At 39.5% G+C, this 72,089-nt stretch overlaps 2 protein-coding genes across 6 annotated transcripts; one reads left to right on the top strand and one right to left on the bottom strand.

The window, feature by feature from the left end:
- Nucleotides 1-19,196: 19,196 nt before the first annotated feature.
- On the top strand, nucleotides 19,197-39,004 carry Crbn (cereblon). 2 transcript variants are annotated; one of them, XM_036182020.1, is made up of 11 exons: nucleotides 19,197-19,313; nucleotides 23,276-23,388; nucleotides 24,023-24,225; nucleotides 24,947-25,096; nucleotides 28,781-28,940; nucleotides 33,078-33,140; nucleotides 34,081-34,165; nucleotides 34,572-34,687; nucleotides 35,173-35,237; nucleotides 35,819-35,950; nucleotides 36,737-39,004. In XM_036182020.1, the coding sequence occupies exons 1-11, from the start codon at nucleotides 19,247-19,249 to the stop codon at nucleotides 36,915-36,917; spliced, it is 1,335 nt and encodes a 444-aa protein (XP_036037913.1). In that variant the 5' UTR covers nucleotides 19,197-19,246; the 3' UTR covers nucleotides 36,918-39,004. The 2 variants fall into 2 exon arrangements, with proteins under 2 accessions (XP_036037913.1, XP_036037912.1); XM_036182019.1 differs by having other exon boundaries at nucleotides 19,198-19,313; nucleotides 23,273-23,388.
- Nucleotides 35,226-51,763, bottom strand: Trnt1 (tRNA nucleotidyl transferase 1). Of its 4 annotated transcripts, none has more exons than XM_036182022.1 (9): nucleotides 51,692-51,763; nucleotides 50,885-51,057; nucleotides 46,995-47,188; nucleotides 44,472-44,610; nucleotides 41,653-41,779; nucleotides 39,697-39,890; nucleotides 38,828-39,081; nucleotides 38,410-38,688; nucleotides 35,226-36,008 (listed from the first exon to the last, which is right to left on the bottom strand). In XM_036182022.1, exons 2-8 carry the CDS (start codon nucleotides 51,030-51,032, stop codon nucleotides 38,440-38,442), a joined length of 1,305 nt encoding a protein of 434 aa, XP_036037915.1. In that variant the 5' UTR covers nucleotides 51,033-51,057; nucleotides 51,692-51,763; the 3' UTR covers nucleotides 35,226-36,008; nucleotides 38,410-38,439. The 4 variants fall into 4 exon arrangements, with proteins under 4 accessions (XP_036037915.1, XP_036037917.1, XP_036037916.1 ...); XM_036182024.1 differs by lacking the exon at nucleotides 51,692-51,763 and adding an exon at nucleotides 51,492-51,685; XM_036182023.1 differs by lacking the exon at nucleotides 51,692-51,763 and adding an exon at nucleotides 51,299-51,483.
- Between the last annotated feature and the right edge of the window lie 20,326 nt (nucleotides 51,764-72,089).

The raw sequence follows: 72,089 nt of genomic DNA, 5'->3' as shown, positions 1-72,089 counted from the left end.
GAATGGAACTATTGAGAGCAGGTCAGGGCCTAGCCCTGGTGTGTCCAAGTTCTTGGCTTCTTATTCAAGAATGAAATAAAAGCCCACACAAATTTCAAAGTACCGAGGAAACTTTATCCAAAGCAAAACAATAAGACAGCTCAGGATACACTGCAAGGAAGCAGTGCCCCCCATGAATGAAGACACTCAAGGGCCCTGATTATTATTTGGGGCTTCCTTCTATGAGGGTTAAAGGAGGGGGTGGATATTAAGAGGTTTGTTTTGGAAGGTTCTCTATTTTGATTAACACATTAGTTTATATAATCGTTCCTCTGCTGGGAAATTCCCTTCCTGTATGTGCCTGAATTTTGATTATATGTCTTCCTAGTGATGTCTATGCATAAGATGGTAACTAGGGAATTCTTCCTAGAAGTTTACTTTAGGACATAATTTTACCTTACTGTGCATTCATTCAAAACCAGTTCAGACCAGATTGGCCTTTCCAGTCTTGTACTCAGACAGAGTGGAATATAACTAAATCTGAGAATCTGTCTAAGTTTGATGGTAGTTAAAGGCAGGAGAAAATTGACTCCATTGTTCTGAGTAGAGTGTGTGTGCAGCTCGGTACAGGTGCTGCCACTTGCACATGTGTGTGCAGTCTTATATGATCACTCACTACCAAGGGTACTATTAGAAGAAGCATGTGCATAGCCCAAGCCAAGTAGAGTCCCAGGTTGCTACGCTATTCCCAATGCTCATTGCCTCAGAAAGTTGGCCTGCCTTCCTAAGAACTCACACTATGAAAAGTCTGGTGTAACTAAATGGGCTCTGGACTTTGTATCCTCTCTTACGCCAATCTAGAGCAACTTTGACCTTGTAGGAAAATGGATGAAATTTCTCTCCTATTAATATGAAGTGGCTTATATAAGAAATGTCAGTCTGCTTAAGAGGTCTGCCCCAATTTGAAGCCATGTTTACCATTTACCTTTGGAAAATGCTTCTCTGCCTCACTTTCCTCACTGTCTCTCCAAAGGATGGTAGTTGGCTTATTGTAAGTGCATAAATCTTTCAGTGAGTAAGGACACACAGCATGCTACTTTATACGTTGTGACAAAAGGTAAAAACCAATAAAATGAGTACAGTTCAGTGGGAGATTAGAGACTGTGTGAAAGCCCTTGTGATTATAGTGGCCCACATGTGGAGCCCTAGATACTTCCCCCTTCAAGACACTTACAGACCTCTGAAAAGTTCCCATTGCCATATGGTATACATACCCACAGGACTTGAGAATTGGGTGGGGTTTTCTACCACACAATGACCAGATATTAACAAATAGTATGAATGGTGAAGGGTGTGGGCTCAGACCTTCCTGCTTTATTCAGAGTGGAGGTTCTTGGGGAGCCAGAAATTCGAGATAAACATCATCTGGAGACTTGGCAGAATGTAAGTACTTAAACATGCAAAATTGGAAGCCGTTTTGGCACACAATACCAATGCAAAGCTCTGGGGTAAAAGTTGGAGGTTAGGGAAGATGGGGGTATACAAAGGCTGTCCTTGTCATGCTCTTGGGAGCAGCTGGCTTGCTTTTATTCTTTGTCCAAGAGAAATGTCACTAAGAGACTTATCTGTTCTTTGAAGGTTAAATTATCATTTTTAATATCACTCTGTATTTAACTTGTGTGCTCTTACCATTCTTCTAAATGGGGCTTAAAAAATGACTTGAAGAAGTCCCTATGTCACCTAAACATGATTAGAAGATAAGGTGTTATTCCTAATTTTGTTAAGCCTAGGTGACTTTTGTAGAAGAGGGGAAGACACAGAGTTTATCGAAGGGGGAACTAAAGGGCTCATCCCTAGTGTCTACCCAACTACCCTGCCCTTTAAATTCCTTGCTAAGATACAAGAGTAGCCCCATACATATTATTTAGGCATCAACAAAACCGATATTGGAAGAGGTTGTGCAAAGCACATATTACCTAGTTAAAGAATTATAAGATGGTAGAAGCAAAGTGGTCTCTAAGAGCAGGCTTCATGGCCTTCATTCTCTAAAGGACTCAGAGGTCCTGCAAGGTCACCCAGAAGATTCCATAGTTACTGTAGCAGTTAAGACTGGCAGCCACATTACAGAGTAACACTAGTCAGGCAAACTCCAACATGCCAACTAGAAAGTATTAGCTGTTTTCAATCTCAAATCAAGAAATCTGACTGCAACAAGGTGAATCTACCCTGATCTCCTTTCATTATGGTTCCACAGTGTGAGGAGAATCATTTAGCAAAATGTGAAGACTGAGTTGTTCACGCTGATACATGGGTGAAATGGAATTGAAATGTGAGTGAGGTATATCCAGAGCAAGGATAACCATGAGAATATTTGTAGCTCTGTAGAGATGACAATCTGCTGAGGGCCAAGGTCATAATTTAAAAATAAAAATAACAAAGAAGACCAGTGGTAGCAGTAAGCTTTATGATGTCAATGTCTAGAGCAGGGGTGTGTTGGGAATGAAGTGGGAGACACATACATAGAAAGGGAGGCCACATAAAGGAACTGGTTCAGGAACAATGAATAAATCCATATGCTAAATTCTAAAAGCAATCTCAAAAGTTCCAGAGAGTTACCTATAGAAACAATTGGGAAAAGAGTTCACAGTGCCAAAGGCAACTAGCTAAAGAGTGAAGAGCAAGGGTTTCATCCCACTGACGAAAGAGCAACAGTGAGGATGGTCCAGCAGGGAAGTGTGTGGCCATGCAGATGCATCCAGTGCAGTGTAGGGAAGGGGAACCCAGGAAGGGTGAGATCAAAGGCGTGTTTGTCACATTTGACCATAAAAAGGACATGCCCCAAAGGGCAAGGCTATTGACTAAAGTCCAAGATATTTTCCCTTTTTTCATTTTTTCATTTTTGTTTACTTAATAATTTTTATTAAAGAGAAAGGGGAAATGTTTTTACTAGTGGCAAATATATTTTAGAAATGGAGGAATCCATGTTATTGACATCATTATGGAGAGTCAAATCTTCTAGTTGACACGGCACACACAATCAACATTGGTTTTCATGCACAAGTTTGGGGATGTTTTTTCTCTTTTAAATTTCCAGTTGAGTATTTTAATTCATTTGAATTGAATTCATTTTTATGTACTTTCATTTTGTTCTTCTCTGAACGAAAAGAAAGAGAGAGAGAGAGAGAGAGAGAGAGAGAGAGAGAGAGAAAGAGAGAGAGAGAGATTACAGTTCTCAAAACGTCTCTACCACCAACACCACCACTCCCACACATACATCTTTCTCTGTAAATATCAACCACGCCATCTTGTGGCTCACAGGTCTTTGTGTTTCTGATTTAAGTCACATTTTGAACTATGCACATACTAAAATTTCTCATTATCTTCAATCGTTAAATAAAATATGAATTCTGATGTGATGAACTTCTGCAGTGTTAATGAATTAGATTCTCACTGTAAAATATTTATTGTGAAATGAAGAACAATTACAAAGATATCAAATATAAAACCCTTACCCGACATTTATACCTTAATACTGGCTTGTGAACTGAGAAGCATCTCTGTGATAATGGCAACAAAGGCCTCTGTTTTATGTTTAGACAAACGCCAGTCCCCTTCATCCTTGTCTGCATCATCTCCTCTTTGTTTCCTTGTGATTTTGTTTTACACATTTTTATTAGTTTGCTTCCCCCTCTGCTCTATTTCAGAATTTAATATACTATTGTGGTGAGAAATTTTATTTGTGTGTTTCATCATTATATACTCAACACTTAATATGGCTACTGGCACACTGTAAGCACTCAACAAGTATTTGTCAAATTGTGATAACTAATAAAGAGAGTTTAATAACTAAAACTTATCTTTTAAATAAAACTCAATGAGAGCAGTTGTAGAAAAGCAAACATTAGAAAAATCTCTCTGGCTGATGTGAACTGGTGCTTGCTCAAAGAATTCAGTAAAACTGGCTTGGATACATACATACCTCTGGTATTTCAAAAGATGCAGCAATTCAGGTCATGTTGCTGAAAGTGAGACTGTTAGGATAAGGCATCCGTTATTCAGTGATGTGTCATTAGTCATGAGAAGCCCTCTTACAGAAGCTGTGGTCTTTACGAATGAACTGGTACCTCTCCAAATCAACAGTCAAGTCAGAACAGCTGGGAAATTCACATTTTGATGTTTGCCAGATTCTGTGGGGTTATTAAGTGACATTTAGATAACCGATTTAAGCCCTGCCACTGGGAAGCTCGTTACTTGCTGAGCGAGTGGATTTCCGTGCACAGAAAGAAAGTGTTGGGCTGGGCGGTGGTGGCGCACGCCTTTAATCCCAACACTCAGGAGGCAGACGCAGGCGGATCTTTGTAAAAGAAAGAAAAAAAGAAAGTGTTGGAAGTCTGTTTTCTTGAATATAAACTTAGGTCAAATCAAACATGCCTTTAATGACATCTAATTTATACTTTTAATTCTAGTAAGTGCTGATCACACACACACACACACACACACACACACACACACACACACACACGGGGTGGGGGAACATAAGAAGAATCTATTTGTGAGCAAGAGGACATGATAGAAAAGTAGAAACAGAATTGTACATGGGTTCAAACTTGACATTGCATACAATTTAAGCCTGGCAGACATCATTGCACTTAGAGAGCATGTTTATAGGTTCCCAGGTGTTTGTTAAGAGGAATGCCCACTTCATTAGAAGGTTGACAGCTTCACCAGATAAATAAAGCACAGAAAATTGGAATAAAGCCTTGGCATACGGAAGAGCATGCCCTGAATGGCTATTCACCCCACTCCCTCTTTTCCCCCAATTCTTACTTTGGACCCCAGAGAACCATGTGAAGGGCAGGTGGTGTTTACTAGCCAAATTGAGTTTGTTTGTCGCTTGACTCTAAAGGGCATACTGCCTTGGGAGTCTGCTAAATGCAGAGACAGAGGTTGTTTCTTTCTACTTCTGTAGATGTGCAAGAGCAAGGAGCCTGACATTCCTTGTGTAGGTGAGATACAGGACATGTCTTTGAGTGCCTTGGTCTCCCTCTTTTAATCTTATAAGAGCAAGCACTGTATTTTGTTCATCAGTATGGGTCCTCCAGACACACAGGCTGTATGGTGAGTCACTTCTAGGTGTGAATGATGGATGAAAGGGCACAGATTCACACACTTGAAGAGTGCATGAGGGGGGAAGACAGAACCTTAAAGATTCCAAGGTCCAAAGATCCATGGGACTTCTTCATTTTTTGGTACATCATATTTTGAGCCCCTTAATTTTGTGTGACCTTTCTTGAAATACCATCTCCCTTTGGTAACTGAGTAATTTTGTCACTTGGGATTAAAAATGATTCTTTTGTAAAATGGCAAACCATCCTGACATTTTATCTTCAAACCTTTTAACAAATTTCTGTTCTCGTACAAAACTACTCATCCAGCAGAACAGAGATGTCTATCTGGTTTTATAAAACAAAGCACTTTTTTTAAATAGTGAGTGTCAAATCAGGGGAGCCACAGAAGAGGAAGCCGTGTCAACAGGCTATGTGACTGGTTGAGCAACCTCCAACAGGTTGAATGCACTTGACTGGGCCCTACTTTCCCCTTTTGGAGAAGTGCTTTCCATGGCATTTTGGGCTCTGCATATTATTTACTGTTGAAGTTTTAAACCTTGCTCCCACACCTCATATTTTGATGTAAAAAGAAGGCTACTGTGCAGGCCGCCACTAACGACACTGTCAGAATTATAGTTTACTTGAAGATGTCTACATTTTGCTCCTCAGAACTCCTGAATATCTTTCCTTACATGGCACAGGGAACTTTACACACTTGATGAGGTCAATCCTCATCACAGTCTAATTGCAAAACAAAAGAACTATTCTTAGCTGCAGCCAAGGGAGATAAACACATGAGGATGGAAGAAGGGTCAAATAGAAGCAACACTGGTTGCCTTAAACATGGAGAAAGAAGACTATAGTCCAAAGAATGTGAATAGCCTCTCAAAGCTAGAAAAAAGGCAAGGCCTTTTATGAAATTTCCAAAAATAAAACTGTCAACACTATTATTATAGCCCAATGAGATTACAAGATTATAAATATTCACTTTTTAAACTTGTAAGTCATGGTTATTTCTTATTATAGCAGTCTAAAAAAATTAGTAAGCATACCATAAAAATTACAAGAAGTAAGCAAGAATCCAATACTGTGTACAGCTTACTGGGCAAGCCAAGACCCATAGTAAATGTATCTACAAAGTTGTTTGGCCTGAACGTCATACTTATGAGGGTTCTAAAATTTAGATTTTGGTATTAATTTACAAGTACTTCATTTAAAACATGTATGTATATAAATTATATATATGTATATATGTACATGGACACATATTTGTGTGTGTATGCATGCATTTGTACAAATGTGCACAGTTAGTCAAATATAGTCAGTGAGATTAATTTTTTCAGTGTAATCTAGGGGCAGGGAACTGTGAATGCTCTAAAAACACAGTTGGCAAATGCCACCCAAGATGAGCTCATGGTGGTGGGTGAGCAGAGCACACACAGTATAAAACCATGCAGATGAAAACAGCCTTTACTCTGCAGCCTTGGATTACAAAAGTAATAGTTTGTGAAACTTGGAGGCTCAAGATAGTACCTATATGCATATGAAATGAGTAAAGTGCTTGCCACAAGAACATTTGTACATGAGTTCAATCCCCAGACCCCACATTTACAAAGAAAGAAAGAAAGAAAGAAAGAAAGAAAGAAAGAAAGAAAGAAAGAAAGGAAGGAAGGAAGGAAGGAAGGAAGGAAGGAAGAAAGAAAGAAAGAAAGAAAGAAAGAAAGAAAGAAAGAAAGAAAGAAAATGGGCATGGTGTTACATACATACTTTTAATCCCAGCACTAGAAAGGTAGAGACAAGTTGATTCTTGGGACCATTGACCAGCTAGCATAACCTACTAGGGAGCTCTGGGCCAAAAAGAGACACTGTCAAGAAAACTTTTATTTTATTTTATATATATAAGTGTGTGTGTGTGTGTGTGTGTGTGTGTGTGTGTGTGTGTGTGTCTGTCTGTGTGTGAACACTTTGCTCACATGTATGTTTGAGCACCACCTGTTTGCCTAGTGTTACAGAGGCCAGAGGAGGGCACCAGATCTTCCTGGAATTGGAGGTCCAAATGGTTGTAAGTCACCATATGGGTGCTGGGAATCAAACAGGGGTTCTTTGCAAGAGCAGCCAGTGCTCTTAACCATTAAACCATCTCTGCAAACCTCTCCATTAAAGTATTTTTACAAGTCACTCCAGCCTAAATTATTTGGATAATTTTGATGTTATTTCTGATGTGTTTGTTCACTTAGTCAACATTTATTGACATCTAAGATATTAGAGGTGAGAAATTTGGATTATAACATTTTTTTCCCAAAATTATATAAAAGGAAACAGTCCGCAAGTTTAAAGGTTGATCATAGCAATACAGCTAAAGTTTCATGTGTGTTTGTTAACTCTCAGCCCCAGGCTCTTTCTCCACTGTTCATTGGAGTTTAGATGATGGTTTTCTAAGAATATTCTAAAAGTCTCATAAAATGCTTTTATAACTTGTCATTGTGCATAGCCATTATCTAACCTTCAGTCTGAGAATGTGCTTCCTAGGTGAGAGTTCATGATTTGTAAAAGAAGGAGTGGGTTCTTTTTCACCTAACTCTTGGGTTAATACATAAAAGACATCCCACTTTCTTCAGGAAGAATAAAATGAAAGGCCCTAACTATCTGCTGGTGCTGTGATCATCTCCTCACCTACACTGTATTTGAAAACTTTGGATTTCTCACTTTCTTCTCATCTCTCACATAATACCATATTTTCACATTGTCAGCAATTACTCAGTGTAGTATACTTAGTATTAGATAAAAGTTTTAGTCATTCAGAGCCATTTTGATATTAAACTTAACACAAAGATGTTATTAAAATACTTGAGAACCCAGACCTTTGCTGGAGCAATTTTCTAGATCTTTGCTCCTGATTTCAATAAATTCAGTCCTTGAAAGGAGAAGCAAACCAAATCTCTACCTGTTAAGTGGTACAGTTATAAGAAAATTCATTTCCCTGTTGATACTTAAGGGGCAGTGGGATTTCAAATTGAAGGCATCTGCATTCCATGGGGATATTTGTTATTTGTCCCCATGCTAATTTTAAATCTCATCCTGGAAATGAAATGTGTAACTAAGAAGAATTGTGTTAAATGATCCCTGCACATTAAATAATCACTTGCAAAGACTGATCATTTAATAACCTAGTCTGAAAATGTGAAGAATACAATGTAATTTTTCTTCGTTAGTTCTGAATGCACTCAAAGACTGTGCAGTGTCTTGAAGTTATCACAGGAGATAATGACTTATAATAGGTCATAGAAATTTGGAATTGAAGGAGTATTTGTTGGGTCATCCCATTAATGGTGGACAACCAACCTTAGCCAACTTTAATTTTCCAAGTATAATTCATTGTGTGGATCATGTGTACTAAGCTGAGAATTCTAAAGTAATATTTTGACCTGGTAGTAAAATATGATGTTTTCATTGAGTAGAGAGGAGATTGACTAGCTGGTACAGAAGTCACTTACTTTCTTTTGCAATTCCAGACCCCTCCATTTTAAGGGTGAGTATCCTTAGGTCAATATTTGCCAGAATAAATGAGCTGATCAGCAATCAAGCTAGCCTAGCCACTAAAATTTCTGTCATAGCATTTGAGTACTGCAATTATCAAAAAAATAACACCCTGGAAATGAAAAAACAAATAACTTTATTTTTTTGGATATCTAAAAATGTTAGCAGAAAAAATAATTTAAGCAGAAAATTTATTTGGATAGTGACATACTTTACCTAGGAAATTGGTGACAGTTCACTGCCTACTAAAAAAGAATTTGAAGTCAGTTTTCCTGTGAGGCACCATGTAGTATAAATTGGAATTATGGTTTCAGAATTCATTTTCAAACACTCAAGAAATGTGTTTGAATGTCTTCACTATACAAGATACTATATTAGAGTGGTGAGAACAGCAATGAGATGTTTTGGGCAAATATTCCCCAGTCTTCACTCAACAGATATTTATTGAGCAGTTGCTGGAGTCAGGCAATGCCTTGGGCCCTGGAAATTCAAAACCAACTAAAAACCCTTCAATATTTGAGTTGTGAGCCTGCTTGCCAATATGTAACATCATAACTAATGTTTAAAGCACACTTTGTGTTGTGACTTAGGCCTAGGAAACTGCAAAAAACCAAAGACAAGTGCCTCATTCTGAAGAAAGTTAAAGCATAGTAAGGATGAAACTTTGAAAATAAATTTTCAAAATAAATGCTGAATGAAGTTCATAAACATCAGGCTTTAAATACTTTAAAACTTTTTATAGAATTTAACACATATATAAATCAAAAAATTTTAAAGTCAGTCATACAATGAATGGAATAATTTTACCTATAAAGCCATCAGTCATGCTGAGAAATAGAATCTTATCAATACCAATGTTCCCTTTTTCTTATCCCACTCAGTGACACTAACATCAGATCAAGGTTAACTACAATGCTAATTTTCAACACTAGATTCATTTTTTCTTTCTTTTTCCTTATTCTTTTTATTTATTCTTCTCTCATACAATACATCTTGACCACAGGATCCCTCCACTTCTCCCAGTTCCTCACCCAAACACTCCCCCAGATCCACGGCTTCTCTGTTTCCCTTTAGAAAAAAGCAGGTCTCTCAGTGATGTCAATCAAACACAGCATAAAAAGCTTCAACAAGGTTGGGCACAAATCCTCATATCAAGGCTGGACAAGGCAACACAGTAGAAGGGAAAGGCCCTAAAAGCAGGCAAAAGAGTCAGAGACACCCCTACTCCCCCTGTTGGGAGTACCACAAACACCCCAAGCTAAACAATCATGGAATGTATGCAGACCCATGTAGAACTCATGATTTCTGCTTCAGTCTCCATGAGCCCCCTCATATGCTACCAGTTATGTGAAAAGAGAGATTGTAACATGAATAATGGCTAGATTAATGCAGATTTTTAAGTGGGTAAGTCAAAACCAAAGTGAAAACATTAAGACATTCTGGAGACAGCATTTTGCAAGAAACAGCTACATCCAAGTGAACCAAGATTAGTGTTCTAAAAACCAGAAACTTAGTGAAGGGGTGAGTTGAACTGAAATGTAGGGCTCATAATTGTCGCTGGCCAGCTAATGCTGAGTCTTTGAGGGATTGCAAGTCAACTTCTGTGAATGTTGGAGATGATTATTATGAAAACACATTGGCACTGTTGTGATGGACATGAGGAATTAGACTAGTGCTCCCAGATGCCAGATGGAGAACTGAAGGTTGGAGTCCTTTCCACCTGCATCCTTAAGTTTCACTCTAGCATCCCATAGTAGCCTCCAGTGTCACCAAATAGAATAGTAGGTTGGAACTGATGGCAAGAGAACAACAAAGCAAGCCAAGGAGGTAGAAGTATTCACTCAACAGGAGGATGCCATCTTGACAGAAGTGTTGTTTAGCAGTTGTTAATAGCTAACGCTTTGGTGGTTACTGCTTTGTTCTCAGGTTTCTTCACTTTATTCCATTTCATGTCACAAGCATCCTTGAAGTTGTAAACTATCAGGAATTGGATATAATTCAGTGGGAGATCCCATGCTGATAAACTAGCCTGCCTCCATCTTAAGCTTAAAAGCCATCTATATTAAGGACAAACTAGGTTCATTCCTGCTTATGATTAAACAATCCTTGGTCCATGCCCCCCCCAACCTTAACTACAAAACAGTCTGCACTACTTGTTCCAGAAAATGGCAACCATGCTTTTGTTTCAAAAGGTTATTATGACCACCTGTTATAACCACCTGTTGTTGTAGCCACCTTGTTATGACCACCTTGCAACTGTGTCTTTGTTTCATGGGGTTGTTATGACCAATTTGTTATGTTTGTATTCTGCTTCTGTAATTCCACCTATTTGCCTGCCAACCCCCGCTTCCACTCCCCCCCCCTATTGGAAATCCCCTACTCCTGATCTGTAAAATCCCTTATCTTACTCATATCCAATGCTGATCTCTTGAACTCTGCTGTTAGGGAAAGACAGCCTATATACATGAGTTATTCTTTTTTAAGCTTGCTTTAATTAATTTGGCCATGATTATTTGGATCATTGGTATTTCTCTTCTCTTTGAATTTGTGGGATTAACAATGCATATCATGCACAGGCATGGTATACCAGTCCTAGCACCCCCTACCCTAAATTTTAAATATCATCTCCACTGAAAGATTTGGTGAGGAAACAGAGGCCAGGGATTTAAACTGTCTATCAGGGACATACAGCCACGAAGGGCCAGATACAGTGAGTAACATCTGAGATAATTCTTATTCATTTTTATCCTCATGCTCAAATTCAAAAATAAAGATGATTTATTGTAAAAAAAAAAAACACTAAAAGATTATGGTAAATGAGAAATGAAATTTAACAAGAGGTCTCCTCACTTAAGGGAAATTTTTACAGTAATCAATACTTTGTGGTCACATGAGCTCATATAGACATGACGTCAACATCATATTTCTTCCTTGACTATTTGTATAGTCTTCATCAGCTTTCCTTGCTATTTTAAGAATCTTTGTTAACATGTGAGAATAGCCAAAGACTCTGTTGATGTAGATTATGTTTCTTGACAGCTTTTGTTTTCTGCACTTACTGTTGCAGACAATAGGCATCTTTGAGCGATGGACTTCTTTCTCTGCTCTTAAATCAAAACTTGAACCCAGTCTAGTCCCAACGCATGGATCAGTAGTTTGTTTATTGCCATTGTGTGATGGTTTGACTACAACTCATCTGAAGACAGGCACACTCATAGCTTCCCCCAAACCCCCTTTTAAACCAATAATTGTGACCTCCCCCTTTTTTAAAACCTGTGAATGCTAAGCAGTGTATGAGAGAACTCATTTGCTCCTTAGTGCTCTGTAGAAAAAAGTGAGGCAAAAAAACAAAACAAAACAAAACAAAAACAAAAAACTAACCTTTTAAAAGTTCAATTAGTGTGTTAGGTCATGAACAGAATCATGGACAGTGAAAAAATTCAAGTCAATATCTTGGTAGAAAAGAACATGATTTTGAATGCACTGTAAGAAATAACAGTAGCAAGAGTAGAGTCAGAAGAACTATCTGCCCCAAGACTCTGAGGCTGTGGGTTTTTATCTGGGACCTAGCTTCCTTTTGGATTGAGTTCTCACCACCTAATTCCTGCCATGCAGATGAAGGCATATCTGATTGGTCAATGTTTGATGTTTGGCAGTGCTGGGTTTGTAGTTAATGTGCATGGCCACACTCACTCACATTATTCCTCTGCTAGGGATTTGGCTGGAAAACAAATCCTGTTTTTCTATTATGGAAAGCTCAAGAATCTGGAAGTTTCTGAGAGAGATCCCTTGCCTTAAAAGAGACCCCTTGCCCTAGCTTCTAGTGTCTCATACCTCTGAACCTCTGTTTCTACAATCACATCTTCTTGGACTCTCACATTCCTGCATCCTTACAAGGACCCTTCAGACTACTGGAACTCATTCAAACAACCAAGATAGTTTCGCCAACTCAAAATTTCTAATTTGCAATATTTGCAAGTCCCCATTTACATTGGAAGGTAGCATACTTATAGCTAGACATCTTTGGAGGGCCAATATTCATTCCAATACATACCACATCTCACCTCTTTATCCTTTCCTACAATTTCCATGGGAAAAAACTCTTCTTCATACACTGCCTGTTTTTCCTGTCCTATACTAATTCCCTTCACTATGTTCAATGGTTGTGGGCAGCTTCTCTCTTTGGTACATTTAGGCTGACTTATAGGTGCCTAGTTTCTGGGCAACTGAGGTTTGTTAATTAGCATCAGTGTCTCTTTTGCTTCTGTCCTGCCTTGGAGTCTGGAGGTCCATGCTGACCTGAAAGATGGTTGAGGCTTCCCTCTCAGCCATCCCTTTCTGGCTTGAATTAAGTTCAACCATTTCCTATCAACAACCTATAATTTACTCTTCCTGGAGCATACAAAGATAAATTGAGGCAAAAATCTCCATCCTCAATGCCCATTCTGCAGAACAATACAAGTAGAATGGAAGAATAAAATGTCATGTGGCATGGAGGTTTTAGCCTCTAAGTCCAGCACTCAGAAAGAAAAGGCAGATCTTAAGTCTGATCCTGGGCTATGTAGTCAAGTCAAGCCTGGACTATACAGTAAAATCCTGTTTCACAAAACTAAAGGGAAAAGGAAGGAAGAACTGGAAGAAGGATGGAGGAAGAAAGGAAAAGGGGCTTCAAAATAATGTAGGAGATGTCTTTTTTCCTTACAAAATATCAGGAAAGATTTCCAGCTAAGAGCCAATTGAATTGAGTGAGGCAGAAAGTAACTTTTTTAGGGAAGGAGTTAGATTATAAGCATTTTGCACTCTGTATTCATCGATTATATCCCTACCTGAGGCATTTGGGCCAATTTCTGTCATCAGCAAGATTCATGCATGACTGTTTCAGAATAATAAGAATTTCGCTACTTTTTTTTCCAGGCCAAGCCTGGCAAAGAGAACAGTTGTGCATGAGAAGAGTGAGTTGCAAGACTCTCTGCTTTGCCTGTGGCAGCATGGCATACATCCAAAGCAGCATTGGCTGTGTATTGGTTAGAATAGCATGACTTCCTAAGTACCTTAAGCCAGCCTGAGGAGATGCCCAATGACAAGAAAGCGGCCACACAGCAAAGCTCAGAGGACATCAGGCTGGGCTGCAAATCATGATCCTTTCATTCTCGAGACCCTGCCCTCAGGACAGCAGAGAAGAAGACCTAATTCAACCCACCTTGTGCATGCCTGCTCTGTAAAGCAAAGGACCTTGAGAAGATGGTGGACAGGAGAAGTGCTATAGCACTTCTAGACCCTGACTCAGGACAGCACAGTCTCTGAAAGTCAACCCAAGCAGTGATCAACCCAAGCAAATCTTGGCATACTTTCAGCAGCACATAGCAAGAGCAGTAATTAGAACTAATCCACCTTATTAAGAAGGTGCTGATGCTGTAGAAGTGAGAACTCAGAGCAGAGCTCCCTTCCAGAAAGTATCTGGAATCCTTCTGCTTCAGGCTTGTACATCCTCAGTAGAGGACTTACAATACTGCCCAAACACTGGGTGGCTGCCAGACTTCTTGACAGACTGCAAAATTGAAGGCTGTAGCAAATTTTGGTCATGCCCCAATTTCACTTTGTGGAAATCAAATTTTAAATCATCTGTATTTGTAAATGTTACTAATAAGTAGTCTTTAAGTTAAACATCAAAATGGTAACTTGTGAGCTCATGTTTACTTACTGGTTACTTTTCCTGTTGTAGGTCACACAATACCCGACAAATGTAGTAAGGGAAGACGTCTTGCCTCATCGTTTGGGGGTATAGTCCATTATGGTGGGGAAGTCAGGGTAGCAGGAGCATGGGGCAGCTGGTCACATTGTGTCCACAATCAGGAAGCAGAGGAAGATGAATGCTCGTGCTGAAGAAGACCCTAGCCAATGGAATGGTACCATCCATAGTTCCCACTCAGTTAATTAGAAACTCACAGACATGTTCAGAAGTTCATCTCCTAGGTAATTCTACATCCTGTCATCCTGTCAAATTGACAGTTAGCACACTAACCATCAAAGCCTATAGTCTTCAAAGAAAAGCCTAGAGTCTGTTATATATTTTCCATTCTGTCTGAGAAGACCTCCTTGGAACCAACAGTTGGCTCATGGCCTATTGAATGAGTGGAGATATATATGTATGTATGCTAGTGTGTTTTGACACTCGGTCTCCAGGTGGGAGAGCTGTCATACATGGAAACTGACTTGTGATCACAGCGTATTGGGATAGGTTGAGGACAGATGTCTCAAGAATGCCACAAAATTCAAAGAAACCACATGCAAAGCACACATATCAATTTTGAGTCAGAGGTAAGTGTCTAACAAACACTTGCTCACCTGTGACTGACAGACCAGAAGTAACTTCTAACTTAGAATCAAGTGCCTGTCAGGCTGCCAGGAATCCCAAGTACAGTCTTGCTGGGTGGCTTCTGTGATGGGGCCTGGTGAAGGCATAATGCAGCTAGAGAACTACTGCCACCTAGTGCTGTTCCAGTGTCATAGCACAATACTATGTCAGGTCACCTGTATAAACAAACCAGTCATATAAGTCACATCACAAAGAGACAACTATTGCATTATGCAGTACTAGTTTATATATTTACTGTAATATACCTTAATGGATATTTTAGAGCATATTCCTTCTGCTTGCTTTTTTTTCCTTTAAGTTAAATTTAATGAGCCTCAGGCAGGTCCTTCTCAAGTACTCTAGCAGAGGTTATGTGATCACAGGACGTCACACTCCAAGTGTTACTGCCAAGGACCCTCCAGAGGGACATGATACAGAAGAGGAACACAGTGATGGAAAGCCTGACCCTGTGTAGGCATCAGGTAATGTGTGTGTTTGTGTCTTAATTTTAACCAAAAGGAAATAAGCTTAGACATTTTAAATATGTAATTTAAAATATAAAAGTAAATCATAAAATTCAGATTAAAGAAGTGTGTGGTAATACAATATGCCTCTATTTTTAAATACAAGTCAAAAAGACTTTTTAATAGTCCATAAGGTTAAAAGAGTTCAATATGCGAAACTTTAATTCCTGAAGAAAATGTTTTGATAAATTTAGCGTAGTCTTGTGTGTGTTGTTTACAAAGTCTACAGGAGTGTACATAAGGTCTCCCATCTTTATGTACATTCATCACTCACTCACCAACTCACCCAGAAGAACTAAGCGCTGAAAGCTTCAGGCAGGGCAGTGGCCTTGCACTGTGTGCCAGTTTTCATATTTGATACCATATCGTCACTTTGATTACACCCTCAAGTACTTACCATTATGCTATAGCTGCCTATCATGTTCAGAACAGCAATACTGTATACAAGCTTTTGCTTAGGAGTGATGGACTAGACCATGTAGCCTAGATGTATAGCAGACTACATTCCTCAGGTTTATATAAAATTGAAATCACTTAAAGATGTATTCTTCGAGTTTATTCCTATGGCTAAGTAACACACACAGAAGCCATGCGTCTAGCCCTACCCTGTGGCAAATGTTGCTGATATGAACTAATTCCTCTTCTATGATGGATATTATTCTTCATCTCCAACTTAAGCCCTAGAGTTGGCTTGGCCAATTAAATGAGCAGAGGTTGTGACGCTTCTCTTGGAAGTGAAGGCGTTTAGGTGACAGAGATTCCTTCTCTAAGCCTTTTCCTTCTGCTGTGGCAACTAGTGATTTTGAAAGAAGAAAATTCTGGTAGGGAGGTATTACAATAGTAAAGTAGCCTCATGATCCTCCAACAGAAGGTCCTGGAGAGCCCCATATCCACCTTATTTGAGCAAAGAGCAAACCTTGGTTGCATTGAACTACTGGCATTTTGTCATTTCAGCAAAATATCAGATGATGTGGATACAGTCAACTGTTAAACAGCACACCATAAAAACAGAGACAAGGAGAAAGATGTAGAAATTACAATGTAAAAAGTAAGAGAGACAGTAGAACCTTGGCTTCCTTCCTGTTCTGTACTCACCTCTCTACAGTGATCCTCAGCTGTGCTGGAAGTGTCACATGCCATGGGGAATATCCAGGTGAGTCACGGAAATAATTTTGTAGAAAAGTTTAAAAACCATAAATTGCCCAACATTTTACCATTTTGCAAAATCTTCACTACTTTACCTGTCAAGTCAGAGATGGATGTGGTGGTAGGAGGTCTCAATAAATTGCAGCCTTAAGTATTGTCCCAAACAATCATTTTTCACAAATAACACAACCTCTGTGGAACCTATGCCAGCTCTGGGGGACCAGAAAATATTACAGCAGCTGTGAAAGCTGCTTATAACAATTTCTTCAAACCTTGCATTATTCTACATATAACTGAAATATGAGTCATTAATAAAATTGTTGACACCGAAAAGGCTATGAAAGATGCACTGTCTCTGATTCTATTCCTGCTTACAGAGCAGGTTCCCCTCTTTTCTTCCCTCTAGACCTGGGTAGTGCAGACAAGATCTGTCTTTTATCCACCTGTAACTGGGATTCACAGTATGAGGTGCTGAAGTCCACATCTCACAGCAATAGCTGCCAGACCCAGCACTTGACAGAAGCACACACACCAGCATGTGATCACGGTATCTTAATACTCAGGGCTTCAACCCAAGAAGCATGGTTGCTTAGGTATTTTTCCAATGATATTGAAAGATGGAGCTGTGGATAAATGAGTGCATACTAAGGGGGTGAAATTTAAAAAAAAAAAATTAGAGAGAAAGAGCAGCCTGTGCTTGTCAAGGATTACGGTGGTCCTTTCTTGCCTTGATAGTTCTTCATTGACTCAGGGTTCAGACAATTTGAAGGGCACTTTTGAGAGAAGCACATGAGAGTAAGAGCTTCCTTACGTGGAGACTAAATACTAGGGCTAGGGGGCTCATTTCATTCGGTAAAGTGCTTGTTGCGCCAAGACTTGAGCTCAATCTTGAGGACCTGAGTTTAATCTCAAGAATCTATATAAATTTGTTTTTAATCCAGGCATGGCGGTAAGCTTCACTTGTAATATCATCCAACACTGCAGAGGCAGACAGTGGATCCCTGGGGCTAGTTGGGCAGCCAGCCCTGCCTAATTGCTTATTCCTAGGTCAGTGAAAGACATTGCCTCAATACACAAGGTGGGTGGCTCCTAAGTAAAAAAAAAACTCAAGGTTGAGCCACCACCCAGCACTCGGGAGGCAGAGCCAGGCAGATGAGTTTGAGGCCAGGCTGGTCTACAGAGCGAGATCCAGGACAGGCACCAAAGCTACACAGAGAGACCCTGTCTCAAAAACACAAACAAAAACAAACAAAAAACTTAAGGTTGATTTTTGGCCTACACACTCACTGACACACATGCTCCCCCATGCACCACAAAGTGAATTCACACATGCACAAATAGACATAAAATAGAAACCAGACACTCTCTGTATGTAGAAAATTCTACAGATAAACAGTTTATTGAAATTCTGCAAACTCTATCTAAATTGATCCTGTGATAACAAAAATAGATATATGCGTGTACAGATATGCACATTTATGGATCACTTGGTTGAACTCTTTTTTCTGTCTTTAACACTCATCATCTATTCCCCTTGCTCTCTGCTGCATGTTCTGGGCAGTCTAGAACAGTCTAGAACTGAATGGCCCTTTCACTAGCTAGAATAATACCTTAACATCACTAACTCACCACAATGGCTCATGCAGTTCTTTTTAACTTCATCATAAAAGGCATCGATATTGCATACATTATTAGAGAGGACACATCTTAGACACTCTTTGTTCTGTTTTTGACATTGGGTAATCTGAGTCCTGAGGATATAAAAGTGGCTTGGCCAAGGCCACAGAGTGATTCAGGGGCAGAAGGCAGAGTGATATGGAATTGACTGACTGAGGCACTCTTGCAAACTGGTTTTCAGCTTGTGACTTTTCAATGAGGCAAATTTTCCGGGGGTTAGATGTCTCAAAAGCCCGGAATCATTAGTTTTCTCTGTGTTTTTTCTTTCCTCTCCTCTAACACCACTTCTTCGTTCTTAATGGATCTTATAGCGTTCTGGTTTTTTCCAGTTTTATTTCTTCAGTGAAAACATGTTGGAAAGACATTGTCAGTGCTAAAACAATTCTCTTCTGGCGTATTTTAATTCTTCTACCACATATTGATTCGTTTTCTCTTAGAGAAGCCATTATGACTGGGCTAGTTTATGTCCTGACAGTTTTATTTTCCAGGTGATTATCGTCCTTTTGCTGTTCTTGCAAGTCTCTGCCTCATATTGATGGATGTTCATTTGTGGCTATATGAGGACAACTGGAATTGTTTTTAAAGTCAGCTGGATTCGGACTGTCCCTGAACAGTCGATGTGTTTTCCGAATATTCCTTTCCATGCTTCCGGACAGAAGTGGATGGTGTTTAAGGAGGTTCGTTTGCTTAAGGTGGACCCTGAAAACTCAGCCTCGAATTCTTTGGTGTGGACAGCATTGGGTCTGTTGCTGTTCCTGCCTCTGCACGATGGTTTCCGGAGCTCTCCGCTGTGTCGCTGTTCGCCTTGTTGGAGCCGCCAGGGGACGCTGTGGCCCGGAAGCGTAGCGGCAGCTTGGCGCAGACCCTCCCACTGCGTCCCGGCACCGCCCTGTCCCAGGCTCCTTTGCGGGTAAACAGACATGGCCGACGAGGGAGATCACCGGGACGCTGCGCACAACATGGGCAACCACCTGCCGCTGCTGCCTGGTAACCTCCGGGACGGGCGCCTGGCCACGGGTGGCGAGCGAGGCCCGGGGCCGACCCCTCAGGGAGGATGGGGACAGCAGCCCGGGTGCAGCGGCGTGTGGGGGAGCTCCTCCGGAGCCTCGACCACTGCAACCCTGCGCTTTCCTCCCGGCCTCTGTCTCCTGGGCTGTAGGGGATGTTGAGGCGAGGGACTTTCGTTTCCCAGAGCAGGGACCCAGTCCTGTCCATCTTTATCCTTAGCAAGCCTCCATGGAAATGCTCTGGGACTAGGCGACGTCGGAAACCGGGTTACATTAGTAGCGGTTCTTTTTCCTGCACGTCTGTCTTTTAAGACGATTGACAGCTAATATGTACTAAGCACTTAACAAGTCACGCGCCACGAACTGAATGCTTTGCATGCCTTTCCACTGTTACTGTTACACCTGTCACTTGTTCAGGACCTTGCTTGTGGAGGACAGATGTGTCGACGAGTTGTTAAGTATGTGTACAATTTAGTGACATGGAAGGACACACAGTTGCAGAGAGACAGGGCTCTGCGGTGTGCTGCTCCGTTAGCACAACAGGTATCGCTTAACTACCTCTCTGTGGAGGCCATATTTGGTGGAGGTTTTTTCAGGTGCGAAAATAATATGCTTGCATATTACCACTCAAGAGAGTGATATTACAAATTTCTCTGTCCTGTTCACTTTATGCCCATGTACATTGTGACAACTTACTTTGCAATAATGAATATTAAAAGGGCATGAATTAGTGGTACACACTATTCCTAGAATGCTGTAGACAACAGACTATTGCCCTGGGCTTTGGGTTATAAACCACGCAGTGTGTTAGCTTTTTGTTTATATGAAAACCATCACCATACACACCATTCTATTTTAAGGAGGTTCACAGTTGTGAGGCTATTGAGGGTAATTATAATCTCAGGTGCAGTTCACTTAGGGCCAGATAAGCAAGTGCTGTTAAGGTTTGTGGGATTTGTGTTTAATTTGTTGCAATGCTGATTTGGATACTCTTGAGCTGTATCTCCAACTCCTCTTGTAATTTTTTCAGAGATAGGGATTATTCTGGGGTTAGAGGATTTGAAGAACAATCTTGTAATGTAGATTTACTTAGGATACAGTTGTGGACTAGGTTAGTTGTAAGTTGTTGAAAACTTGCATCTTTAGTCACTTGAGTTAGGAGGGTTTTGTGGGTTGTGAAGAAATTATTCCAGGTTTCAGTTAGTTGCCTCAGGAAAGCTGTGCTTTGGATATGAATCTGTTCCTTGGTAGTAGTTTAGCCTGCAAGGAGGGAAATGCTGGGTGCCGTGCCAGTGCATAGAAGGCACCTTTTGTCTAAGTCACTGGTTGTTTGTGAAGCTGTGCTCGCTAAAGTGTATAAAGTAGGTAAGTCATCTTTCAGTCATGAAAGAGATTTCAGTGGCGTCAGCTTCACTGTGGATGTGCCAAAGGTTTAGGGAGAGTGGCGGAGTGGAAGGAGGAAGCTCATGTTCTGTTGGCATTTCCCCAAAGCTCCTGCGTGAGTTATCAGTAGCCCTGAGAAGTCTGTGTGCATTTTCTCAATTTAAAATATTAGAAGTATCACAGATGTTGTAGATGTAGAATAATGGTTTTCCAGATTATAAGTTTTTATTTCTGGAGAAACTTTGGCTTGCCCCCTGAAGTTATGTAGTGTAAGCTGCTTTGAAAAGTGATCATCTTTAAGTGCTAAGGAAATTGTTTAACATTTTAGGTGTGAGGAATCTATACTGGACAAATTTAAATGCTCAAAGATAAACATTTCCAAGTAGGAGAAGTGGGTTTTAATTTGCTCACAAGAATGGCTACCATATGTAACAAATGCCTTTAAAGAATAAAAGTAGAAAATGTCAAGTGTAAATTTTGTATAACTGCAACCCTTGAGCTAATAGAAGATATTTTAAGTTTGCTGTGGTAGATAAGATAATGGATTTTTCCAAATATTAAGTAAAACTAGGGTTTTAGAGTTGAAAATGAAAAAAAAATACATTCCGAATTTTTTTCTCATTTTAGTTTTGTCTTTATCTTTTGATGAAACTTCCCTATTGTCAAGAAAAACATGTTCAGATATGTTAAACATCAGCTACCTGCATACATCTTGAAATATGTTCTTCTCTTTGGCGGAGCCTTATGTCTAGGAATTCATAATAAGTTCCAGGCATTTATTGTAAAATATTTGTATTTTCTGTTAGGAACCTACTTACAGGTGGTTTGATATTTAAAAAAATAATAATAACTTTCACAGTGGAAAAGCTGACCAGTTTGTAATCAAGCCTTATGCATTTAAAAGTTTTTTGGGGGGGAGTATTTAAAAATATATGAACAGAAATGAGATTTGGTGGGTTTTGATTCTTAGTTTAGGCCAGTGTTTCCCAACCTTGAAACTGTCAACATTTCCAGCTGGAGAACCCCTTGTAAGATGGACCTTAAGCAGTACAGGGTGTTTAGCAGCATGCCAGGCCAATACCTAGTCTGGATTCCCAGGATTTTCCTAGTTGTGACAGGCAAAGATATCTTAATACAGTACCAAATATCATAAATGGACAAAATTATGCTTGGAGTGGGAAATGAACCCATAGTTGGCAGGAAAAGAACAATTCCTATTTAATAGAGTAACACCTCTATAAAGTAGTAGTTTCTTTTGGTGTTTTGGGCTTTGATCTCTGCCCTTGGTAGCAAGAATTTTTAAAGTAGATCAGCTTACGTTTTATAATTTCAAAAAACATACGTGCAGATATAGTTCTTAAATCTCCTTTAAAATGTATTTTCTTCGTGCCAATGTTATTTTTAATTTTAAAATGACAAAGCAATGTTTGTATGAAAATAATTGCAAACATTTAATTTTGAAGTATGATGACTGCTGGGAGAGTAGTCCCTGAGAAAGCAGTGCCCTCTGCCAGGTTTGAATGGAATCGTTTTCCACTTGAACACATCTTTCTTGCCTACTTATTTCTTCCTTGCTTTCTTTTTCACAGAGGAACTCTTTACAGATAAAGTTGGAAAGCTCCTCAGGGATTACTGTGTCAAACCTTCATTTCATTTTTTCTTCAGATGAGGAAGCTAAGCTTTAATCACTTAGAATTTATTATGTAAGGGGTCAGAATTAGTTTTGATAGAGAAGAGAAAAGTCGTTCATACAAGAGAATTGCACATAATTTAGCTGTTTCCCACATAAGGCTGTACAGGTGCTCTGCTTTCTAAAAGTACTGTGTGAAAGGAGGGGAAAGGGATGTTACAGTGAAGGAACTTGATGGCTGATTCCCCAGCCAGATGATCAAGGGGAACATCAGCCCCTAGGTCAGGTAGACTGTATATACCCTAGATGTGAGGTGAGGAAATACCACAGTCCTCAACTGAATCCTGAAAATTACATCAAGCGGATCCTTATTGAGGGATGCTTTGTAAATCATCAGATAAATACTCTGAATGATCAGTGTCTCCCCAGCCAGGCAAACAGAACAATTGGCCTGAGAGAGGCAGCAAAAGAGCCTGATACCTAAATATAGTGTGGATCCTGGAGGGGAGTCTATAACAGGATAATGGAGGTTAGCTAAAAACCTAAGGAAATCCAAATCAGGAATTTAGTTAATAGTAATGTGCCAGTATTGATGACTTCATTGTGATAAGAATACCGAATGAATGGATGATGTTAACAATGGAGGAAGATAAAGCCTTGGCATACTAGAATTCTATTTTTGCAACATTCCTGTAAATCTTAAGGTATTCTAAGTTAGTTGAATTTTAAGAACAGGGAAGAAAGGAGGAAAGCACTCTCGTGGCAGAAAGAGCATAGGCCGACGGGCTCTCGGCTGCCTCTGCACAGCTTTCTTTATAAGAATGTCTGTCCTGGGGTAGACTGTGTGAGAAAGGGAACAGAGTTGGCTGTTTTTGTTTGTTTTGTTTTTTTAATCTCATTGTTTTTCTCCTATTATTCTACTTCAGCAGAGAGTGAAGATGAGGAAGATGAAATTGAAATGGAAGTAGAAGACCAGGATAGTAAAGAAGCCAGGAAACCAAACATCATCAACTTTGACACCAGTCTGCCAACGTCGCATACAGTATGTAATTTAGTCACTGAGCTAATGTAGCAGATGGACCTTTAACTGTACTTGGAATTTCTTAAATGCAAGTGACTGAAGGATCCTGCATACTAGCTGACCTGTTGTTTTCCAGTGCATGTAATTTTACAAATTGAAATAATGTAATAATATATTCTCCTGTGATTCTTGACTGTTTTCTAATATGCAAACAGACCTTAACTTTTAAACTTATCCTGGGTGTGCCTCTCTTAACTTTTAAACTTATCCTGGGTGTGCCTCTTTGAGGAATTGTCTTCTTCTGAATGATTCTACTAATAACTGAGCCATTAAGAGTGTATTACTGCTGGGATATGGGGTGGAGTTCTACATACCAACATGCTGTCATATGAGTTGTCATATTTGGACACAGGGAGGTTTTTGGGTAAAATAAGATATTTTGAGCTACAAAATGCTAATGAGAGATTCTTCATAAAAATTTGGAGTTCTTCTAGTGGGAAATACTAGATCAAAAACTAGAGTTTGATGGAGGTGTCTTCTATAACCAAGCTTATATAAATAATGGGTGTTCTGTCTATGTAGTTGACTCTGCTATTCTTTAATCTCCTAAGGTGTACTGAGTGTCTGTCTTGACTCAGGCTGTGTTTTTGAATAGTACCTAGGAGCTGATATGGAAGAGTTTCATGGTAGGACTTTGCATGATGATGACAGCTGTCAAGTAATTCCAGTCCTTCCCCAAGTGATGATGATCCTAATTCCTGGGCAGACATTACCACTGCAGCTTTCTCACCCGCAAGAAGTCAGCATGGTGCGGAATTTAATTCAGAAAGATAGAACCTTTGCGGTCCTCGCATACAGGTAAGAGGATGTAAATCTGCTCTTCATGCTGTTTTCTGTGTTGTCCCAGCCAAAATGGCAGTCAAAGCCAATTTTGCAGAAGGTGTTGGATAAGAGTGTGAAGCAAGCAGTCTTGTCAGTATCTAATATTACTTTCATCATTTGTAAGTCAGACATTTACAGTTTAGCTGTGTCTGACTCTTGAAAATCTTCCATGCATTTAATGGAAAACCTGCCTGAAGTCTGAGTTCAGAACTGTTTTTATTCAAAGACAGCTGGGCTTTTATATTTCATACAGAGGTTACTTTTCCCTTTCAAAACTCACAAGTTGTGCCAACATGACAGTGGGAAACTGAAGCTGTCCTTCAAGTAGCCTTTGGTAAATGAAGGAAACATGTGGTGGAGACAGGAAATGGAAACAGGAAGCCTCCCCATCGCCCCCAAGTCCCCCCCACCCCACACACATATATGCCTCTAATTAGCAGTGACCATCATTGTCTAACAAAGTGAAAGAATGTTTACTTTGTGAAATACCATTTAAAACTCTTTAGCCCTAGGTTATTTCAGTGAGTCTAATCTCCCCTTATTTCAACTGCCCTGCTTGCTTTGTGGAGCCTTGTGTGCTAGCTTTACAGTGAGGGTTGGCTGCTGTGAATGTTCTCCCGTCTGTATTGCTTTTGCTGCGTTTGTGTATTTAAAGGCTAAAGCTGAAAACTCTTCCTGTAAATTTTTGCCTTGGAAGTAATATGCAGGAAAGGGAAGCCCAGTTCGGAACAACAGCAGAGATCTATGCTTACCGAGAAGAGCAGGAGTTTGGAATTGAAGTAGTGAAAGTGAAAGCTATTGGACGGCAGAGGTTCAAGGTCCTTGAACTTCGAACACAGTCAGATGGGTAAGAAACTTCCACCATCTTAGAGGGAGATGACTTTGTGGCAATTTACTATTTACTTGATATTTTATTAGTTGTTCTCTTTGCCTTCTAAGGTGAAAGCCCAGAGTTTCCAACCTTGAGGTTTAGCAGAGTCACTGTCAAGTGTAAAACTGTAGAGGCCGCAGTTTCAGCTGCTTCTCCCAGCCCAGAATGTGGAGTGAGGCAGTGGCAGTGTTTATAAATTATTTCTAGGTGATTGTAACATCCCTCCAGGTTTGGAAACAATACTATAGGCCCCAGAAGAAGTACCTATTGAGGCAATGCTTCTTTGGGATTGAAGAGCTCTCTGCAGCATGGGAGAATAGAGGGCAAAAGCTGTACTCAGTGTGCTCACCAGGACAGGTGTGGAAGTGGCAGCATTGCTGTGCTGTTTGAAAGCTATACTGTGGAAGGACATCTGCCATGTGCTACACCTGAGCTGGACCAGCTACGGAGTTTGGGACTGTGTGCAGTGTGCATTTTCTGTCATCCCAAGATGGCTTTTATATGAGAAGTGAAGAAATGCTGTTGTCTCTACACTGTGTGAAGTTTAGAAGTTTCCTGAGGATCCTGGCGTAGTTTACATGGTTAGATTTTCATACGGTCAGAAAATACTGTGTTTATTTTCCCATGAAGTTCTGCTAATTTAGCCCATTCTCCTAAAAAGGAAATGAAGTAGAAGCAAGCATTTCTCTTATCTGGTGTCATGTCTTGTTTCTGGCACACAGGAAGTACCTGTCATTTCTTAGGGGACAACCTCTGGGCTCTGTTTGTAGGGAATCTGGTCTGTGGTCAGAATCTGTCATACTGCTTTTATTTTGTATGGCATCTGAGCACAGGAAGGTTTGAAGATTTTAGGTACAAACAAGAATGTAAGCTGCATGAGGGCAAGGTTTGTTGTCTGTTATGTCCATATTGTAAGCAGCTGTAAATATTAATTTACAAAAGTGTGTATGAGTCAGACAGCATTTTAGGACAAGAAATCATGTGGATATTGAGTGGGGTATCCAGAATAGAAGAGCTTACTTTTCTCCTGGACCTTCCTTAGAACATTTCATTGTACAGACTCAAAATCTTTATAAGGTTGTATGCCTGAGGTCCTCAGTAGACAAGTTACTGGAGAAGTGACTGAAACTTTTGTGGTCTACATTTAGGACAGCAAGTGAATGAGTACAAAGTGATCTGGGGATCTATTGTGGTAATTAGATGGTGATTTTGTTACTGTGGATTTTGCTGACACTAACAACTTTTAATTTACTTCCTGTATACATCTTGACACAGTTTGATTATCTTTGAATATTATTTTCTAGAAGTGACAAAAGAAATTGAGTTGGGAGAAAGTGTGTATGTAACTTTAATAATTAACTATGTAGAACTCTAAAAGACAAACTGGAAGTAGTCTCTATCAGAAAGTAGTCAAGAAATATGGTTGCAGTCTAGTGAAGATCAACATCACACTGACTGGTGGACTGGCCTTGGAGAGGAGAATTCTTTCTAATAGTCTGTAGACCTAATATATATATATATAAAGGCCTTTCAAAAAGATGTGTCTCAAATTGAAAGCCCACTGTAGAATAAGATTTCTTTGCCTCCACTCCTACACTGGTCCTGAAACTACCGTCACTTCAAATGGGCGAGTGAAAGAAACCGTGAAGGTGGTCCAGGGCAGTCTCTTCTTTTTGCAAATGATTGATAAGCTAAGTCCCAGGGAGGTCACTTGCCCAAAGCTGGCTTCATCCATATTCTGACTTCCTAACTAGTTGTTAACCATTATACCAGGATTGTTCCTTAGCATATTGGGAACTTAACTCTAGGAAAGCTGTAGTTTAAGATTCATCTTTTTGTTTTTGTTTTTAACCAAGTGACACTTCATATATGAAGTACATTGTTAGCTTCTAACCTTTCCTGTTAAAAGTCTGTTTTTCAAATACATACTTTAAAAATAATAATAATGCATAGAAGGGTGTATTTGATGTGGTTTAGGACTCTTCAGAAATCTGTTTCTTAGAAGTGTACAGAAAAAGAGAAATTAACATCAACAGGATTCTTAGATTTCTTATCTGTCATATCTGGGATAAATAATTTTTAGTCAAAAAAGTTTGAAATATATATATATAAAATAAACATTTTAGCTGAAAATTCCAATAGTGTAACATTTTGATTTTTGGAGAGACAAAGTTGTTTACTTAGAACTGGATCTGTAGATCCATTTGGATATAAATATTCCTGGATTTTCTTTACACATTATCCATCTACATTTGTGGATCATTTTAACAGGCATTACAATGTTAAGTGCAAATTCTTAAATTTTGTAGTGTTTTCCCCAATTTCTTGTGTAGGCTGTTATAAAATCATGTTGTTATAATCATAAAGTAACTCATAAACACACAGGGGAGAACCAGTACACACATATCCATAAAACACCCTAGGTGTGTTGAACAGGGACCATGAGGGCTCCTTTCCTCCTAGTTCTGAAAGTTGGTATTACAGACAAAGGCCTGATGTGATCTAGAGGACATTGCTTCCACAATGTCTTGGTGCAAAAAATTTTTGTATAGAAACAGGGAGGGAGAGGGAGAGGGAGAGGGAGAGGAAGGGAGAGAGAGAGAGAGAGAAGGGGAGGGGAGGGGAGGGGAGGGGAGGGGAGGGGAGGAGAGGGGAGGAGAGGAGAGGTGTGTTTGTAGTGTTTTCCCCAATTTCTTGTGTAGGCTGTTATAAAATCATGTTGTTATAATCATAAAGTAACTCATAAACACACAGGGGAGAACCAGTACACACATATTCATAAAACACCCTAGGTGTGTTGAACAGGGACCATGAGGGCTCCTTTCCTCCTAGTTCTGAAAGTTGGTATTACAGACAAAGGCCTGATGTGATCTAGAGGACATTGCTTCCACAATGTCTTGGTGCAAAAAATTTTTGTATAGAAACAGGGAGGGAGAGGGAGAGGGAGAGGGAGAGGGAGAGGGAGAGGGAGAGGGAGAGGGAGAGGGAGAGGAAGGGAGAGAGAGAGAGAGAGAGAGAGAGAGAGAGAGAGAGAGAGAGAGAGAGAGAGAGAGAAGAAGAAGAAGAAGAAGAAGAAGAAGAAGAAGAAGAAGAAGAAGAAGAAGAAGAAGAAGAAGAAGAAGGGGGAGGGGGGGGGGGGGGGGGGGAGGGGAGGGGAGGGGAGGGGAGGGGAGGGGAGGAGAGGAGAGGAGAGGAGAGGAAAAGAAAAGAAAAGAAAAGAAAGAGAGTTTTCCTTTCTTTCTGTTTTTGTTACCCGGCTGTTAATGACAAAGAAAGGGTGTGTGAGGCTCATCACAGCCTAGAGGTTTGGGGATGGAGAGTTGCATTATCTAAGACTATCTACGAATCAGATGTGTCAAGATAATCTGGAGGCTGTATGCTGAGTTTTTAAAATAAAGTTTGCTTCATTTGTGCCTGCATATTTATCTAAAATGTATAACCTCTTGAGTCTACAAGTGAGACTGAAATCTAAATTATGTCTTATATTAAGATTTATTAAACAATTGTTTTGAGAATTTCTTATATACATATTTAGCATTTGGTCTGTTTGTTTAAAGTGGGGAACTTGGAAAAAATCTTAGTATTTAAAATTATCCTATATTGAGAAACTCACTTAGTGTAATTTAAAATGAACAACATGCTTGATTCTCTTTATTTTAGAATCCAACAAGCTAAAGTGCAAATTTTGCCAGAGTGTGTGTTGCCGTCAACCATGTCTGCAGTTCAGTTAGAATCACTCAATAAGTGCCAGATATTTCCTTCAAAACCTGTCTCTTGGGAAGACCAGTATTCATGTAAATGGTGGCAGAAATACCAGAAGGTGAGACACTAATTTCTTATGCGTCTTCTAGAGCTGAAGACAGGTTGCTTTTAAAAAGAGTCACAACTGTCATGACATTTTCTAGACACTGTAGTTTGCTTGATCATAGATGGATTTAAAAATAATTCACAGGCAGTTGTTTATGAAATATCACTTGCAGTAGTGGTGAAATGTCACACAATTGTAAGACACTGTTGATACTAAGCTTATCGTGTATGTATTAATGGCCTGTGGCTCTTGATTCCATAGGAACCGTAGAAAATTCTAATCACGTATTTGGCTTTTGGGTTAAATGCAGCCTTGAAGAAGGGACAGGATTGTGGGGGCTGCCATTCAGTGGCAGCAGAAAAGAATGCTGTCCTTTAACCTTTGAGAGGCAAGCTTTGTCCGTTGTTTTGCAGCATGCTGCTGATGGCCACCAAAATTGACTTGAGAGGGTAAGGTAGTGCTTGTTTGGTGCTGGCAGTATAGTTTAGTGGTTGAGGTCTTGCCTCCCACATTCAAGGCCCTGCATGTGATTCCCAGCACGGAAGAAAGCCAAGGGTGCTTGTTTGGGCATTACAACTTAGGTGTTCCTTTGACTAAACAGTTCACCTCTTAGGATAAAAATGAAAACTGTGCTGCTTCATTGGTGAGATATGTACTTCACTGAGGTGTATGCATAAATACCTTTACGTATAAAACATGCTTTCTAAATTGATGATTTCTCCATTACTGAGAAATGTACTGATTTCTAGGTTTAGAATAAATTGGTTTTTTGGTATTTTCTAAAAACACAAGAAGATTATTTCCATTATAAACATAAAAGTTCTGTGAATCTTCCCTTACTCTTCGTTATGTTAGGGTAGGGAAGGCTTACATTTTGTTGTAGGTAGCATACCATCCCAAAGTGATGTGAATTAGTGTGTAATTCTCATGACAGGAGCTCTCTCTCCTTTTCACTGCTCTATCACATTTAGTGTTGTTCAGTTTCTAGAGAACTTGAGGCGGAGTAGGTGCTTGATGGTCTCATAACTGTTAAGGTATAGTTTTACCCCATTCTGTTAGCACTAATGCACAGTACAGTATGCTTTACTTAGTTTTTCTAAGAATGCTCCACAGAGTATAATTAGACTGCTTAAACACTTGCTCAAAGAACCTTGAAAGTAATGTTTTGGAAACTGACATTGTTGTTGCAGGCAGCTTTGGTCTATCTGTACAGTACTTCCTTTTCCAAACTGGGTATAAATTTTTAATATATCTACCCTTATTTATTTGTCAATACAACAGTAGGGAATTAATAATGTTCATGATTATTTTAAGCACAATTTCTAGAATAAGTATGTCAAAAGGTAGTTCTATCAAGGAGTGTTATTTAATCAAGCTATTTAGTACTGTCACATGTCTGCTAAAGAAGTGATTATGAGGCAGATTAATCCTATCAAGATGCTTGTTCCCTACATGTCATGTTAGTATTTAGCTGTTCATTTCAGTGACTGCTATCTTTTCAGCCGGACTTATATTGAGATTTATAGTTCATACTGGGACTATAATGGGAAGTCTTAACTATCTGAATTTTGTAAATTTACTCCTATTGGAAAATTAATAAGTATAGGATGGGACTGTAGTTCATGACTTATTGGCCCTGTATAACAAATCCTGTCCTGGCCATAGGACCTTGAAATTCTAAACCTGAACTTCAGTTAAGCAAATAACACAGCTTGTGAAGTTAAACTTTTGTATTACTTATTGGTTAAATTCTTCATATTCTATGACAAAAGTGCCTCGGTATGTTTACATTGAATTTAGAATTTTTTTCCTTTTGCAATGGGATTGTCACCAGCTCAATGGGCAAGGAAGCCACTGCTTGCCTGGGGACGTGTGGCCTGAATTCCTGAGTCTTCTCTGTCATCCTAGGTTTGCACTCAGGAGCTCTCACTGTGAGAAGAGTTGCCAAGGCCTTCACAGAAGGAACTAGGGAATGAGGAAGGCATATGAGGTTTTAAGAAAAAATTTAAAAAGCCTTCAGCCTTCTTATTTCTCAGATTGTTTCAACCGTTTCCTTGTTTAAGCTTAGAATGTCCTAGGTTCTGAAATTTGGAATCTTATTCATTAGATTGAAAGAATAAAATGTTGCTAGCAAATGTATGTTGTACCCAGGTGACTGACTAGTAAGCACTGTTGTATCTCTTAGACCCATTCTGGACCCAACAGAATAGAGACTCTAAAACAGGGAAGTAGTGCAGGGATGGCTGGCCAGGACTTCCTGTTGAGACTGCATACTGAACTTAGAGGTGGACATTCTGTGACTTTGAAAGTGGACCGTGTATTGCTTGGGCTTAGACAGACCTAGGGTCAGTTCAGTCCTCTTCATAGAATTTACTCACATTAACTTATATAGCCCACCACAAAGTAAGGCCATACTAGATGTGTCCTTCTTCCATGGCTTAGTAATTAAGGTGGCAGAGTTGGGAGATTGCTAGTGTGATTTAAAGGTGGTTATCACACTTCTAATAGGAAAGACAAAGGATTCAGTAGAATGTGGTCTTCCTGGGATACAGTTAGTTATCTTTGAAAGTATATAAACTGCCCAGATCATAAAGTAGTAGTGAAGCTTCCTTAAGTGGTCTATGTAGCCTCCCATTCTGACAGAGTAGAGAAGGTCCAATAGACATATGCCTACTCAGCATGTTGCATGTTGAGAAGGGGCTAATGTTAGCCAAGTTACCTGAGAAACACTTCAAACCCATTCCATGAGAGATCTTGTTCCTGAGATTCAAGCTTTGACACTGGTGTTTACATTTTTTTTTTATTTAATCATGGCGGCTTTCTAAACTCACTAGAATGATTGGAAGAGACTGTCCAAATGGCAAACTTTTTCATCCCTCTTGAAATGCATTTCCCTTTGTCCAAGCTCTCAGCCTGTCCATATATAAAGCTTGCTATGTTAATTAGAAGAGTTGACTGAAATATAAAGTAAGCAATGTGAAAATTAGAAATCTGTAGTGTTTGATGCTCATCCGTCCAGCCCTGTGCTAAATAAGCAAGATGTGGTTGTTTCTATTCGTCATGGAGAGTAGGGCAAAAATGAGAACAAACTTACAAAGTTATGGCCTTCCAACGTGCTCTCACAGGCTGTTTTTTAATAGTGGTATTTCTAGTGGTCATGTGGTATTCTAATAGCCTTGCTTTAGTATTGTTTCCATGGCGATTTGTAGATAGTCAGTCATCTGTTGTTGGTAGCACATCTTTAAAAATCTGTAATTGAACCATGACAGTAACCCTTGGTATAAGGTATATGGTTTTAGATATAAAGGATAGCTTACTGGAGAGGACTTATGTCTTTTGCTCTGGCCTACTTGGCTGGACTCCTGAGCTAACCATGAATAGGAAACTGTTTCTAGGAAGTCTGAAAATAGAACGTTTATGCGAGGCAATATTTTTTTTCTTTCAAGTATCCACTAGTTTGAGGTGTAGCTCATGATACTTCAGAAAGTCTATCTTTTACCATGTAGTAATTCCTAATATTGGCAAAGAATCATGTCCCCTTGAAATACACTTCTAAACCCTCTTAATGGAAGTATTTTCCTTTGACATGATTACTGAAAAAATACTTTATATATTTAATATGTATTATATATAGTCTATAGCAATATTCAGACAGAAATATCCTAGGTCTTATCAATCATTCCCTACCACTGATCTACCCAGAACAACAAACAGTTCTGCATAATCTGTCTGTGTTAAGTGCCCTATATTGGTGTAACACTTATTCTTTTATACTTGTTAAAGCCTAGTTTGTATAATACACAGGTACTTACCATTTTGTTTTCATTGCCTACCAATCTCAGTACAGCAATATGCCATGTGAGCTTATAGTCTAGAAGCAATAGGCTGTGCATTGTAGCTTAGATGTATAGTTAGACTACCCTGATCTGTGTTGAGTGCCATTTGTGACCAGCATTTCTCAGAGTGCACTTGTCATTAAGGTGTTGAAAATGTTTGCCATCTATAAGAATGCCATTTCAGATATTCTATTGGTAATTATCTTTTTAAAACTAGAAAATGTTTTTGTAGGGCTAATTATTTTTAGATGCTACTATTTGTAGTATTCAAATCTTTTCCATGAAATTTCATAAGTGATACTTTTTGTTTCAGAGAAAGTTTCACTGTGCAAATCTGACTTCCTGGCCTCGCTGGCTGTATTCATTATATGATGCTGTAAGTAACGTGCCAGAAACTTGTTTTTTATTAGAATTTTTATAGTCTTGACTTATATCTTAGCAAAATAGGATGACACATTTTTGGTTATTGAAATTATGAAGGGTCATATGAAAGTTACACTATAGCTAAGAATTCTTACATCACAATATTGTTTTCCAAACAAGTATATTTATATGTATCTCTGCATCACTAGCATTTAAGTGATGCATCTACACAGGCTTGTGCTATCAGTTGAAAGTATATGCACTGTCACTGCTAACAAAATCACACTAAAAGACAGAATACTAGGATAACTTAAAGAATCTTGATTTGGAATACAATGACTGTCTTCAAAACCCAATTTCTATCAGTTACTCTCTGGTTTGAGGCAGATGGGTATAATAGTAGCTATTGCACACAGTAAACATTAAACAAATACTAGTTGTATTTCTTAGTGAATTCCTGCCCAGAAATCTAAAGAACTGGAAAAATTAAACAAGTAATTTGAGCATGTATGATGTATGTACAACTAAAAGAAAAATGTAGTTGGCCTCTGTCCTTCAGAAGCTCATGAGCCTTACAAGGCACAGGTGCACTCTGTAAAACTGTTAATGCCTGGAAAAAGACAGACAGTAGTTTTTCTGTAAAAACTAGTTGCTAAGTGAGGTGTGTATACAGCAAATGCAGAGGCACACCACCATTTGCAATGAGCCAGAAAGGGGCTTGAAAAAAGTCAGAAGAGAGGACAATTCAAGCAGCAGCCTAGAACAGTATCCTAATCATCCAGAGACATGCCTAAGAGTGAGAAGCCTGGGAAGTTGACCTACTTGCTAGTCAACAGAGTTAGAGTCAACCAGTTCTGCCTTTAACAGACATTGTACTTGGTCTCAGACTTAGTACCAATGTATGATTTTTAAAGGGACTGAACCTTATTTTGACTACTTTTATTTTAAACTAGGAAACATTAATGGATAGAATTAAGAAACAGCTACGTGAATGGGATGAAAATCTCAAAGATGATTCTCTTCCTGCGAATCCAATAGGTATGGCAAATACAGCAAGCTGTGGCATGTTGGGGGGGGGGGGCACTTCAATATTAATCAGTTTAAACTAACCTTTGAATTCGGAAAAGGCATTTGCATCTCTTTTGCTTTGAAGTTCTTTTTTCAAGAAATTAAGTATTTTAAGCAACAGTCTTCATATTTTGTTAATTTTCTAATAACTAAATTTGAATTGCAGAAGTGGTTGAATTGCATTAGACACTTCCTGTTCTTTATAGAGCCTTTACAAGTGAATCTGGCTCCAGAACTTAGCTTTATATGTCATCTGTATATTTCTAAGTCAACTTCATTCAAGTATATGTTTGACTTAAAGGAAGGTAACTAGAATATAAGTACATATTAATGATTCCTAAGTTTAAAGCGTGCAAACCTCACCCTGTCTTTTAAGACTTTTCTTACAGAGTAGCTGCTTGTCTTCCTATTGATGATGTGTTGAGAATTCAGCTCCTTAAAATTGGTAGTGCTATTCAACGACTTCGCTGTGAATTAGATATCATGAATAAAGTGAGTAAAGATGACGTGTCTGTTGTATAGATTGTAGGTCAAGCTACACTGTTGAGACCAGGAGCTACCTCTGTTTTACAGTCATATAGCCATATACTGGAGAAGTACCTGGTTACTTGTTCTGATTTGTGTTAAAAAGCTTCTCTCTAATCTGAAATGCTCTGTAATTTAGACCATTCCAAATTTGGGGGACTATGAATGTTTAACAGTAAAATCTTGGAGATGTGTGTGTGTGTGTGTGTATACACATACATACATATGATATATATATATATGTATGTATACACACACACACACACACACACACACACACACACCTTTGAATAAGGTATATTCAACCTAAAAATTTGAAATTTTACAGTCCTTAAATATTAATCCTAGGTTCATCTAAATTTACCTAGTTGGAAGTGTGGTATACATTTGTACCCTCAAGAAGTTTACTCATGATTTGGGTAACATTCCTGTTTTTCCACTTCAACTTTTAGTGTACTTCCCTTTGCTGTAAACAATGTCAAGAAACAGAAATAACAACTAAGAATGAAATATTTAGGTAAGATCTTTATTACATTTAGTATACCTCTCTCAATACATTTCTAACTTACAGAATTTTTCCTCCAGTGCCTAAAAAATATAATCAATAAAGAAAATAAGCACAGGTCTGGGGTAAGGCTGTCTTCCAGGCTGGAAATATCCACCATGTCTATACAATATGTTTTTCCTCAATTTTTAATATTTTATTTTCTGACATAATGAGTGCTTCAAGCATTATCTTTCAAGTAGTTATGCTAAATAGGGCATGTCTCTGAATATGTGCTCCGTGATACCGTAATTTAACACTTTGATGAATTCATTAGAATTATAAAACAAGACAGTAAATCAAGAAAATAAGGAAACTGATGTAAGATAAACAAACATGACCTCTTCATTAGGCTTTTTAAACAATAGTGTTTCCCTTGGACTCATCAAAGAAAATTTTCAAGCAAAAATAGAGTATCTGCCAACCTCCTGTATCCTGTACTTATACTGACACAAAATTCAAAAATTAGAAAAACGTACCCCAAAGAAGGAAAAAATTAGAATTACTGTTTTTCTTTTCATTTTCTTATTCTCCATATTGCTTCTTTGTTGCAGTTTATCCTTATGTGGTCCAATGGCAGCATATGTGAATCCTCATGGATATGTACATGAGACATTGACTGTGTATAAAGCTTCCAACCTGAATCTGATAGGTCGACCTTCTACAGTACACAGCTGGTTTCCTGGGTAATACGGTTGTGTTCAGTTTTTTTGCTGACTCTTCATTTAGTCTTAAGTGAAGCTTCTAGAAATGATATGAGGCAAACAGGCAGGAATAATTTTAACTAATCATTCCATTAATAGGTAGAAATGAGTGGGGGGTGCATATGTTAGAGCAAAAAACTGAAATAGTTGTCATCCCATTGTAAAACTGTATGATCTACTGTAACTACAACTATTGGTTGATCCACTAATATATGGATCAAAGGCCTTAAGCAGGGACATAACAAGATGTAAAAACTAGTAAATCTTGCTATATCTAGCCTGCTTTATTCTGCGCCACCTTTTTACTTTGAAATTGGATTAGTGATTTTACTTACTATCCTGCACTTAAAAAAATCCTCGTATTTGACATCATTCTGAAGACTGGAACTAACAAAGTATGTTAATGTAAACACTAAATGCAGAATACTCTACCTGAGGGAAACGGTAACTTGCTAACTTGAGAACAGAAGTGCCTTGTTTTCGAGGAGTTCATGCTCTCCTTCCTCTACCTCATCTGTATATCTCCAAGATTGCTGTTCTTTAACAATAATGTAGTAGAAAGCAGTGAGGTTAAGGCTGGGGCAGTGTAGTCTTTGGCAAACAGCAATATAAAGAAGCTTGTAGTAGTAAAATTGTCAAAACATAGTTTTGAGAATTATGAGAAGGTAGTTTTGTAAATTTATGAGGTTTCAGAGAAATTACATGACAAGCCTAGATCAAAAGTATAAAATAGGTTTCCTTAGCTTATGTTTTTCCTTCACTTTACAGGTATGCATGGACCATTGCCCAGTGTAAGATTTGTGCAAGCCATATTGGATGGAAGTTTACAGCCACCAAAAAAGATATGTCACCTCAAAAATTTTGGGGCTTAACTCGTTCTGCTCTGTTACCCACAATTCCAGAAACTGAAGATGAAATAAGTCCAGACAAAGTAATCCTTTGTTTGTAAGTGCATTGTAAGGATAACTCCCTAACAAGTTGTTTTCTCCAGTCAGATCTGCCCCAGACATCACTGCCTCTGATGTGTGTATAGTGGTTACAGCATTGACTACCAAGTCCAAGAGCACACTTGCTCGGAGGATGAGAAAGCAGTGTAAAACACAAGGCTGGATTCAGAAGTACCTGCTTCAGTAGCTTGGTGCCATTAATTATCGTGTTGAATATGTGGCATTGACAGGATAAGAAAACACATTTGCCATGATGAGAAAGGCTAGGGAACAGGATAGGGCACCACTGCTCTACATGATGAATGTTCCAGGAGCTAGGTTGGCAAGCACAAGACAGAGGCAAAGCAGTGCATACTACTTTGAAAGGAACAAAGTCCTTTTAATTTTCCTTTAGCTTGTCTGAGATACTGATTTGTAAATTTTGCAAATATTAAAGAGTAAAATAAGCAGTTTGAACAGAAAAAAATAGCATTTTTGTGTATTTGCACTATTTATTTGATAATCTTTAAATAATAGTATATGTGCATTTTGCATTTAAGTGAACAGTATATATTTCTAGGATTATACCCTTTAGGAAGTAAAAATTAAAGCAATTGAAGATCATCTTTAAATAAAACTTACCAAACTAATACCTATGTCCACACCTACACTATTTAAACTTATGTAAAAATCAAAGTAATCAAGTAAAATTTAAAGTAAAGTACAGAAATGTAACCCCTCAATGTCATTTTTTAAGTTCCACTTCATTTTATTGAAGCTGAAGTCAGAGTGAGGCAGTGTACAGACAGTACTGTTTACAGGAATCTCACACAACATAGCAGCATTGAGATCACTGCATCTGTGTCCTTCCTGCTCTGGATGCAGGTGGAAGGACAGCAGCAGGAACTCAGTGATGTAAATGCAGGCATTTACTAACCTGTGGACAGGAGTTTCTGAGGCTCCCCTTTTTACAACATAACTGTTCATCTTCCTCTTGTTTGGGCTTCATCACTAGTGATTTTATCAAACTCTAAAAGATGCTGTTTGCTTATATGGTACATGGATACCAAGTGTCTAAATCTAAGCCGTATCCATCTAATTAATAAACTAAACATTTGTGTTCACTTGCTGTGGTACCTGATAGAAAGCCAACACTCTCAATGCCAGCCATTCAGTTATTCCTGTAACAGTCTAAGCTTTGCACACAAAAGGAAATCAGAAAGTCCTGTGTAAATGAATGGCATTGTGGCCTAATTAATTTTAAATCAGCAATCAGCTAAGGCAACAAAAAGTCAGTAGTTAGTTTAGCACACACAAGTGTTCTCTTGGAGTTCCCACCTCCAGTCAAAACAAGTCACAGCTACACTTTTCTCACTGGCCCTACTACAGACTTGGAAAATTCAGAGTTAAGCCTATATGAAGAGGACATAGACTCATTTTTTACTCATGAGTTTACTCATGCTGATGTTTCTTAGGATTTAAGTAAGAAGTGGAAGGAAAGAAAACCGGTCTTACCAAATGTTCCTGTTTCCTAGGGAGCTCATTTTAGGTCTTCTTTATGTGACTTAGAAGTTCATCCTTTTCCATTTGGTAACCACTTTTCTTCCACTGTTCCCGCAACTGCTGCAACAAGGCTCCGATTTCCTTCCCTGAAGAAATGCCCACTTTCCTGATGTCATGTCCACTCACAGGGAAGGGCGGGACAGACCACTGCTGCATCTCCTTGAGCAGACCATGTTCTCCTTGGTACTTGAGCAACTCACACACACGGGCAGGTGCGTCTGGTTCCCTTGACTAAGTGACAGAGTTTTTCACATATTAAACACTCACAATTTCATTCTACCACTTAAATATTTATATAAAGTCTACAGTTTGAAAAATTGCTTTTCCAGTTAGTGAGCTATTTTTCTGACCAAACCTAATACATACTTACATCTATAACGAAGTCTTGATATGGTTTCAATGGTTCTGAACTATCTGTTGCTTTAATCAAGTCTTTCCTGTTTTTAACTAGAAATAAACCCAAGTTTTTCTCTTCTTTTGAAATTTTCAATCTCAAATCCAGTTTTGTGACATCATCTTGTACTTTGAATAAAGAGGCCAAAAGAGTCATTGGTTTTGCTGAAAAGCCTTCAACATTTTTACTGACTTTGTTAAATTCTTCTAAATTTGCATTAGCAGGTAAACCTGTATGGCCCAAAAAAAAAAAAAAGTCAATGGGTTTTTTAATTATAAAACCGTCATTTGTTTCTCATACCATGCAGTTTTTTAAGAATGTGTGGTATTCCTTCTCCACTGCTTATTATCAGCCCATCTGTCACTCTTAACCCCAAGGAAACCCTATCATGTTCTTGTTTCCTGCATCAAGATGTAGCAGGAGGCTGTGGTCACGTCAAGTCACAGCAGATGCCTTCAGTCACGCTCCTGTGTGCACCCATTCCCTACTCAGTAAGTTTGTGTTCTTGTTTGGAATATATTAGCTATGATTACTGACTTCATTCCTACATATTAAGTATTCTTGTAGAAGTGCTAACTAGGTCTAACTGCTGTTATTTTCAACCCTTTCTGATGATAACCAACCTAACCTGCAAAGTCAGGAAGTGGCACAGCTTCAACAAACCCAAGTCACTCTGAACTATTCTTTACCCATAAACTGTCCTAATCCTTAATCCCAGAGTTTATCTTAGAATTTCATTTTCCCATGTAAAATTCCTTAGCTATGTAACACAAAATATTTTACCTCATGCACTTTACACTAGGTATTTTGTTGCTAGAAATTCATACATAATTGTATAAGCTCACCTATGTGAGGAGCCACATCAAGATCATAGATCAGATGGATCAGATGGTTTACGTGGTCACCAGTAAGAATTTTCTTCAGTTCTACCCAAATCCTCTCTCCTGATATTCCAGCCAAACCTTGGGCATTTTCTGCAATTGCTTCTAGAGTCTCATGGTCATGCTCACCAGGTTTGTCGACAATTCTGCCATAAAACCTGTAAGACATTTGACGTGTGACTTTTTTTTCTTAATAAATTTTAAAAATCTTGAAGGAACAAAAAAACAAAAACCCTGCAAGATAAGCCTCAGAGTTTTATTACTTCTATACAGGCATGTATCAGCACATAAAATATTTTCCATTTACTAGGGTTGCCCCATATACATCTAGGTGATGGATCAACAAAGCACAGACAGTGCTGTTTGGTCTGTTTTTAACAGACTGTTTGCATATACTTGTTTAGAGAACTTGCATTTATTGACAAAATACTTATGCTCTGCTACACAGTATTCTGAGTGGTCCCAACTAGTGAACAATGGATGTTATTAGATGTACACTAGCCAGGTAAGGTTATTTTCTTTTAAGGTTAAAATTTTAATATTTTCTTTATATAATCACTGGTAAGAAACTATCAAGATACAACCTACAGAATATTTGTAAATGGTACATCAGATGAGGCATTAGAATACAGAAGGAATTAAAAAAACAACTGCAAAATGTATAAATGGTCAAAAAGTATATGAAATATGTCCAGAACCACTAGTCACCAGGGAAATGCACATGAATCACCCCAGTAAGAATGGCTGTTATCAAAAGTAGCAAGTGCTAAAGAAGCTATACAGAAACACACTTGTACAGCTAAGCAGAAATAAAATAGTACAGGCACTGTAGAAATGGGGAGATGCCTCAAAAGACCAGACAGGAAGTCAGGTCAGTATCACTCTGGCTCTCCTGTGTTTGCTGTGGCTCACTTTTGAAAATAAACTCCTGATCAACTATCAGAAAATGTAGCACATTGAACATATGGTACAGTAGCTCAAACTTGTGGTTTGAGCTGGCCTTGAACTAAGGCTGGCCTTGAACTCATGGCCTTCCTGCCTTAGGCTCCCTCAGTATTAGGATTATAGGCATATGCCACCACTCTCGATGCAATATCCTGTCAATTATAATAGCAGACAAAGCTAGAGATGACTGTTAAATAATCTAGACACAAAAAGACTAGAAATGCATAATCTCACAAGTAGCCAAAAAGGGGTGATGTTAAAGCTGCGGACCAGATGACTTATCTATCAGTGGACACTAAGTTACAGTTACACATGAGATGACGTTCTCATCACTGCTGCAGAGTAGTGACACAGATAACAAAAAAGCTTGATGGGAATTGAATGTTTTAATCATAAACATAGTTAATGTTTGAGGGCAGATAGGGGCTCTACCTTAAATTACAATGTATCATAACACTACATATACATGTATAGCAAAAATTAAAACCACTGCCACCCACAAATCTATCCATGCATTCCACACTTACCAAGTTCATCCACCTTTTAAGTATGTAAAGTTATACTCTGATTTGTTTTACCACTCATTTAATAGCATTTTCTGTCACTTTTGTGTCATTTTGTGCTGAGGCATCTGATCAGATTATGTTCCAGAGCATCTCAGACTCTTAGGCTCTGTGAAGGCAGACACGTTAAATCATTCCTCACTGTGATCAGAGCACCTAGCCCAGTACAGAGTAAGGACTAAAACCACAGGATCAATGAAGGGAAATACATGAATAATGTAAAGGTTTTATGTAGAATGGCTTAATTATGTATATTTTCAAACTCAAAGTCAAAGGGTGCTACCTCATGACTAAAGATAGGTACTTGGGCTGTCCCTATTTTATATTCCTGCTGAAGTACACGACACAAAACAGGATTGTGCTCAGGATAAAACACTGAAATTTTCTATTGTTAAAAGTTATAAATTCTTACCTGAAGTATCTTAAAATTCGAAGATAATCTTCTTGAATTCTCTGTTTAGCATGTCCAACAAATCGAACTTTTTTATTTTTTAAATCTTCATAACCATTAAAATAATCAAACAAGGTACCATCAAAACCTATTCATTATTTTAAAAAAAGGGGAGAAAAATCATTATCAAGTATTTAGTGGGAAGGAAAAAGAATCATCTGAAAATTACCACACAGTAAAAACCCATCAAGGGTAAGAAAAATGAACAAAATTAATTTACCACCCTTGTATAAAGTGGGAAGGAGGGGAAGACACCTGACAAGCTGATTTTCATATTGATACAGAACATCAATAGCAACAGTAATCTTCTAAACATGTATTCCTAAAATAAGAATTGTGGAGAGACCCTGCCCCAAAGAAGTAGGTGGCAATACAGAACACTAATACCTTTTTCCAGCCTCTATGTACATGCATACACACCTGTGCATACATTCAGACATAAGAAAATACATCTTAAAAGCACAGTAACAGACATAGTAGACAAAAACTTTGAAAATATGAATGTGCTTACTGGCAAGAAAAAAAGCAAGCAAGCATCTTGCAGAAAGTTACAAGCTTCAATAATATTCTGGGAAAAATATGTCAGTACCAAAAGAAACTAATGGCTTATTTCCCTAATATGCAAAAGCTGTTTCGAAATAAATAGACCCAAGATGGTAAAGTACCTATTACCTCAGCATTCAGGACACTAAGAGCGTTTCTAGGATGGCCTGACACGTAAATTCAAAAACAAAAAGCAGACCTTATAAATAAAAAAACAGGTTAACAAAATAAAACCCAGAAATCTTAGTAACATTTCAACCTTAGTCACAAATTTTTGAAAGACTTTTCAGATTTCTCTCAGACTGGGTAATATGTGTCTGGTAACAAGAGGCTGTGGCAAAGCAGGTACTCTGGCCCAACACCACACTGTGAGCTGATTATGCAATCACACACACACTAACAAGATCCACTGATGGCTCTGTCACTAAAAAGTGGAGAGGGAGGTTAGTCAAAGCACTCTTACTAGCTTAGAAACAGTATTAAGAGTGAACCACTCATCTTGATCCCCCTTCCAGGGGAAATCTCAAACCCACATAGATAGCTGCTTACCCCAAGAACCCAAAAGAAACTGAATGCATTCATCCAATTAGCTAAGCATATAGGCCAGTCCCTGTGAGATATATCACTCTATGCCATCAGGAACAAGAGAAACTGCTATCACCTTTGGAAAATGACTGTCAATTTAGCTGTTTCACATTAAATGCTATTTGATTATTCTAAAAGGAACAACTTTTTTTTTTTTTTTTTTTTTTGGTTTTTCGAGACAGGGTTTCTCTGTGTAGCTTTGTGCCTTACCTAGATCTCACTCTGTAGCCCAGGCTGGCCTCAAACTCGCAGAGATCCGCCTGCCTCTGCCTCCCAAGTGCTGGGATTAAAGGCATGCGCCACCACCGCCCGGCAGGAACAACTTTTAAGATCCTGCTCTAATGCAAGATTGGCAGGATAGCTAACTCTCTTTCCAACTACCCTCATTCCCATCTCTAATACTGCAAACAGAATGGGGGAGGTGCTTGAACCAGTAAGAATTCAAGGACGACTGAAGAGAAAACTAGGCTAATGTAAGCATTGTTATTGTTGTGCTGATTACTATATTTTTTTAAAAAAGACTAAAGATACAAACAGCCTGTCAGCTAGAGTCCAAATTGTTCCATTTCCGAGCCACACATCAGGCATGTTACCATGAGTTAAATGGCTTCATAGATCTGTTGAGCAGATTAAATTTACTCAATGTGCTTACTATGCTAGGCACATGATAAGGCTCAGCAAACTTGGCGAAACAGCACCAGGAGTAGCTTTGTTTTATGTGAAATACTTCCTTAAAGATTGGTTTTTCTGTGTTAGTGACGCATACTAAAAATATTCCTGTTGGACAAGACTATTAAACCAGTTGGAGTAGTTTCAGTTTGAATTATGTAAAAAGAAACATTTCTATATATTTTTTATATATAGCATTCATTATCTGGGCTCTTTACTGTCATAAATGCCTAGGCTTTGGAAGCTCCCATCATCACTAACTAACCTGAACTATAGCACTTAGTATTCTGCAGCTTTACATATCTATCCTGCCTAAATTTACTTTCTCCATGAAGTAATAATTAAACACAAAAAGACTGTGTAAAATTTAAACTATTGGTGTAGCAGAGATGTACCAAAATACTATCACAACTCACTTCAAGTCCTAATGTTTCTCCTCACCTTTAACATCACAGAAGATTAAGCTGACAGGTATTTCATTATCTAGAGTAACTACTGCTGCTTCCTAAAATCAATGCTAACAAAGATTTTGAGGTTGTATGTAGAGGCAGTAACAAAGATCTGATAGTTATTTGCCATTCTATACAACAATTTTGGACACGTGTGTATAAAACACTGCAGAGAGAAAGTGATGTGGGGTGAGAGGTGTTACACATTTCTCTTGCACTGTTTAGATACAGTAAGTTAGCAGCCTGAATGTGCAAATATGTCAGCACTACTGTTAAGCACTGAGTTATTTACCCCCTTAATCATCGCTATGGTAGAACAAGGGAAACTGACAAACATTCCTGTTGGCAGCTAGTGAGTAACACAGAATCTGAGCCAGAGATGTTGGTGCCACCAACAGGCCAACAGGATATACTGGCTCTCCCAAGTTAGTGCAACTTAAAAGGTGCACAACATTTCCATAGCACAAGTTTACCAAGGAAAGGAAACACTTTGACAGACTGAATTAACATGCAGTCTCATCCTCAAGAGATTACCTAAAAACATGGAATTTATGGTGAGATCTCTTCGTTCAGCATCTTTCTGCCAGTCAGTTGTGAATTCTACTTCAGCATGCCTTCCATCAGTGGTGACGTCAATCCGGAGTGTAGTAACTTCAAAATTTTCTTCATGAAGCTGCAATTAAACACAAATTTGTTGTTAAATTTTAGCAAGTATGAGTGGACGTGTGTGTGCCACAGCCAAGCACAACTTGTCCAAGTCTGTTGTCTCCTTCCACTATTGTGGTTCTGGAGACTAAATTCAAGTTGTCAGGTTGGGCAGCAGGTGTCTTTACCTACTGAGCCCCCACAAAGTTTTTTGTTTTCTTTTTAATTAATTTTTAGTATCACCAAGTATTTTAAAAACTTGTCTTCATTAAGGCAGGATGCTGTGATACCTGCCAATTACTATATGTCTTTTAAAGTCCATTAGTTTAAACATATAACTTTGTACAGAAACATACAATTTTAAAAAAAATGCACAAGAATAGTTTCTTTAAAATACCCACTGTGATTAAGATTGGTTTCAGAGACAAATGTCTAGTTGGGAGAAGTCGGTGGTAGGAAAGAGCACTCAATGCACTGGGCTCCAGTTATTCCATTTCAGAGCAAGCTAGTCTCTGAAACACTAGTAACAGCTCCAGTCTACAGAGAGGCAAAGACCAATTTCTGGAACATACACCACTGAGCAGCAGCTGCTGAAAGAAGTACTGTGTATCCTGAAAGGAGACCACCTCCAGCTGCAAAGGCTGGTAACAACATGATGTAAGCTGAACATTAAGAAGGATCTGGACACGAGATGTGAGAAGAAGCACATTTCAAATGCTATATTATCAATAGTCAGCACAGAGATTTTCCAATCAAACAGCAGTTTAGGACTTCATTGGGAAGTTTGTTCTAGCATTCCTCACAGTTTCACATACTTTTTCAGACACAAAGCTGTACCTTAGTCCTACTATAAATTAAGGCTCTTGAGATACAATTACATATGAAAGGAAAAGAAATAGACTTGAAGTAGGAAAACTATGTAAAATTATTATCAGAAACAATATACTTTCCCTCCCTATGCAAAACCAGGGTGGACCAAAAATAATCAAGATTTGGGGCACCAGAAACTGTTGGTAGTAGAAATGAAACACCACAATGAAAACAGGATTAATTGGAAATCAACAAGCCTTGTCTTCTTTCCCATTTGATTTTCAAAATATTACACAATTGAGCTTATCCCCTGGCACACAACTCTGCGGAATTCTGATCACCACTGAAAACTCTTAAGGGCATCAGGAGTATTAGCTCACATTTTCATAGACTACCAACCATAGGTCACTTTGCTGAATATTGGGAGCATGTGTACACAACCTTTTAACATTGTGACGTTACACTGTCATCTGCAAATGGGATGGACTGCATTCACTGCTGTCTGGGGACACATGTCCAAGGGGACTCGCCCTGCCAGGCCTCGTTAAAAGCATTGTCCAAATATAATGAAAGCCATAGAATATGCAATTTTAAGGAAAACCATTAAGACAAACAGAAAATGCTTAAAAGAAATACTTTGTCAAAACAATTATAACTAATAGCCTATGGAAAAGAAATTTTTTCATTCTGAAACAAGAACTGAACACTGTAAAAGAAATACAGTCCTATGCCATGTAAGGACACTTTAACAAAGGACCTTGCTTGGTATATCATATTATATGCATATTACAGTATTTGTGACAAAAGTGTAACATATGCAGGACATACCTTACTAATGATAATAAACAACTATTTACTAGTTTCTGTATTTACCACACTCATTTATAGTTACTTTAATGTACGTCACATGTCATTCATTTAACAAAGGAGGTATGTTCTAAGAAATCTGTTGCTAGGCAATTTCATTAACAATTTAATTGTTTTTAAACTTTTTACAATAACATTTGAAACATAAGATACAGCTATAAAAATAGTTAATGTCCTGTTGTAAATCATATTACTCTTTTTAAAAACTTTTTTGTTAACCAGACCCAAATTAGTTTAATTCTACCAGAGAGGGGGTAGTGAGGATCCACCCCACATCTTAGCGACTAGGAAGTTCACAGGTGAAGCTGGTCTCCTCCATGACAAAGGGTAGTACCTCGTGGAGTATGTCCAGAAAGACCTGTCTCAATCTGGTCAAATACACTCCCAGAACACTGTTTAAATGATGCAGTCCTAAATGCAAACTCTGAACCTGAATTAACCAAAAACTATGATATTAATCATACCCTGGAACGATGGGGAAAGGAGAGTATCTGGGCTTGCTGTGGAGTGGGATGGCAAGGAAGCAGAATCACAGAAATGAAGAACCTCTTTAAACCTACAAATTAAAAACAAAATCTACAACCTCACAAATTGTAAAAGTGAGTATCAAACTTACATAAGTACTCCAACAGATGAATAGGCAAGATTTCCGAGGGTAGGAGGCACTGACATTTCTATTTATACTGTTTAAAAATTTGATACTGTTTGAAAGCATTCTGCGGGGCTTTCACTCACCCTGGCAGTGATCGTCCCATGCTTCTCTCCTTTGTTGTTTATCATGCGGATGCCAGCTGACTGGAACATCTCCTTCATCTGAGTAGGGGTGGCAGTGGTGGCAAAATCCACATCTTGAGGCTTCACCCCATTGAGTAAATCCCTCACTGCTCCTCCTGCTATTCTTAATTCATGATTCTCTTTGGCAAATAATTCTGAGGAAAGAAGATTTTGTTGTTGTTTGTTTCTTAACACAATGTGATTGAAGATTAAAACTGAGATAAGCACAAGGTCTTGTCATCTATTACAGAAAGCAGAGATCACTGAGCAGTCCTGTATGAGAATGAAAACAATAGACAGGCAGTGGTATGTACACCTTTAATCCCAGCACTCAGGAGGAAGAGGCAGGGAGATGTCTGTGAGTTCAAGGCCAGCCTGGTCTACAGATCATGGTCCAGGACAGCCATGACTACACAGAGAAACCCTGTCTCAAAAGACCAAAAAAAAAAAAGAAAAGAAAGTCCAAACATCTGAAATGGTTCTCCTCCACTAGACTGCCCCCAAGAACTTTGAGAATTTCTTTCTGATCCAGCAGATAGTTCAGAATTTCAAGATGCCTTAAGATCATCACTATAAGTGTGCATTTCAAAAGAAAGCAATGAACAATTCTGCTTGCTTCTCTGTGATATATGTGTACACTTTAGAATGGAAATTGTTCTATTTCTTTGGGAAAAAATGTAAAGACAGTATACTTATGGATGAAACCTATGATAAATATTATAGCCAAGAACTCTTAAAACTGCATATATTGTTTGAAACCAATTTCAATCTGTGTTATACAAAGTATAAACACTACCCAAGGCATGCCTTGCACAGTTTTCCAGTCGGTTTCAGTCTGTGTTCTTAGCTACAAATTAAGAAAACCTAGCAAACAACTAGCTTCTACCAGTCCAAAGGCTAAGAATGCCAGCAGATAGCAAATTAGTCCTATAGAAAAGCTCCTTCATTATGCCTACCTCTCTGATGTACCACACCAATGCATTTCAAACTTGTGTTGATTTATGACTTTCTCTGTTCTATAAAACAATAAAACTGCTTTCATATTTGAAAATGGAATCTGAGGTAACCTACTTCTGTCTTCCTGGGGTATGGACACTCAAATGGCTCCCCATAAGATGAAAATTGAGGTTTTTAAGTTGATAACCAAAGCATAATGTCTTCTTCCTGAAAACATACAATCCTCTTCAGATCCCACTTCCTCAACTCTCTCCAAAACACACTAATCCAGGCCCCAATATTGTAAAGTCAGTTCCAAAGCTGTGGCAAGGCTGCAGGGCTCTCCATAGGCAGTATTCTTCCTTTACTGAACAGAGCAGCCTGGCGTGTCCTTGGGATCATGCCTTCAGTTAAATGCATCCCTAGTCGCAACTCAAAATGCAATCCTCAACTTGTCCTCCTCCATACTGTCCTTCCACCCACTGTCTTCAAACTGAGCAGTCTCACTCTGCATTGTCTAAAATGGCTCGACTCAACAACCTTGCCTTAAATACACCTGGGCTCCTGAACAAGATACCACTTCCATAAGCCCTCTCCAATAAGCGTTCATGCTCCCTTAATTTCTAATCAAGTCTCCCCAAAAATACTGCTGTTAAGGGTCTTTAAAATGTAAAAATCATGTTCACAACTTTCATAAGACTAAAGAGAGTCCATGTCCCAAACAACTAAAAAACTACCCAAACTGGGATCTATTTCCTTTAACCCTAAACCAGGCCTCTAAACTCTGCTTATTCTGACACAGGGCTCTCAATGTCTTCATCTCCTTGTCCAATGCCAAGCCACTGGCACCTTAAATCCAGCCTCCATAGCTGGATCACTCTAAAACACCAGAATATATTATACTAGGAAATTTCTCCTCCTACAGATTTGCACTGCAATGTCCAAATCCTCTAAAATACACAAAGGCTCCCACATCTAACTTCGGTTTCATCTCTCTCTAATCTTTGCTCCAAACTCCCTGAAGTTTACTTCCACCTTTGTTTGCACTGAGCATGTCACTCTGAGTGCCTTCCCACCATGTCCAGTCCAGCTCACTGGCCAGTGGACAGACTACTTGTCCAGTACCATCAACTAGGAAAGACACTGCTTACAGACAGCAGTGAAATGGGCTTTAAGGATGTGACTCCTCAGAGGCTGAGCTCACTATGCTCTACACCTAAGGATATATGCGCAGCACAAATTGAAGTTGATGGGTTATTTAAAAAAAAAAAAAAAAAAAAGGACAGAAGTCGGGTGAGTAGGAAGGTGAAGGAAGGAACTGGAGGACTTAGGATGATTATGATCAAATTGTAGGAAATTCTCAAAGGATAAAAGTATCTTTAAAAAGATAGTCAAGAAACTATAATATCTGACATCTTAAATACTCTTTCTATAAGGAGGGGTGATAGAAAATGGGAAACTAGGGGCTGGATGAGCTTATGAAAAAGAACAGGTTCAATCAGCCCCAATTAGAGCTGTTAGGTCTGCAGTACTCACGTAGCAGCTGATAGTCACTTATGGTCACGGAGCATCTGAAGTGGGTAAGTCTGAATAAAGACATGCTGTACCTGTTAGATATGTCCCACATGCATAGATGTGACAAGAATAATCACTTTCACAAAAATCATACTCCTGGGATAGCTTATTAGTTACAGAAGGTTAAATATAACACCTGGAGAACTATTAATTTCACCCATTTCTTTTTAGTTTTATAATCTAACTAGAAAAGGTTATCACATGCAGGTTTATCAGGTTTATTTATTTCTGTTGGATATATTTCTAGCACTTTTCACTGATTAAATCACAGTGAAAACAGCATCATAAACTTGCATTTAAATCCTCTACTTCACCTAAAGAACTTAAAAGGATGTTTTCCTCAGTAGGTACCTAAAATACCATCGTCTCATGTGACTGAACACAAAAGTACTCTTGGAAATAACACAGTATTTTTAAATCAATGGTTCCCCCAGTCTGTTCAACAGAAGTAGTCTGCAGAGTCAGAACAAAAGCAATAGATGTTCATCCTTCTGAGAGTCAGTGGGATGTAGGATAGAATCCCAGCTTTTGTTTTAAAAGTACTTCAAGGGCCTGTGTGATGTTTGAGTGGGTACGAGTACTTGCCACCAAGCCTGATATCCTGAATTCTACAAGTAGACTACTGACTTCTACAAGTAGTCTTCTGAGCTCAACACAGAACATGCACCCTGCTCTTCCCCAATAATAAAGGCACCTCAAGTGCATCCTAGGTGATTTACACACCCACAACTCAGTGTATTGCTGGAAGCCTTCTTAACATACCCACAAGCTTTCAACTGCAGCTATGGATTACTTCAACATCATCTGCTCACATTAAAGACCAAAACTGTAGCACCAGCAATTTTCTGGCTGTCTCCAAGACAAGCTTTACAGGTGCACACACGGAAAACGAGGAAACATTTTTTTTTATTTCCTTCCGTTCTCTCAGAAAGCAATTATACAAAGGAAATGTAACTTCACTGTTTACAAACTGGACGACACCAGACTCTGCAAATTTAAAATTCAACTCCTTCAGTTAGTTATTTTGGAAATAAGACAAGGAACTTCCCTTCATAAGCATGTGTTTCCTCTTCCATACAGAACACACATCGAGAGGTGTTGGGTCTCACCACATAATGTATGGTAAATGGGATTCCTTAGAGACCTAGAAAGGCTGTGCTTCATGCTGCAGTCTACTTCCCACTTCTAGTGATTGGGTTTATGATTTTCAATTTATCCCAAGTAGGCCTTTCTTTCATTAGCCCCCACAATAATTATCTCAATGTTGGTTAAAGGATGTTACCCCTTATATCTCTGTGGTGCACAATTCCAAAGAACAAAAGGCTACCTTAAGCTCTCACCTGTCAGGCTCTTCAACCCTTCTGTGAAAAGTGACTGGAATTCTGGAGACTGCAACTTCATTGTAAATAGGTATCGCTTTACAAGGCACAATCTACTCCAACTACAGCTCAGGACCTGCCTGTGCCAAGGATACAGGCACCTCTGCATCTGGAGACAGTCACCAACTACACATCTACAAGGCAAACACATGGGTGCGCTAATTAAACTTCAAAATGAGACAAACAAATGCTGTCGGAAAGCGCAACTAGCAAACTCAGCTCTCCTGGTAAGAACCTAGAAGTGACCCTTTAAAGAACGCTAAATCTCCCGGGTGGCAGCCACCCAATTCTGTACTCCTGATACGTTTACTATATCGGAAGCAGGAGGAGATGAGAGTCCCAGAAAATGAAACATTAGACTGGCAGGAACAGGACCTCTCCAGAATACGTCAGTTACACGTGCTCATCACCCTCCGTCCCCACGCAAGGTCGGCCTCCGGGTTTCACTGCCTCCAAAGTTGGAACTTGGCGGGGTTGCCTCGGCAGTTCTCGCCCTCTGCTCGATCTCCGCGAGACGGCAGCTCTTAAAAGACCCCGAGAAAAGTGAGGCGCCGCGGGGAACAGCTACCCTCGAGCAGGCCACGTGTGTCTGAAACGCCTGCTTTTCGCTCAACTCTGAAAACCGCCCGGATCCCGCTGAGACGCGGCCGCCGCCCACGGCTGGGTGAAGAGACCGGGCGTCGCCAAGAAGGGGAGCACCTCCGACCTCCCGCTATCTCCCACGGGAGCGTTCGGACGCACGCGGTACCGGCCGGGTGGACTCGGTACCTTAGGAACGCAGCATTCCTACGCAGAGGGCCTGCTTACTCGCTCGCCTCCCCGCCACACGCCCACTTCCGGGTCGCGGCGCAGTGACGTAGGACGTACGGAGGAACCGCAGCAAATGAGACGCCACGCCAGGTTCCGCCCACTTCCTCCGGGCGGGGCAAGGTTTTCCAAGGGACAGGGGCTCCTTCTGAGCTTGTGCGCAGGACAAGGCAGCGTTGCGGGGGTTTTAAGTGCAGGACATAAGCAGTGTGCACTTTTCTGTGTTTGAAATCCCCCCAACACGTTTTCCCTAAACAGTTACCAGCGTTGTGTGACTGTTGCTACCTGGTCTGGAGACTTCACCAGGCAACACGAAGAACTTGGGTTTAAGTCTTTTGCAAAGTGGAGACTGGCAGAGAGTGGGAAAACAGACCTTCGACTTAAAATTCTTGTATCTTTCTAAAAGTTTTCCTTGAAAAACGAGTACGGCTTAGTATTTCTGTGCTTCCTAGCACCGAGTTCTAGGGGACATGGGTATCTACATTCTGAAACGACAGACTGCTTGTCCTACTCCCAAATTCAGACACAATGGTGACTCATTCCAAAGCCTGAAGGGAGCAAAGCTCTGCTTTGTCCCAGAAGACTACGTAGATAATATTAGGATAAATTCTATAAAAAGAGATAACTGCACTGAGGTATGATAATAAGTTTAACAGAACAAACTCAATCTCCAAACTAATATAAACAAATAACAAAAATATCATGGAATGCAAGTTAGAATTAATGTTCAGAAACCAGTTGAAATAACTCACCATGCCAACAACAGACCCTGAAAAAGGAGCCATAGAGTCACCCAAGAGACATAAAAGAGCTCTCATTTTATACACACTCACTTAGAAAATTAAGATTAAAAGGGACTTCCTCAGTAAAGTAAACGGCACCTGGGTAAAAATCTACAGCTCCCGTCAGATTTAGTAGAATTTGGATCATGTCTTCCTTAATATTTGGAACATAGCAGTTTTTCAGTTTAACCACTTATTTCCAACATGTGACTAGTTCATCACTGATTAACAGAAAGCAAAAACAAAACAAAACAAAAAAATCGGTTTTATGATTGTATACAAGAGACCTTAAAAATTCCATCAAGAATCTCTTGAAACTGATGAATGCTTGAAGCAAAGTGGTAGAGTATAGAATTAAACAAACAAACAAACAAACAAACAAAAAAACTGTCCCTACATGGAGAAGAATTTATGAAAAACCCATTCAAAGTTGTCTCTAAAAATACCTGAATAAACCTAACCTAGGAAGCAAATAACCAGTATAATGGGAACTTTAAAACACTCCAGAGAGATCAAAGAAACGAGAAGAAAGAAAGACTGCCTATGCTCTTGGGTTGGTAGAATCAACATTGTGAGAATGGCCAAAAACAGTCCACAGATTTAATGTAATCCCCATCAAAATACCAATGCCATTCTTCATAGACATAGTGCCTTAGTTAGGGCTTGTATTGCTGTGAAAAGACACCATGATCACTGCAACTATGATAAAAGAAAAACATTTAAATGGGGTGGCTCACGTTTTTAGAGGTTTAGTTCATGATCATCATAGTACAGCATTGTGGCATACAGGCAGACATGGTGCTAGAGAAGAAGCTGAGATTTCTACATCTTGACCCACGGGCAATAGGCAGTGGTCTGGGACATTGGACATGGCTTGAGCATATATGAGACCTCAAAGCCCACCTCCAAAGTGACAAACCTCCTCCAACAAGGTCACACCAACTCCAATAAAGCCACACCTCCTAATAGTGCCACTCCCTCTGTATGAGATTATGGGGGCCAATAACCTTCAAACCACAATAACCTTCAAACCACTATACATAAGTAAAACAAACTTAAAATGCCATTGAAAACACAAAAGACCTGAGCAAACCTCTGCAAAAGGAGTAATGCTGGAGGCATTTCTGAGTCACCATAAGAGTCACCATACATGGCTTCAAGTTATATCACAGAGACAATAATAAAAATAGCATGATACTCGCTCAAAAATAGATATGTAGATCAATAAAAACTGAATGGAAGAAACAAGCATGAACACACAGGGCTACAAATACCATATTTTTTGCAAAAGTGCTGAAATACGCACTGGAGAATATTGTGGATATCGTTCTGTGTGCTGTGAATGTGTTGCTCTGATTGGTTAATAAATAAAGTGCTGATTGACCAGTAGCCAGACAGGAAGTATAGGCAGGACAAGTAGAGAGGAGAATGCTGGGAAGAGAAAGACTGAGTCAGGAGTTGCCAGCCAGACAACAGAGGAAGCAAGATGTAAAGGCAGAACTGGGAAAAGGTACCAAGTCACGTGGCTAAACATAAATAAGAATTATGGGTTAATTTAAGATGTAAGATCTAGCTAACAAAATGCCTGAGCCATTAGGCCATACAGTTTGTAATTAATATAAGCCTCTGTGTGTTCATTTGGGTCTGAGCAGCTGTGGGACTGTGAGAACTCAGGAATTGGGTGAGCACAGGAAACCAATCAGCTACAAGATAAAAGACAGATTCTTTGACCAACAGCACTGGAAAAACTAGATACCCACGAGTGTAGAAATGACACTAGATCTTTATCTCTCACCTTGCACGCACATACACTCATTCACTCACTCATTCACACAAACAAATTGATCAAAGATGGTAACTTAAGACTTGAAACTGAAAATTCCAAAAGAGAAGGTGAGAAGGGCATGGACTCTGAAACGTGTTAACAAGTGGTCTTGATTCTGAGGGAAACTGGAGGGCCAACATTGGCTTTGATATGCTGATCAGCACCATAGATAGTCATTTGTCCCTTCTGCCTGTGATAAGGGAAATGAGGAGAACAAGCCTCACAAGTTTCTGAGGAGTGCTGGCTTTTATTGAACCACCAGAAACCCTCCAATAGTCAGGTTGAGCCTACTTCTGGATATTTAAAGTGCCTTTTGGAGTTTGAGGAATTGAAGTCTCCTTTGGCCCTAACACTGGTCAGGGTGTATTATCACAGCAACAAAAGACTAACACAAAATCTTAACCCTTTCAGTACTTACTATGCAAAAAAAGAAAAAAAAGAAAAGAAAAAAATTATAGGAAAAAAAAAAAAACTACTAGCCACAACTAATATGTTAGAAAGGCCTCAGGAAACAAGATAACTTTTAAAAAATTCTAATGTTACTTTCTAGGAGTAAAAAAATATACAATGAAAATATCCATAGTTTATATAAAATATGTGGAAATAAATGTATGTTTTCAAACAAATGTGTACAAAAATTTAACAAATTGTTAGGGAAATATCAAATATATATTAATTATTTGATGACGGTATTAGACTACAAATCAAATATGTATCAAATTGCTAGGGAAATGGAAATCACACTGCATCACTATTTAAAAGCCTACATGATGTTTAAAACTGAAAAACTGGCACAACCATGTGCTGATGAGGATTTGAAGTCAGCAAAATTCTCATACATTGAAGGCAACAAATTGGTACAGCTACTATGGAAAAAGCATAGAAAGTACTGTAACATAACTGATGACCAAATTGCTGTATCACAAAATACTAAGATGTGAAATGTGTTCACACTTAAAAGGCTGGGGGTACCCCTACCTCCAAGAGTACCAAAAAGGTGCTAGATACTAAAGGGTCACTTCCTTGGACTCAGGGACTCATTTACACCGACCAAAGGGGAAACTTACCTAATTGCTGCTGCTGGATGGGGAGCTGAGTGATTGGTGAGCCAGAAGCGGGTCTGTTGCAGGTGAACTGGAGATGAGGGATAGGTCCCAGTGCAGCTTAATCCCCTGAGGGGAAATGCCTGCACTAGAAGTGTCTATCCCAGGTTTCAGCATCAAATGTGTTATAGCTCAGATGGAAAGTTGGGAGCCAAGGAATACCACAAAGTCACACCACACAACAAACCTCATGTAAGAGATTGACTGGAAGGGAGGGGAAAAGCAGGAGTGTGGCTGCCCCTGCTCAGGCAAGAAAGAGCAGGGGACTGAGCAGAGGGCAGGGTTTATATAACTTTTCTTGGGGTGGGGAGTGTATGGAACTTTACAGGATGGAAATGGGTGGGATTTCAAGTGCAGAGATTGGGGTTTTTACCCTGTAGGATGGTGTAGGTGGAGTTTCTCTGTGTCCCTGTGGCCACTCCCAAATAACCACACTGAGACTTATTATTAATTATACCAATAGCTCAGGCTTGTTACTAGCTAACTCTTACATTTTAAATTAACCTATATTTTTCTTATCTATGCTCTGCCATGTGGCTTGGTACCCTTCTCAGTGTGTCAAGTTCATCTTTTTCTCCTCATGTCTCCTTATGATTCTGGGACTCCACCTCTTCCTCTTTGTGCTCCCGTTTTGTCTGCAAGTCCTGCCTAACCTCTACCTGTCTGGCTATTGACCAGTCAGCTTCTTTATTCACCCAATCACAGTGACATATATTCACACAGTGTAAAGGAACATTCCACATTTCCCCTTTCATCTAATTAAAAAAGAAGGTTTTAATTTTAACATAGTAAAATTATATACAACAAAAACAGTTATCAAGAAAGAATTACAGTTACAATATCCAGTTCATTTGTATTTGGCAAAATAGAGAATAGCTGTCCTCTCCTGAAGTATCAAGAGTTTTGAACTTAATTTACTTTTTACCATGATTAGAAAGAACTGTAACTATAATTATCTAGTCTTCAACCCCATCAAAGACCAGAGAAGGATACAATATTACCCAAGTAAACAGAAAGTGCAGAGCAAGTGACTTCCAAAATTAAGAGATGACAGAAATAGTTGGCTGCCTGGATAGTCATCCACTTTTCAGCTCCACTGAAATGCCAGGGTGGGACAGGGTCTAGCCATTAGGGAAGTTAGAGTATTCTGTGGATGGAACCTGGCAGTTGGAGGTCCTCTGGGGAGGGGCCTGGCCACTTGTGTGGCTCTAGGGGCTTACACTTACTGCAAACCAACCATAAGGGAAATGAAAACTCCACTTCCAGAATTGTAGGGTGAAGAGGGCCAAGGAAAGCACACTGCTCCTGACTAGACCTGAGATCTGGGCCAAGGAAAAACACCTGAGCCTAACTTAACTGCAGGACCAATCAGGCTGCAGAATCCTATCTATTCCTGAGGACAGAATCCGACCAATTCCTGGGGTCCCTGAACTCAAAATGCTACCAATCCCTGAGCTTGCCCCAGAATCAGACTACAGAAATCCACCAATCCAAAGCCTGGAAAGTGCCCCCCACCCCCCATACCCCCCCACACCCCCCACACCCCACCCGCAACCCTGTATAAGCTCTGTACCCTGTTCAGTTTGCTGCTGGTTCTTACTCAAAACAGCCACCCTCCTAGATTCTTCCTTCCCAATAAATCTCTTGAATGAAGTTTGTTGTGCAGTGTGACACTTTCCCTGGAGCTGAGCCCAGCTGTAACAACTTTCATCGAGCTGGAGCAGAACAGAATTGTAATACTTTCTCTGGGGAAACTTTCCCCTAGAGGAGCAGAGTTGTTACACTCTTGGAGACCAGAGCAGAGCTCTAACACTTCCCCAGACCTAACCAGAGCAGAAACATTTCTCCAGAGCAGAGCAGAGCAGAGCTGTAACAATTTCTCTGCGGAACCCTCCCCTGACAGAGCAGAATTCACTTGCATTGGGGAAACCTTTCCCTGGAGCAGAGCTGTAAGCTTCTATGCTTACAATGACTTTGTGGTATTCCTTGGCTCCTGACTGCCAGGATACCTTTCCATCTGAGCTGCAATACTTACAAGAATAACTGGTGTTTAATACACAAACAGCACAGAAAGAATTCTCTCTGGGTATGTACTTTATACTCCAAGATTAATTATAGTACAAAGTACCCTGTAAGGGTCTGACAAGTTTGTACTATTCTAGAGAAAAAAAAAAACACAGTTTCAGTTAGAAGATACTATGTGATTAAGAAGGAAAATTAGGAAAGTGAAATAAAAGCAATCTAAACATATGTGTATGTCAAAAATGTATATGAAGTGAATTTATTAGAATGGCTTACAGGCTGTGGTCAGCTAGTGAAATAATGGCTGTCTACCAATACAAGGTCCACTAATCCAGTAGTTGTTCAGTCCATGAGGCTGAGAGAGAGAGAGAGAGAGAGAGAGAGAGAGAGAGAGAGAGAACAATGTTCCTTCCTTTGTCCTTTATATAGGCTGCCAGCAGAAGGTATGGGCCAGAACTTCCCACATCAGAAGATCTGGATTAACGATGTATCTTCCCACCTGAAAAGATCCAGATTAAAAGAGGGTATTCCTACTTCAAACGATTTAAGGAAAATTCTTCATCAGTGTACCCAGTCCCTTAGGCCTCAGTTAATTTCAGATGTAGTCAAGTTGACAACGAAGAACAGTCATCAAAGGCTTTAAGTGGAATTTTGGATTCAAGCATTCTGACTCAGAACTGTTACTCAACACTGATTACACTGGGAGAGGTCCCATATCAGAGCTGACAGGGTAACACTGGGACTCATGACACTGGACATATTTTAACTCTAATAGTAAGGAGTTAGTGGTTTTCTTGAAGCAGGGGTTTTTGTAAACCCATTCGTGCTTTCCCAAGAGTGATCACTGAACACTGGTGGCATGAAGGCCTGGGGAGGAGGAATAGAGCTGGAGTTGCTATACTTATGCAGCTGGGCCAAGATAGTGGCGCTGGAGGGAAGAGAAAAGTGAATGGTAAACAGAAGAAAACTGAGAAAACTAAAGATGGAGTGAGGAGAGGAAATGACTGGTGACCCACTGCATTAGCCCTGGTGGCTACCATAACCAACTACACCAAATGCAATGGCTTGAAACCACATACATGCACCATCTCACAGCTCTGGAAGCCTTCATTAGTCCCTTTTCATTTGCTGTGATAAAGCACAAAGTCCAGAAGTGACAGATGGAAGGAGGAATTTGTTCTGACGTAGAGTCTCAAAGCCATATGTCCCCATCATGGTGGACAAGCATAACTGTAAGAGGCAGGCATGATGATGGAGGCTGAGAGCTCATATCCCCTGACTTCAAGTGGAAAGTAAGAAAAGCAAACTATAAGTGAGGTGAATTTATCAACTCTCAACACTGGCCTCCAGTGATGTCTTCTAGCAAGGTCCCACCTCATAAATTTTCCTGCACAGCATCAACAACTGGGAAGCAAGAGAACAAATGCCTGAGCACATAGGAGACACTTCTAATTCAAACTATCTCAAGGTCAAAACTCTCAAATAAGTCTATTGAGTGGGGTTCCTTCTGAGTACTCCAGGGATTCTTTGTTTTTTTTCTAGCTCCAAGAGGATTTCATTCTCCACGTTCAGAGTCAAGAGCACAGCCTTATTCCTCTCTGCTTCATTCTGCCACCCTGTCATAAGGACATTGGAAACTGGATTTATTTATCTAGACATCCTAAGATGATCTTTCTACAGAAAATTTCTTGCCTTCACACTCTGTTTCATGGAAGTAGGCTGGTTTCTGGGTTCTCCCATCATTCTGAGTGCAAAATTTCCAGGGACATACTTTTCAGCAGCTAGGCAGGTGGGAGGAAAAGGAAGACCATTTTCTGGATAGGTACCAGATACCTAAGTAAAATCAAGACCAGATAAACCATTTAAATAGTCCAATAACCCCTAAGGAAATAGAATGAGTCATTAAAAGTCTCCCAACCAAAAAAAGCCCAGGACCAGATGGTTTCACTGCAGAATTCTACCAGATCTTCAAAGAAGACTTAATGCCAATACTCTTTAAATTGTTCCACACAATAGAAGCAGAAGGAATATTACCAAACTCAATCTATGAGGCTACAATTACCCTGATTCCTAAACCAAACAAAGATGCAACGAAGAAAGAGAACTACAGGTTGATCTCCCTCATGAACATTGATGCAAAAATACTGAATAAAATAATGGCAAACAGACTCCAAGAACACATGAAAACAAAAATCCACCATGATCAAGTAGGCTTTGTCCCAGGGATGCAAGGGTGGTACAACATACGAAAGTCCATCAATGTAATACACCATATAAACAAACTCAAAGGAAAAAAAAACACATGATCATCTCACTAGATGCAGAAAAGGCATTTGACAAAATCCAACACCCCTTCATGATAAAGGTCTTGGAGCGATCAGGAATACAGGGAACATACCTAAGCATAATAAAGGCAATTTACAGCAAGTCAACAGCCAACATTAAATTAAATCGAGAGAAACTCAAAGCAATACCACTAAAATCAGGAACAAGGCAAGGCTGTCCCCTCTCCCCATACTTATTCAATATAGTACTTGAAGTTCTAGCCAGAGCAATAAGACAACATAAGGCGATTAAGGGGATACAAATAGGAAAGGAAGAAGTCAAGCTCTCCCTATTTGCAGATGACATGATAGTATACATGAGTGACCCCAAAAATTCAATCAAGGAACTGATACAGCTTACAAACACCTTCAGCAACATAGCAGGATACAATATCAACTAAAATAATCAGTAGCCCTCCTATATATAATAGACAAAAAGGCTGAGAAGGAAATCAGAGATACATCACCCTTTACAATAGCCACAAATGATATAAAATACCTTGGGGTTACTCTAACTAAGCATGTGAAGGACCTAAATGACAAGAACTTTAAGTCCCTGAAAAAAAGAAATTGGAGAAGATGTCAGAAAATGGATAGATCTCCCATGCTCATGGATAGGCAGGATTAACATAGTAAAAATGGCGATCTTACCAAAAGCAATCTACAGATTCAATGCAATCCCCATCAAATTACCAACAGAATTCTTCACAAACCTGGAAAGAATAATACTCAACTTCATATGGAAAAACAAAAAAACCCACGATAGCCAAAAGAATCCTGTACAATAAAATAACCTCTGGAGGCATCATGATCCCCGACCTCAAGCTCTACTATAGAGCTACTGTAATAAAAACAGCTTGGTACTGGCATAAAAACCAACATATGGACCAGTGGAATCGAATTGAAGACCCTGACATTAACCCGCACACCTATGAACATATAAATTTGACAAAGAAGCCAAAAATGTACAATGGAAAAAAGAAAGCATCTTCAATAAATGGTGTTGGCATAACTGGATGTCAATGTATAGAAGGCTGCAAATAGATCCATATCTGTCACCATGCACAAAACTTAAGTCCAAGTGGATCAAAGTCCTCAACATAAATCCAGTTACTCTGAACCTGATAGAAGAGAGAGTAGGAAGTAGTCTTGAACACATTGGCACCAGAGATCACTTTCTAAATATAACCCCAGTAGCACAGACACTGAGAGAAAGAATCAATCAATGGGACCTGTTGAAACTGAGAAGCTTTTGTAGAGCAAAGAACATGGTCAACAAGACAAAGCAATAGCCTACAGAATGGGAAAAGGTCTTCACCAACCCCACATGGACAGAGGACTGATATCCAGAATATATAAAGAACTCAAGAAATTAGACATCAAAATGCCCAACAGTCCAATTAAGAAATGGGATATATAACTAAACAGAATTCTCAACTGAGGAAGCTCAAATGGCTGAAAGACATATAAGGAATTGCTCAACATCCCTAATTATCTGGGAAATGCAAATCAAAACGACTCTGGGATACCACCTTACACCTGTCAGAATGGCTAAGATCAAAAACACAGAAGACAACTTATGCTGGAGAGGATTTGGAGCAAGGGAAACTCTCCTTCACTGCTGGTGGGAATGCAAGCTTGTACAGCCACTTTGGAAATCAATATGGTGCTTCCTTAGAAAATTGGGAATCCATCTCCCCCAAGACCCAGCAATAGCACTTTTGGGCAGATACCCAAGGAAGGCTCAATCATACCACAAGGGCATTTGCTCAGCTATGTTCATATCAGCATTGTTTGTAATAGCCAGAACCTGGAAACAACCTAGATGCCCTTCAACTGAAGAATGGATAAAGAAAATATGGTACATAAACACAATGGAGTACTATTCAGCAGAGAAAAACAATGACATCATGAGGTTTGCAGGCAAATGGATGGATCTAGAAAAAAATCATCCTGAGTGAGGTAACCCAGACTCAGAAAGACAAACATGGTATGTACACATTCAAAGTAGAATATTAGATGTAAACAAAGATGACTAGACTGCTACACAACTCCAGGGAGGCTACCTAGAAAATGGGACACTAGGAAAGACACAGGGATCACCCAGTGATAGAGAAATGGATGAGATCTACATGAACAACCTGGACGACAATGGGAGTAATGAAGGGCAAGATTTGAGGGAAAGAGAGCTTAGGGGAGCAGGAGATCCCAGCTAGATCAAGAACAGAAAGGGAGAACAAGGAATAACAGACCATGATAAATGAAGACCACATGAGAACAGGAAGAAGCAAAGTGCTAGAGAGGTCCCCAGAAATCCACAATGATACATCCACTGTAGACTACTGGCAATGGTAGAGAGAAAGCCTGATCTGAACTAGTCTGGTGATCAAATGGTCAAACACCCTAACGGTCGTGCTGGAACTCTCATCCAATAACTGATGGAAGTAGATGCAGAGATCCTCAGCCAGGCCCCAGGTAGAGCTCCAAGAGTCCAATTGTTGAGAAAGAGGAGGGACTGTAATTGTGTGAATTGTTGAGACCAAGATTGGAAAAGCACAGGGACAAATAGCCAAACGAATGGAAGCACATGAATTATGAACCAAAAGCTATGGAGCCCCCAACTGGATCAGGCCCTCTGGATAAGTGAAACAATTGAATAGCTTGAACTGTTTGGGAGGCACCCAGGCAGTGGGACCCAGACCTGTTCTTAGTGCATGAGCTGGCCGTTTGGAACCTTGGGCTTACACAGGGACACTTTGCTCAGCCTGGAAAGAGGGGACTTGACCTGCCTGTACTGAATCCACCAAGTTTAAATGAATCCCCAGGGGAGTCTTGGCCCTGGAGGAGATGGGAATGGAGGGGAGGGACTGGGGGAAGGTGGAGGTGGGGGCAGGACAGGGAGGAGGACAGGGGAACCCATGGCTGTTATGTAAAATTAAAACACAAATATAATAAATAAAAAAGGAGAAAAAATAAAGTAACAATTAAAACAAATGAAACAAGGCATGAGGGCACACACTTGCAGTCCCAGAACTGAGGAAGCAGAAGTAGGTAGATACCTTGAGCTTACTGATGACCAATCAGTGCATCAAAACTGGCAGGTGCCAGGCTAGTGAAAGATGCTGTCCCCTAAAATAAGATAACAGGGTTCCTAAAGAATAATACCAGAGGTTGAGTTCTGTCCTCAACACCCACACACACACACACACACACACACACACACACACACACACACACACACTCCACCCTCCTCACCTCACCCTCCTTGCTAGAAGCATCCACATCTTTACACTTGAGGAGAAGGCTGATGGACTATTCTCTCTGTGCTGGGAGTTCATATAACATTGTCACCCGCAGGAGGAAGACATTTTACGCAATATTTAGACAAACCAGGGAATAGTATGATTGTGACCTGACATTACAGTCTGCAATTAAGGAGTGCTGGCACTTGTCTCCCGCACCTCTTCCCCCCATTCTACCTTTTCTCTGTAAGCAACACACAGTAATTTGCTGGGAAAAAGGGGTTCTGTTTCAGGCATGTGTGCTTTTCTGTGAAACAACAAAAAAGTACCTGTTTGAAGAAAAAGTCATTCCCTAGTTTCATCCTCATAAAAGTTTAATAGAAGCCAACTAAAGTTTAAGATCTCCCAGAGGACAAATAAAGATATTTCTCAGCAAATGTAGAACTGCAGTTTCCGTTGGTGTTGGGGGATTTTACACACAAATGCAATTTTATTTTACATTTAAAAGAGGTAAGTAAATAGACGAATCAATTTGAGCTGCTCTGAAATTTCATACTGGATCATTAATTTTAAAAGATGGGACTTCAATAATAGTTAAGAGAACAGAGGCCCAAGGGTAAAGACAAAACAATCACCTTCAAAATTCTCAGTTTTCAGCAGCTTCAGATCAGAGTAAGGAGGAATCTAAAGTCAGTTTCTTAGAGTATCATTCTCCACTGCACTGTTTAGCTCCAAGTGCGAGTTCACATGGAACAATCTACTGCCAAAGCAGAAACCGCCTTCTTCCTTGCAGCACCCAACCCTGCTTTGTGTGCTGGCTCCCAGCAAAGACTGGAAAACTGGAAGCTGGAGTAAAACAAACACCTGTCTTCTGACCCACCCAGGGTTTCACCACCACCATGGCTGGGTGGTGACAGAAGGACAGACATCAATACCAGTTCAGTAACAGCACAAGTCAGAAATGTGTAAGCAATAGTCAGGGAGGAAGAGGGAGGCAAGAGAGGGCTTCATGGACCAATGACATTCACACTGAATTGTGAATTCATCAGAGGGTTCCCAAGAAGAATTACTCACCAGCCATTACCAACTAAACATTCCATCCAAGTCATACACTTACTATCATCTTCTAAAATAACTACTATATTTGTAGAATGAAGTTTTCTGCCATCCCAGACAATGTAAATTTAAGAAGCATTACAAAGAAGCTGTGCTATGTAAATTCTTTAAGCCTGGGTTTACTCACCCATAAAACAGGTTTACGGGGCTACAGTAATATGTGCACAGCAAAAGACAGTGGTGCACAGAGCTTCTTTCTGCATTGAAACAAAATGTTACTTGTCATTAGTACAGTGTTTAACTGCACAGCTACTGTTAGTTATTTTCTTTGTATGATTGTGTTCTGTTGTATGTTGTATGTTGTGTGTACATAGACAAGAGGAGAGTGTTGGGTAACCTCTTCTATCTTTTAAGCCAACATCTCTCCCTGAGAGCTTGAATATTTTCAGCTAAGCTGGCAGCCAGGAAACTCCAGCCATTCTCTTGACTCCAACCTCTGCAGCCCTGGGGTTATAGGCACATGGAGTACTTCACTCAGCCTGTTATGTAGGTACAGGTGTTCTGAAACAGGTCGTCATAGTTGCACTGGGAACAAGAGTTATTTTTTTTTGTTTGTTTGTTTTTTGAGACAGGATTTATCTGTCTAGCCCTGACTGTCCTGAAACTCACTCTGTAGACCAGGCTGGCCTTGAACTCACAGAAATCCTCCTGCATCTGCCTCCCATGTGCTGGGATTAAAGGCAAGTGCCACCACCGACAGCTCAGGAATAAGAGCTCTTAACCTATGAGCTATCCCCCAGTTCATTTGTTCCAATGTGTGACTGCAGAGCAAAGACCTGGCTACCAGATAAACATCTGGGAAACCTTCAGCTTCTGGGAGTCTCTGCTGGACAAAAATTAGTTTTGAATTTCAGGGAAACAAGATGAGTCTGCACACACTGAGCTTACACTATGTAGTTTTCCCAATAACTTCCTGGGATTCTGGTCAAATTTTGTTAGGGAGACCTTTCTAATATTTTTATAACAGTTGTACTGGCACATAGTTCATATCATAAAATTTATGTAAAGTATATAACTCAATTATTTTTTTAAAATTGATTGAGTTGATATCACCGCACACAGCATAAAATGTTTTTATTACCCCCAGAAACTCACACTCAATAGCAGTAACTGCTCATGTTCTATAGACTCTCCCCATTGTGTCCCCTCTATAGCTGAACTCACAGTCACTAGCTGATCTTCTTCCTCTATAGATTATCTTGTTCTGGACACTTCACATTAAGAGTGGAATCACATGTTGGTCCTTTCTGACCAACTTGACTTAGCTTCCTGTTTTTAAGGTTCATCAATTTTATAGCATGGATCAGTACTTATGAATTATCAATGTGCCATTGATTCTTATACTATATCTTCTATATATTCCTCTGTGTATGTGTGGCAGGGGGACAGGGGTGGGGTGATGCAGCAATTATGGCATGCTGGCTGGAGACAGAGGGCAATGGCAATCATCACTTTCTACCTTGTTTGAGACAGCACATCTTTTGTTGTTTTTCCACTGGATGTTTGTAGAGGATAGCAGGCATGTAGCATGAATCTTAAAAGGTCTTATTAATAAAAACTAACCCAGCCAGGTGGTGGTGGTGCACTCCTTTAATCCCAGCACTCGGGAGGCTGAGGCAGGCAGATCTTTGTGAGTTCAAAGCCAGCCAGGTCTACAGAGTGAGATCCAGGAAAGGCACGCAATGCTACACAGAGAAACCCTGTCTCAAAAAACCAAAAACCAAAAACAAAAACAAAAAACCACCACCACCAACAACAAAAAAAAAAACCACCAAAACCCAGAGCCAGGTATTGGGGTGAACTTAGTATCTTAGAATATATTAAGTATTAGACTCAGGTTCTTTAAGATAGGACACCTTTTGGAATGATCTTTGTAACATGCCACCTACCCATGCTCTAGAATTCCCTGGATTTTAGTATGTGTTTCTTGCTTGATATTGTTTGCACTTATTGTAGTTCCATCTTATCTAGGTCGTTATCCCTCATTACTCCTGGACAATATTTGATAACCATTTCTTTGTATATATTCTTGTATTAGGTAAGAACCTTCTTATTTAGACAAAACGGGGAGATGTAGTGGGTAGCCATTCCAGCATTGGCCTGGAAGTTCCAACTCCCATTGAGGCTTTGGTAATGGTCACGCCTACAAGGCAGGGCCAAGAGAGGATGCTGAAGACCCAAGATTCAAATGAGAAGGATCTCTTGGCTCCAGGACCCTGGACGGTGGAGGTAGACCAAGCAGAGTTCTCCAGAGAACACTGCTGGACTGCGACTTACCTTTCCCAGACCTTGTCACCTATCCCTTCATTTGTAAGTTACCCCACAAATAAACCTCCCTTTTAACTATGTGGAGTGGCCTTAATAATTTCACCAATACCACAGCACTTCCCCTTTTCTTTTTTTTAAAAAGCAAGGTTTTAACTTTTATATAGTAAAATTATAGATAATAAAACAATTATCAAGCAAGAATTACAGTTACAATATTAAAGAAGATATCCTATCTATCTTATATTTGTGAGACTAAGGTTTTTATATCTAACTTATCTTTTATCATAACTAAAAAAAATTGTAACTACCTAGCTTCAACCACATCAAAGACCTCAGAAGGATATAATATTACCTGAGAACTGGGAGAAGGATGCAAGCAACTTTCAGGAGTCTTGTAGGGTAGACAGAGACAGCTGCAGCCTGGACATTCACCTAATGTTCCTTTGTAAAGTTGGGGTATCTGTCTTCGGTCCACAGGGCTAGAGTCTCTCCGTCATTTTTTTTAATGTCCTGTAGAATGTATGCCAGTTTCTTTTGTGAAGCAGGAACCTGAAGGACCATTTTGCCAAGCAAAGTTTAGTAGTCACCTTTCTATGGTCTTGCATGTCCAGTTGATCAAGCAGTCCAGGCAAGAACAGTTTCTTGCCAAATGGCTATTTTTGTCAAGGTGAAGATAAACTCCATATAAAGTGTTTTCAATGCCCATCCTCCTCTCCGAAGTAAATCAGTGCTGCCAGGAGCAGACATGTCTCACTGACCAGAAAGTCTAAATTTTAAAAATATTTTAAATGCCATATTCTGTAGACCTTGGAAGTATTTGAAGATTACCTGTCTATCTGAAATATATCTATGTATACCTAGAAAACTTAACATGATTATAAGTTTGACTATCATAGAAGACTAATTGATCTGTATTTCTTAATTATCCATTACAATCTAAATGAATTGCATAAACATAATAACTCAAATGAGAGTAGAAATATATATATACAGTATAACAAAATTAACTTTAAGTTTTTATCAATAGACTAAAATCTATACCAATGTAAAACATTTTAAACAAGTTGTTGCTCTTTAAAAGTAAGTTCATTAATCTACCCTTTCATCCTATTATATCTATATCATATCCCCTTTTCTTCTTTAGAAAGAGATCATATTTATAATCAACCTTATTTATATAAAAATATTGGTTTTTCTTTGTCCCACATCAGAGGGCTCTTCTGATTTGGGACACAAGAATCTCTTAACCTTTTTTTCTTTTTTAATCAATATGTTTGGGTTTAGAGATGGAGTGAGCCAATTCCACCTCCTAAGCCAGCTTGATACATTTGGGAATTTGGGCATAGTTTCTCTTACTACTTCCTGCTGGAGGGGGACGCTGTATCTTATGGGGACACAAAGAAAATTTTAGGATTATGGAGTAGTCCGTGAGGGTGTATCTTTTGAGCCAGTTGCCTTGAAACCATTCTGGATGTTGGATCATCTGGGACATGGTGTCATCAGAGACCTTTCAGGTGGTCTTGGCTGGTCAAACCCGATGTATCTTAATCTGGAACAAATCCATAGCCTCTTGCTTTCTGTGGAAACAAAAGCAGAGACTCTTTTCCAAAGCAACATATCCTTATATCCAAATTTTGAAGTCAAAGTACCTTTAAAATTTACATATTTGTTTAACTCAACAGCTCTTATGATCAAATCTTTTTCTGTAGTTAAAAATCCCAAAGACAACACAAACCAGATTCTCTGTGTAATATCCATCTTTGTAAGACTGAAACACTGCTGTGGCTGCTGGCTCTGCCCAACTCGTTTCCAAAGTGGTGGTGGTACAGTTTACTGCCAGCTCTGGGTCTGGAGCCATGTGTACCATCAACTATCAGAAACAGTTTTATCAAAGCAGTGCTTTTGTTTTTTTTCACTAGCAAAGGTTAAATCCATCATGCAGCAGAGTAAAATGCCATTTGTAGACTCCTCATTCCAGCCACACTGCAGATCAGACGCACATGCAAGGAACCCGCCATAGTAGCTCAAACCAGCAGGCTGCCCCTAATTTGAGAGAGACAACTAGGAAGCTGTTTTTAGCTCCACTTTAGAATCTTTTTTTTTTTTTTTATGTTTTAGGTGGAAACTCTTGCCAACACATTGGGCACCATTTATAGTTGGAGAGCTTCTCTCCAGGTGCTACCAAGCCCATGAGGTCCCACAACCCACACATAAAAGATTCACTCAGACACTTATATTACTTATAAACTGTATGGCCATGGCAGGCTTCTTGTTATCTACTTCTTTTATCTTAAATTAACCCATTTTTATTAATCTATACTTTGCCACTTGGCTTGTAGCTTACCAGTTCCTTACATTTTTCTTGTCATGGTGGCAGCTGGCAGTGTCTCTCTGCCTCAGTCTTCCTGTTCCCAGAATTCTCTTCTCTGCTTTTCCCACCTACACTTCCTGCCTGGCTACTGGCCAACCAGTGTTTTATTTTAACCAATCAGAGCAACATATTTGACATACTTGAACATCCCACAGCCTCTGAATCCTCATCCAAATGGATCTCAGCTGAACTGCTGCTAAAAGCTAAAAGCTTAAAAAGGTTATAGTTCCTTGTCTTCGCACCTTAAATACCTTTCTGCTTTCTGCCATCACTTCCTGGGATTAAAGGCATGTGTCACCATGCCTGGCTGTTTCCAGTGTGGCTTTGAGCTCACAGATATCCAGATGGATCTCTGCCTCCAGAATGCTAGGATTAAAGGCATATGCTACCACTGCATAACCTCTATGTTTAATATAGTAGCTGTTTTGATCTCTGACCCCCAGATAAGTTTATTGGGGTGCACAATATATCAACCACACAGGCATATGAGTTTCCAGGTAGTCTCCTGTCTCTGAGTTCCATCTTGCCACAGTATTGTTAGGATTATAGATACTCATTATGCATTCAGATTTTTTATGAGGGGTCTGTAGATTTGAATTCAGGTCCTCTTGCTTTTGTGGCAAGCACTTTTACCCCAGGTCATCCTCAAAGCTCTGCATTATGTATTTTTTGTCTATTTATATCACTTGATGGATGCTTGAGTTGTTCCCATTTCTTGGCTATTACAAGTAATGCTATGAATATTCACGTAAGTTTGAATATGTTTGTATTAGCTCTTTGAGAATTTCATGCAAGAAGACAGTGTATTTTGATCATATTCATTCCCATTCCTCCTTTTAAGTCCTCCCAGATTCACCCCCATACTCCCAACCATCTTCACATCTCCCTCTTTTTGTAACCTTTGAATCCAATTTGTGCTGCCCATATACTCATAGGTGTATGGCCATCCACCAGAACATGGTTGACTTATAAGAGGACACAACTTTAAAGACAATTGAGTTGCCCTTCTGCAGTCCCAATTAGGAGTCACTAGCTCCCCAGCTAAGGGTTGGGGTTCGTGAGCCTATCCCCATTCTGTAACGTGTTGTTGACTGGCCTGATCTTGTAGGCCTTATGCAGACAGCCATAGCAGTGCTGAATCCATCAGTGCAGTGGTCTTATCATGTCAGAAGACACTACTTTGCCTTAATCTTCTCCAACATCTGGCTCTTGAAATTTTGCCACACTTCTCTTCCATGATGGTCCCTGAGATCTGAGGATAAGGGGTATGATACAGATGTCTCATTTATGGCTGAACACTCTGTGGTCACTTGCTCTCTGTACTCTGACTAGGTGTGAGTTTCTGTATTTGCCACCATCCACAAAGAAACTTCTCTTATGAAATTGAAGAGCTTCACTGACCTACCACATATACATTTTTATGTGAGCATACACATTCAGTCTTTTTGAGTTGGGTATCTGCATGGAAAATGCTGGGTTGCACTACCTTCAACCCTAGGAAAGATATTGGAAGTTCTTCATCCACCCTTGTTACCATCTGTATCTCAGCCATCCTAGTGGGTGTAAAGGAGGTTGCCTCTCTGTGGTTTGATTTGAATATCCCTCATAGCTAATTATCTGACCATTTTTTCCATATGCACATTGACTACTGGTACACTTTCTATGGCTATGTATCTTCTCAAATTCTTTGATGAGTTTAAACTTAGATTTTTCTTTTTATTGATGTGTTATATCTTTAAAAAATTTAGAGGGACTTTTCTAAGTATAAAACCATTTAAATTTGGTGAAATTTCAGATGGCCTATTCCTTTTTGTTACTTGCAGTTTTGTGACTCATTAAAAAAAAAAAAAACCTGTAGAGTTCAAGCTCATGGTCTTAGTCACTGTTCTATTGATGTGAAGAGACATGATGACCAAGACAGCTCTTATTCAAAAAAGCAATTAATTGGGGGCTTGCTTACAGTTTCAGAGGTTTAGTCCATTATCATCATAGCAGGAAGCATGCTGGCATGCAGATAGGCACTGGAACAGAAGCTGAGAGCTGCATCCTGATCCATAGGCAGAGAGAGAGAGAGAGAGAGAGAGAGAGAGAGAGAGAGAGAGAGGTTGGATTTGGATTGGGCTTTTGAAAACTCAAAGTCTGTCCCCAGTGACACACTTTGTCCAACAAGGCCACACTTCTAAATCCTTTTTAAACAGTGCCACACCTTGATGACTAAGTGTTCAAGCATATGAGTCTATGGGGGCCATTCTTATTCAAACCACCAAACCCAGATGACTTATGTTTATTTTCTTCTGAGTATTTTATACTTTTCCCTCTTATATTAGTCAAGTTTCTCTAAAGGAACAGAACTGATAGTATTTGTACACACACACACACACACACACACACACACACACACATACACACACACACATTATATATATATATATATATATATATATATATATATATATAGAGAGAGAGAGAGAGAGAGAGAGAGAGAGAGAGAGAGAGAGAGAAGGAATTTATTATTAGAACTGGCTTATAGGCTGAGGTCCAACTAGTCCAACACCAACAACAGCTGTCTACAAATGAAAGTCTGAGAATCCAGATGTTCAGTTATGTGGCTGGATGTCTCATCTGGTCTTCAGTATATGCCAGAATCCTGAAGAATGAACTTGTAAATGAGATCAAGGACAATCTGGTAAAGAGCAAAAGTTTCCTTCTTTCTTGTCCTTTATATGGGCTATCACTAAAAGGTGTGGCCCAGATTAAAGGTGGATCTTCCCACCTCAAAAGGTCTAGATTATAGGTGGGTCTTCCCCATTCTAATGATTTAATTAAGAAAACAGTCTCTTGCAGATATACCCAGCTGCTTGGGCTTTAGTTAATTCCAGATATAGTCAAGTTGACAACCAAAAATATCCATCACTCCTTTTATGCTCATGTGTTTTATCTCTATCAAGTTGATTTTGTTCTTAAGTTTAATATCAGTTTTCTGTGTGTGTATATGCACTATTTCTAGAAAGGCCTGGTCTTTCCTCCATTGAATTGTATTAGTATCCTTCTAAAAATATCATCTTGTTGGACTGGGGGGACAGCCCTGTAGCTGTCCCTGTAGCTTGTTGCACTAACATGAGGACCAGAATTTGGAGGATTAGAGTTTGTATCCCCAGAACCTACATAAAGGCTAGACACTTGTGGTGTCTACCTGTAGTGCCAGCACACTGAGGCAGACAGAGAGCCCCAGGGTAGGCTGGCTAGTTAGACTAGCTGATTGTCCAGTTGTATGCTCATTTGAGAGACCCTACCTCAATAGATGAA

The sequence above is a fragment of the Onychomys torridus genome, chromosome 3, assembly GCF_903995425.1.
Source record: "Onychomys torridus chromosome 3, mOncTor1.1, whole genome shotgun sequence".
NCBI classification, from domain to species: Eukaryota; Metazoa; Chordata; class Mammalia; order Rodentia; family Cricetidae; genus Onychomys; species Onychomys torridus.
Note: the sequence above shows the minus strand (reverse complement) of the source record. Positions and strands in the feature narration are given on the sequence as shown.

What these genes read in the sequence shown, in the direction of transcription:
- Crbn (XM_036182019.1), top strand. Translation starts at nt 19,247, where the DNA reads ATGGCCGACGAGGGAGATCACCGGGACGCTGCGCACAACATGGGCAAC. An exon ending in GTCTGCCAACGTCGCATACA is followed by an intron (nt 23,389 to 24,022) that starts GTATGTAATTTA and finishes GTTTTTGAATAG; the next exon opens with TACCTAGGAGCTGATATGGA. An exon ending in GGTGGCAGAAATACCAGAAG is followed by an intron (nt 28,941 to 33,077) that starts GTGAGACACTAA and finishes TTTTTGTTTCAG; the next exon opens with AGAAAGTTTCACTGTGCAAA.
- Trnt1 (XM_036182022.1), bottom strand. Translation starts at nt 51,032, where the DNA reads ATGCAGAGGTGCCTGTATCCTTGGCACAGGCAGGTCCTGAGCTGTAGT. An exon ending in ATGGGACGATCACTGCCAGG is followed by an intron (nt 44,611 to 46,994) that starts GTGAGTGAAAGC and finishes GTTTAATTGCAG; the next exon opens with CTTCATGAAGAAAATTTTGA. An exon ending in ATCAAGACTTCGTTATAGAT is followed by an intron (nt 38,689 to 38,827) that starts GTAAGTATGTAT and finishes TCTGTCACTTAG; the next exon opens with TCAAGGGAACCAGACGCACC.